General features: G+C 49.6%; 1 protein-coding gene and 1 pseudogene across 1 annotated transcript; both read left to right on the top strand.

The window, feature by feature from the left end:
* The first annotated feature begins 20,097 nt into the window (after positions 1-20,097).
* LOC125555736 (uncharacterized) lies at positions 20,098-22,159 on the top strand. Its single transcript, XM_048718595.2, has 2 exons — positions 20,098-21,542; positions 21,779-22,159. Exons 1-2 carry the CDS (start codon positions 20,573-20,575, stop codon positions 21,817-21,819), a joined length of 1,011 nt encoding a protein of 336 aa, XP_048574552.1. The 5' UTR covers positions 20,098-20,572; the 3' UTR covers positions 21,820-22,159.
* A 2,844-nt stretch (positions 22,160-25,003) lies between these two features.
* On the top strand, positions 25,004-26,519 carry LOC147970480 (uncharacterized; annotated as a pseudogene).
* Positions 26,520-72,089: the final 45,570 nt, after the last annotated feature.

Genomic DNA, 72,089 nt, shown 5'->3' with positions numbered 1-72,089 from the left:
CCTACCGAGTGGTGAGCGATCCTCCCACTCTGGAGCTTAGCTGCAGTCCAAGTACTCGCCTAAGTTTAAAAATCCTACCGAGTGGTGAGCGATCCTCCCACTCGGAGGCTTAGCTGCAGTCCAAGTACTCGCCTAAGTTTTAAAAATCCTACAGAGTGGTGAGCGATCCTCCCACTCAGGGGCTTAGCTGCAGTCCAAGTACTCGCCGAAGTTTTAAAAATCCTACCGAGTGGTGAGCGATCCTCCCACTCGGGGGCTTAGCTGCAGTCCAAGTACTCGCCTAAGTATTCTCCACCTCAGAGCTGCATTCCAAGCACAAAGAGTATTCCGAGTAAAAAACAAATTCCAGTCGAAAGCAAACACCAGCATATTCGGAAATAAACCAAGTTCGGATAAACCCCAAGGTTCCAGACGGCAGATCAAAAGTATTCGAGCATCAAGCCCGAAGAAGTTTAACGGTTACACAATCACTCGGCATTCCGAGGCAAATAAAAGTGGAGCATAATGTTTTTCGGTCACGTTTTAGGAGAAGGACTGGCTGGGTCGCAGAAACTGTCGAAGTCAATGTTGTCTGCAATGCGAGTGGCGGCGTCAAGGAAGGTGTCCATGAAAGACTGGAACGTGTGCTTCTTCGTGTTAGCAACCTTGAGCTCCGCCAGCTTGTCTTCTTTGACATCCTTGTAGTGCACTCGAACCAGAGACAAAGCGACGTCAGCACCACAGCGAGCAAATGACTTCTTCCATTCTTGCACGTGTTCCGGGATTTGATTCAGTCGAGCCATCAAAGACTCGAGATCTTGAGACAGCTCCGCCTGAGGCCAAAGACTAGCATCAACCCGAGTCATTGCATCTTTCAAGCGAGCTAGATAAGCAACCGCGCTGTCCATGCGAGACTCCAACCGCAGCATGTTCATTGCAACATCATCTTTGACTGGACAGTTGATGGGATCGAGACCCGTCTTGACCCGCCCGGTTTCTGCTTCAAAGTCTTGGCAAAGTTCTGCATGATCGAGTGAATTATGAGTCGATGGCACCATTAGACTTGTCAGTTGACAAAAATAAGACAGATTAGTCAATACCTTCAAGTTTCAAGACTAGCTTCGCAGCAAGTTGGCCCACATAAGACTCTAGCTCGCCATTCTTAGCCTTGAGGCTTCCAAGTTCGTCGGTCAACTTCTCTTTGTTCTTCTTCAGTCGCTCGACCTCCTGATTGGCGTCAGATACAGCAGTCTTCAGCTTGGAGTTTTCTTCTTCTAACTTGCCGACTGAAGCAAGCTTCTTGTCAGCAAGCGTAGTCTTCTCGTGCGCCTCCTTCTGTGCTGCGGCAAGATCCAGATCCTTCTTCTCCAAAGCTTCATTCATTTTCTCTAAAGAAATAACATTCTTCAGGCGAGCTTGGAGTTGGCGGTTTTCACTACATACATCTGCTCGAGTGAAGCCACTCATTTCAAAGATGGAAAGGAAAAGTGCCAGTGTTGGGATATGAAGTGGTCGATCGGTTACCTCCCATGGCAGCTACTTCATCACGAGCGGTCTTGAGATTCTTCTTGGCCAGTTCCAGATCAAGGTTGAGGCTGATTTGTTGTTTGTTCATGACAGAAAGTTGAGCCCCAAGATCACAAGATTTCTGCAGTCACAACCATATCAGTCGACAGAGATAAAAAGAGATAATTATTCTAAGACTACCGCCGAATCAAACATTCAACGGCAGTCTCGGGGACTACACCCAGTGGGTGCACTTAGCGTGCCCCCACTGATTTTCAGACCATAGTCGACGGTCGACTGGCTTTCACAAAAAAAGGAGAGAGAGATCCAAATTCTCAGACCATAGTCGACTGCCCGCAGTCAACTACGGTCTCGGGGACTACACCCAGTGGGTGCACTCAGCGGGCCCCCACTAGTGCAAAGAATCAGTTCGAACTGACACAAAGAGATATACTATTTCCGAACAGCCACACTACAATGGGTGATCAGACAAGAAAAACGGTCGATCAAAAAATCAACTAACCTGGACATTGGCTTGCATGGCAGCTTCGGCGTTGAAGGCCACCTGGCTGGCCTCATGCACCACCTTCATCTGCCCCATCACAAGGTTCAGTTGAAGAAGAGCTTCTCTGGCAGCAGCCGGTGGATCGTCTGGAGTTTGATATACAATAAAAAGTGACAGAGGTAGAGCAATCGAAGCAGCCGCCGGATCTGAAGCATGGAGTGACGTCGGCGCAGCAGGAGCCTGAGCAGTTGATCCCGAGGGACAATCAGTCGACAGAGGAACAACGAAGGTGATGCCGGTTCGAGCCGGATCTGTCGATCACTCGACCGTCGCCCCAGGCGTCCTAGTTGACCGAAGAACTTGGGCTTCAGACACCTTCCCGCCCGGCTCCTTGTCGTTCCTCCTCCTTCCTCTCAGCAGTACTTCCTCTTCATCATCTGGGAGCACAACAATGTCTCGTGGGGCTGCAACAAACAGAGAGAGCCATAAAGGTAACTGACCAACATTCTAGTCGACCAGACAAACTTCGAGTCGGGCAAACTTACTGGCTTTGGAGGTGACAGCGTCATCAGCTTCCTCATCGGCAGGGGTCTTGTCAACATCCATATCAGTCGCAGCCGAGGTCGGGCTATACAGGTTCATCATCCGCTCGGTCAGAACAAGAAAACCGATCGGAATGAGAAAATATGAGAAGAACATTTACCCAGAGGCAACAGGGACGTCCATCTTGATCGTGGGCAAGGTCTTCCGAGCCTTCGAAGGATTAGCTTTGGGCTGCTTGGGGACCGTCTCGGTCAGTTCTGGAGTCGGAGACCGAGAGCGCTTGTGAGATGGAGCACTCGACGCCACAGCTTTGCCGCGTCTGTTCGCGGGATCGTGCCGTTGCTTGGATCGACGTTCAGAGCGAGGCGGCGAGTCGACTACCTCCTCATCGTCAGACTCGTCACTCATCATCATCATCATCATCATCATCATCAGCTGGGGACTCCCACTCGCCGCTCTCCTCGGCGCTGTCCCCACCCTCTTGGTCTTGCTCCAGGGCTTGTTCACCATTGGGCATCAAATACATCTTCGTGTAAATCTGCAAAACAAGGAACCGATCATAAGTCAGTCGGAACCTCAATCAGTCAGAAAATATGTTCAAAAATTTAGTTATGACGACCAGACCTTGTCTGGCAGGTTGCTGTCGCTGAAAGGGTCGACTCTCCTGGCACCCCTGGGGTTGTCTTTGTTCCTGGTAATGCTCATCAGCCACTCGGTCACGGTTTTGGCCTACACTTCCTCTAGATGAACCCGAGAAGTGTCGCCAGCCCCAGAGTACATCCACATAGAATGATCGCGAGCTTGGAGGGGTTGGATCCGCCGACTGAGGGACACCTCGAGCAGGTCCATACCAGTGACGCCCTGATTGATTAGTTGGACTACTCTCTCAACTAGCATGCATGTCTCTGCCTTCTCAGCAACGGTCACTTGCAAGGAAGATGGAGTTTGGACACGGTCAAAAGAAAAAGGGGAAGTCCGGTCGACTGGCCTGGGGTCGCGATATCCTGGCAGTAGAACCAGGTCGACTGCCAGCCCCTGACCGACTCAGGAAGAGTCATCGGAGGAAAAGAGCTCCTCTTCCTCTTCTGAATGCCCAGGACCCCACACATCTGGATAACATGGGTTTTCTTGTCATTCGAGTTCGCTTTCTTCACGGTTGGGATCGGATGGTAAAGATGTGTTTGAAGAAGCCCCAGTGCGGTCGGCACCCCAAGAAATTCTCACACATAGAGATGAACGCAGCAAGGTACGTGATGGTATTGGGAGTAAAGTGATGGAGTTGGGCACCGAAAAAGTTTAAGAAGCCCCGAAAGAAAGGATGTGGTGGAAGCGAGAAATCGCGGTCGACATGGGTGGCGAGCAAGACACACTCACCCGGTTGCGGCTCCGGCTCCGATTCCCCCCTCGGCAGGCGCACGGTCTTATGGACGATCAACCCTAACTCAGCCAAATCATCCAAGTCCTCTTGCCGGAGCGAAGATCGGATCCAGTCTCCCTGGATCCAACCTGACAACAGCCTCGAGCACGATGAAGACCCCCAATTCATCTTCTTGTTCTTCACCGCCCCCGTCGCCTTCTTCGCACGCTCTAACGCCGCCGTTTTGTCCTTCCCCATGGCGGCAGAACAGCGGTGTCGAGAGTGGTCGTGCTAGGTGAGGTGGAGACGCGAGAGGAAGAAGAAGGGGAATGAGCACGCATAGTGCGAATGCCTCGGCCTCGCCGCTTTTAAAGGCCTACTTCCGAGTGGCTGACGTGTGGGCCCGATCAATCCTATCAAATCCCCCCAACAGTTGCACACGTGATACGTGGCGAAAAAGGTGGCGCGGAAATCGAAACGTCCGATTTATCTACTCCACTTACCACGGGACGCTCCGCCTGGCGCGCTTCCACCCAAATTTCGAATCCCGTGAGATCCGGGATCCTCTGTAACCAATCTCACCAAAGATTCCAACCAGAGATATCAATCGACAAATGCCACTAAACAAACTAGTCAGTGATTTTTGAATCGATCAAGGCGACTGAAACGAAGTTGAAAGTTTCAGCAGCTGACCTCCACTTAGAGAAGAAGACAAGGCAGATCAAGGGCGGGAACCAGGTCAACTACCATCCTTCTTTTTCACTCAAACCTCGATCCATTCGGGGGCTAATGATGTAGACACAGACCTAGGGTAGGGTAATAGGCCTGACCTATACGCCCCACCTAAAGTCTTGTCCTAAGAACTAAGAAGTTCAAGAATCAGAAGAAGAGGACCCGCAAAGGTGTCGAGCGAAGTCCACTCGACCTATCAATCACTCGGAGACCTCTCTTACCCAGGTCACTCGACCACCAAACCACTCGACATATCCGAAGACCTAAAGCCGCTCTGCGCAGCAACGGTCAAGCATTCATTCACATACTTAATGATCATTTGTAGCACTTTAATATAGGTGTTACCTATAATGCCTCCTCTTAATGTATATTGAACCCTGTGTAACGAAGGGGAGCTGGAGTCCTGGCGTACTCTATATAAGCCACCCCCCTCCTCTGGGACAAGGGTTCGCACCCCCTGTAACTCACATGCGTATAATCCAGTCGACGGCCTCCGGGCTCCGAGACATAGGGCTATTACTTCCTCTGAGAAGGGCCTGAACTCGTAAACCTTGTGTGTACAACTCCTCCATAGCCAAGATCTTGCCTCTCCATTCCTACCCCCATATTCTACTGTCAGACTTAGAACCACGACAGTGCCTCCTGACATTTAGGGGTTGTGGCAGTGTCCCGGGGAGTTGAGCTCCAAGGTGCTGTCGTCACAATTTTATTGTTGCAATTCTGGAATACCTGAGTTCACCGACATCGAAAATCTCTTTTATGCAGTTGTTGGTGAGATAACCTCGACGCCACCTAGTACTGGGCGGGAGTTCGGGAGTATTGCCATAACTCATATAACAGATGCTTTTCGAAGGTTGAGGTAACTGATTTCCGAAGGTTTCTTGGTTATGTGTTGAAGGATGGATACAGCTGGATGTAGGATTTGCTAGTTTTGGGTGAGATATTATGCTTCCCCTGTATCCCCAACACCTGATTGCATAACCAGAAAGTTTCGGAAGTTTTATAGGTGGGAATTCATGTAGCTCTAGTAATTCTTCCGCAAACATTTGGTTTGTGATTGGGTAATCCTTACCGCTTATTTGTTCATATTCGTACCTTGTTGCTTTGCTTTACTTTGGAATTCATTCGTTCATTCTTGTTCGAATGTGAAGACTTTATGTTGCAATTTCGATCCATTGATTCAGCTTGAATATATGTCTTTCAAGATGCTAACGGATGTCAACCTCTTCAGGATGGCTCCTCCAACGCGTAAGAATCCGGAACCTCCGCCACCACCTCCACCTCCGGAGGCATGGAAAGTTGTCATGGCAGCCACCAACGCCAACACTCGGATGCTTTTGCAACTCTTGCAAGAGCGCAACCAAGGGCAAGGCAACCAAGGAAATCAAGGCCAAGGGAACAATCAGCCTTAGTTCGCTACCCTCAATCAGTTCCTCGTAAACCAGCCGAAGTCCTTCAGCAACTGTGTCGAGGGCACAGACGCCGACGATTGGCTCATGGATATATGCAAACATTTTGAGTGTAGCAATGTCAGGCCTGAGGATTTTGTCAAGTTTGCTTCGTTTCAACTCAAAGACCAAGCTGCTGAGTGGTATCAACAATACGGAGATTCTAGAGGAGGTTGTGTGATTACCTGGGATGATTTCCGCCGAGACTTCAAAGCTCATCACATCCCACAAAGTGTTGCTGAGAGCAAGCATGAGGAGTTCCGCAATCTCAAGCAAGGCCGCATGTCTGTGTATCAATACAATATCCAGTTTCAGAAACTTGCTCGCTTCGCTAAACAAGACGTCCCTGATGAAAAGAGTATGATTTATCAATTCAGAGGTGGCCTCAGAGAAGATCTACAATTAGCTCTCGTGCTTCTTGAGCCGACTAAGTATGATGAATTCTACAAGATGGCACCAAAGCAAGAGGCTGCTCAGCTAAAGTGTGATGCTTCTAAGAAGAGAGTCAAGGATGTAGTTCAATCTTCTTCTTCAACTCAAGTGGCAACTAAGCAGCAGAAGTTCTGGTTGCCTCCTCCTCCTCCGTTTCGTCAGCCTTATCAGCAGAAGAGTAAAGGTGGCAATGGATCTTCCCACCCACCCAACCCAGGCTATCAGAACAAAGCTCAGTCTCATACTCCAAGGTCAAGTGCTCCTTATCACCGTCCGCTCTCAGAGGTTACTTGCAACAAGTGTCAGTAGAAAGGGCACTATGCAAACAAGTACTTCAACCAAAGGCGCCTTCCACCTCCTCCTCCTGTGAGATCTTCCAGCAATGCAGTGGCCAAGCATAATCTCAAGCATGCTAAGGTCAACATGATGAACACAGCTCAGGCAGAGGATTCTTCAGAAGTGATCCTGGGTAACCTTCCAGTTAACTCTATTCCTGCTAAAGTTCTTTTTGATACTGGTGCATCGCATTCTTTCATGTCATTCCTATTTGCTTCAGAGCACAATTTTGACACTAAGGCATTACCTAAAGAATTGCAAGTTGTTTCTCTGGCTAAGCGTTTGAGCTCTAGCATGATGGTTCCGAATGTCAATATCAAGATGGCCGACTATAAATTTATGGCTTCTCCAATTGTTCTTGGTGACTCGGATATTAATCTAATTCTCGGCATGGACTGGCTTTCTAAGCACAAGGCTCTGCTTGATTGTGTTGCCAGAGAAATTCAATTGACACACTCTTCTGAAGAAGTGATCATCTATGCCGCTCGTGACGAAACCATTTGGCTGTTTTCTCTCAATGATAAGGGCAAGTTGAATGCCATCTCTCAGATTCCAGTCGTTTGTGAATATCAAGACGTCTTTCCAGAAGAGCTTCCAGGAATGCCTCCTCACCGGCCAGTTGAATTCATCATCGATCTTGAGCCTGGCATGGAACCTGTTTGCAAACATCCTCACAAGCTTGGACCAGAAGAGTTGAAGGAGTTGAAGAAACAACTCAATGAACAAGAGCGTATGGGTCTGATCAGACTGAGTTCATCTCCATGGGGTTGTGGTGTTCTTTTTGTCAAGAAGAAGGATGGAACGGAACGACTCTGCGTCGACTACCGTCCATTGAACAAGAAAACAATACAGAACAAGTACCCACTTCCCAACATCAATGAGCTACTCGAGCAACTTAAGGGTGCACAAGTTTTCTCCAAGCTTGACCTCCGTATGGGTTATCATCAGATTCGCATTCGTGAACAAGATATTCCCAAGACAGCATTCAGAACAAGCTATGGTTCTTAGGAATATACCGTCATGTCTTTCGGTCTTGTCAATGCTCCTCCAACGTTCTCTCGCATGATGAACTTCATCTTCAACCCTTACACAAATGATTTCATCTTGGTGTATTTCAATGATATTTTGGTCTTTTCCAAGAATAAGGAGGATCATGCCAAGCATTTGAGATTGGTACTCGACAAACTCAGAGAGCATCAATTCTATGCGAAGTTTTCCAAGTGTGAGTTCTGGCTTGATGAGGTTCTATACCTTGTTCATATCATCTCAGCCAAGGGCATCGCTGTTAATCCTGAGAAGGTGTCTACAATTGTGAATTGGGAACCGCCTCAGAATGTCAAGCAACTCCGTAGGTTTCTTGGGCTTGCAAGCTATTGTCGAAGATTCGTTGAGAATTTCTCTAAGATTGCAAAGCCTCTTTCCAACCTCCTCCAGAAGCATGCTAAGTACATCTGGACACATGAATGTGATGTTGCTTTCAACACCCTCAAAGAGAAGTTAGTTACAGCTCCTGTCTTGACTCCTCCTGATGAATCCAAACCATTCGAAGTTTTCTGTGATGCCTCCCTGCAAGGTCTCGGTGTTGTGTTAATGCAAGAGAAGAAAGTTGTGGCTTATACCTCTCGTCAGTTGAAGCCCAATGAAAGGAACTACCCCACTCATGACCATGAGTTGGCGGCAGTTATCCATGCTCTATTAACGTGGAGACACCTCTTGTTGGGAAGGAAAGTGGACATCTTCACTGATCATAAGAGCCTCAAGTACATCTTCACTCAACCCAACCTCAACCTCAGGCAGACTCGTTGGGTCGAAATGATTCAAGAATACAATCCAAGTATTGAATATACTCCAGGCAAGGCCAATGTCATTGCAGATGCTTTGAGCAGGAAGTCTTACTGCAACAGCCTAATTCTCAAGCCCTTCCAACTGGACCTTTGTGAAGCTTTCCGAAAACTGAACCTCCAAGTTGTTCCTCAAGGCTTTCTTGCCAATCTCCAAGTCTCTCATACTTTGGAAGATCAAATTCGTGAGGCACAACTTCTTGATGCCATGGTGAAGAAGGTGAAAAATGGGATTGCCAAGAGCCAACCCAAGTACAAGTGCTATCGCATTAATGACAAAGACACTCTATTCTTCGAGGATCGAATTGTCGTTCCTAAAGGTGATCTAAGGAAAGTCATTATGAACGAGGCGCACAATTCCCTCCTATCCATTCATCCTGGAAGTACGAAGATGTACCATGACCTCAAGAAGTCGTATTGGTGGACTCAAATGAAGCGAGAAATTGCTCAATTCATGAATGAATGTGATGTCTGTAGAAGGGTGAAAGCAGAACACCAATGGCCAGCTGGTCTCCTCCAACCTCTTGCAATTCCAGAATGGAAGTTTGACCATATTGAGATGGACTTCGTGACTGGATTTCCCAAGTCCAAGCGTGGAAAATGATGTCATCTTTGTTGTCATCGACAAGCTTACTAAAGTGGCTCATTTTCTTCCTATCAAAGAATCTATCACAGCAGCTCAGTTGCCAGAGCTATACACCTCCAGGATTGTCTCCTTGCATGGCATTCCACAATTGATATCTTCAGATCGTGGAAGCATCTTCACTTTAAGTTCTGGGACTCCTTTCAGAAGGCCATGGGCACCAACATTCGCTTGAGCACAGCCTTCCATCCTCAAACTAGTGGCCAAGTCGAGAGAGTCAATCAAATCCTTGAAGATATGCTCAGGGCTTGTGTCATTTCCTTCGGTATGAAGTGGGAAGATTGTCTTTCATATGCCGAGTTCTCCTACAACAACAGTTTCCAAGCGAGTTCGAGCAAGGCCCCATTCGAGATTCTCTATGGCAGAAAGTGTCGTACTCCTCTCAATTGGTCAGAGAATGGTGAACGCCAACTTCTTGGCAATGACTTGATCACAGAGGCTGAAGAAATGTGTAAAGTCATCCGTGAAAATCTCAAAGACGCGCAATCGCGCCAGAAGAGTTACTATGATAGCAAGCACCGTGACTTAGCTTTCGAGATCGGAGACCATGTCTACCTCCACGTCTCTCCAATGAAAGGCACTCGTCGCTTCGGTATCAAAGGGAAGCTTTCCCCTAGATACGTTGGTCCTTTCAAGATCATTGGTAAAAGAGGCGATCTTGCCTATCAACTTGAGCTTCCGTCCAACTTCGCAAACGTGCATGATGTGTTTCACGTGTCACAGCTTTGCAAGTGCTTCAAGACTCCTGAGCGCACCATCAACTTCGAAGAGATTGATCTCCAAGAAGACCTGTCTTATCATGAGCATCCCTTTGCTATTCTTGAAGAAACCGAGCGCAAGACTCGCAACAAGTCTATCAAATTCCTGAAAGTGAAGTGGTCACACCATTCCTACCGAGAAGCCACCTGGGAATGCGAGGACCTCCTCCATTCCGAATATCCGGAGTTCTTTCAGTCCTAGATCTCAGGGCGAGATCTGTTCGTAGTGGTGGAGTGTTGTAACACCCCGGATGTAACTTGCCAAATTTATAACTCCGACTCTGCCATTTTCGGCTTTAAGTTATGAGATTCCCTTCATGGTTGGGTTTTTTTCTTCGTTTTGCATTTTTTTCATGTCATGCATTTCATATCATGTCATCATGTGCATCGCATTTGCATACGTGTTCGTCTTATGCATCCAAGCATTTTCTCCGTTGTCTGTTTTGCAATCCGACACTCCCACATGCACCGGCGTCCCCCTTTTGTCTCTTTTTGTGAGCGGGTGTTAAACGTTCTCGGAATGGATCAAGATTTGCCAAGTGGCCTTGGTACACCACCGGTAGACCGCCTGTCAAATTTCGTGCCATTTGGAGTCCGTTTGATACTCCAACGGTTAACCGGGTAACCGGGAAGGCCTCTTGTGTGTTGCAGCCCAACACCCCTCCAAAACGGCCCAATAACCCATCCAAACCTCTTCCATGTCCTCCGTCGTCGGATCACGATCGTGTGGGCGAAAACTACACTCCATTTGGACACTCCTACATATAAATATGTGCACCCCTCCTCCAAATCCGGGTCCCAAAACCCTAAAAATCGCCCCCGCCGCCACCGAACGAGGTCGCCGCCGCCCCGCAGCCACTGGCGTCGCGCCACGTGGCCCCCGTCCCGCCTCCGCGCCGCCGGTCCGCCAGGCCCGCGTCTGGCCCCCGCGGGCCCATCCACGCGCCACCGCCCGCCGCCCACGGATTTCCTCCGCCGCCCGGCTCCTCCCCGCGTCGCCGCCCTTCGCCCGACCGGCATTTGCCACCTCGCCGGTCAACGCCGGCCGCCGCCTCCGCCGCCTTGCCGCTGGTCGCCGCCCGCGCCTCCGTGCGTGACCTCCCGCCGAAGCTCCATCCCCGTCACCGCCTCCTCCTCCGGCAAGGTGCCCTGGCCACCTTCCTCCTCGCCTCTCCAGTCATCCTCTCCTTCCCCGGCCACCGCGGCGACGAACCCCGGCAATCCTCATTTTTCGCGCCGAAACCCTAGATCCATTTCGGAAGGTCGATTTTCCACCAAGTCTTTTCCCTGTTAAATTTTATGCCCCTGTTGATCATGCCATAACTCCATGACCGTAGCTCCGTTTCATGCGCATAATATATCAAAATGTTCACTGGGAGACGCTCTTCATTTCATTCCATTGTACATGCTTGTTTGAGTTCATATGGGTGCTCAAATAATTGATGCAAGAGTGCTATAAATTGTTTACTGCTGCTGCTTATCAGTTTAGGGTGATTTGTCATTTTTGCCACATTTGATGTGTGCTTCATATGGGCATGAGCTCTAGATGTGCTTTGATCTATGCCATGCCATCTTTACAGAGGTGCTTGCCATGTATTTTTGTGATCAATGTGGTGACTAGCACAACCATGCAAAGTAGCCTTCGTGATATTGCTGTTTTCAGGGACTTAGGATTTTGCTAAGTCCTTGTTCTGCTGTTATTTTTATGCCATGTATACATGATGCTACAGTGAGATCCATGCTTGTTTTGAGTTGCTTCAGTAAGGATGTTTTGGACATATGGTTATTCTATATCCATCCATTCCCCTGTTTGCAGTTATGGAGTGCCCTAGCATGTCTTAATCTTGCTATACTTTTGCTATAAAATGTTCCTGATAGATTGTTTACATGTTAATCAATTTTTCCATGGTTGTTGTAGTTGATCCATGCACTATGAACTTGCTCTTGCCATGATTAGCTTCATGAACATGCCATCTTGCTAATGTTATGCTTATCTTGTCATGCAATTCCTTGTGGTGAGTGATTTGAGCTCGCAAAGATGCCTTCATATTTCTCTTTATGCCATGCTCAGTTTTCTGCTAAGTCTGAAACTGTTTATAAAATTTGCTATGTTTACATGGGTGCCATCATATCTTCTGTGCCTTTTGGCTCATGATCAGTAAGGGACTTTTGTTATATGCATTTAGTAGATTCATGCCATTCCTTGTTTTGCTATGATATGTTCCTGTATCATGTTGTTTGCTTGCTCTAAACATGGCTTCCTGATGTTATTCCTGGCATGTTAGTATTTTCACTAAGTCTGTGAAGTTGATATCTTTTGCACTTTTGCGATGCTTGTTTTAACCTGCTCTTGTGTGATTTAGTCGTAGCTTAGTGTTCATGTTTCGTCAAGCATCTTGATTATATCACTTCCATATGCTTTGTTGCTATGTTGCGGTGCAGTAGCTTAGTTTCTTGTTGCATTCTAGATGGCACCATGCTGTTAATCGCAGAATTGTGACATTCTTGTTTTGCTTGCCATTTGCAAACCGTGCCTCTGTTTCCGGTGATCTTTATATCGACTTTGACCGAAATCATCTCATCTTTCCAGTGGCACACTTGGTTTGCCAAGTTGATGCCTTGATCAATCTTTCCCTTCCGGAGCACGCATATGCATTGCATATCATGTCTTGCATATCATGCCATGTTTTGCATCATGTTGCTTGTGCATTGCACCGTGATTGATTGTTGGTACTTTGCTTGTGTTCTTGCCTTGGGTAGAGACGGGAGACGAGTACGTGATCGAGGAACCTGTTGAATACGCTAACGAGGATCAAGCTTTCGACAACTCTGAGAACTTTGCAGGCAAGATGACCATACCCTCGAAATCACTTCTATCTTTGCTTGCTAGTTGATTGCTCTATTGCTATCCCGCCATACCTACCACTTGCTTTATCATGCCTCCCATATTTCCATGTCAAGCCTCTAACCCACCTTTCCTAGCAAACCGTTGTTTGGCTATGTTACCGCTTTGCTCAGCCACTCTTATAACGTTGCTAGTTGTAGGTGAAGATGAAGTTTGTTCCATGTTGGAACATGGATTTTGTTGGGATATCATTATTATCTCTTATTTACTTTAATGCATCTATATACTTGGTAAAGGGTGGAAGGCTCGGCCTTTTTCCTGGTGTTTTGTTCCACTCTTGCCGCCCTAGTTTCCGTCATATCGGTGTTATGTTCCTTGATTTTGCGTTCCTTACGTGGTTGGGTGTTATGGGAACCCCTTGTCAGTTCGCTTTGAATAAAACTCCTCCAGCAAGCCCCAACCTTGGTTTTACCATTTTCCTACCTACCACCATATACCTTCCCTTGCGTTCTGCAGACTCAAGGGTCATCTTTATTTTAAACCCCCCCGGGCCAATGCTCCTCTGAGTGTTGGTCTGAACCGAGCTGCCTATGGGGCCACCTCGGATAAACTTGAGGGTTGGTTTTACTCGTAGGTAGTCTCATCCGGTGTTGCCCCGAGAACAAGATACGTGCGAGTCCTATCGGGATTTTGTCGGCACATCGGGTGGCTTTGCTGGTCTTGTTTTACCATTGTCAAAATGTCTTGTAACCGGGATTCCGAGACTGATCGGGTCTTCCCGGGAGAAGGAATATCCTTCGTTGACCGTGAGAGCTTGTGATAGGCTAAGTTGGGACACCCCTGCAGGGTTTTGAACTTTCGAAAGTCGTGCCCGCGGTTATGGGCAGATGGGAATTTGTTAATATCCGGTTGTAGAAAACTTGACACTTAACTTAATTAAAATGAATCAACCGCGTGTGCAGCCGTGATGGTCTCTTTTCGGCGGAGTTCAGGAAGAGAACACGGTCTCGTGTTATGCTTGAACGTAAGTAGTTTCAGGATCACTTCTTGATCACTTGTAGCCTTTCGACCGTGCTTTGCTTCTCTTCTCGCTCTCTTTTGCATATGTTAGCCACCATATATGCTAGTGCTTGCTGCAGCTCCACCTCACTACCCTTCCCTACCCTTAAGCTTAAATAGTCTTGATCTCACGGGTGTGACATTGCTGAGTCCCCGTGACTCACAAATACTTCCAAACATATGCAGGTGCGGATGATGCCAGTGCAGGGGACGCTACCGAACTCAAGTGGGAGTTCGACGAGGATTCGGGCCATTACTATGTTTCTTTTCTGGATGATCAGTAGAGGAGCCCAGTTAGGACGATCGGGGATCTAGCATTTGGGGTTGTCTTTCTTTATTTTGGTTCCGTAGTCGGACCTTTGATTGTACCTTGGATGAGGTATGATATATTTATGTATTGTGTGAAGTGGCGATTGTAAGCCGACTCTTTATCCCTTTCTTATTCAGTACAAGGGATGTGTAAAGATTACCCCTCTTGCGACATACCTACCATGCGGCTATGCCTCTAAGTCGTGCCCCGACGCGTGGGAGATATAGCCGCATTGTGGGTGTTACATCCTATGAATCAAGGAAAGAATAAGAATAACGAAACAAATGCTACGTCTTCACTTCGTCTTCATTCTTCCTCGAACGCGATCATATTCTTCGAACAGACACCGAGCCAATTGCTTGAATTTCAGCAATTTTTAGGGGTCACTCTTGTTAGCTTCATCTTCGGTGATAACCTTCGCTACCACGCAGGGAGATTATCTTCGTTGTTTGCATGAAACTCCTTGATACTTTAGGGACCTATTACTCTGTGTGCACTAGGAAACATATAAGTCTCATACTGTTTATGTCAACAAACTCCAAAACATAAGGGGCCTATCATTGCACCAACTCGCGGAGATCGACGCAGAGGTGGGCGAAGAGGAGGCGCATGCTACCACTGACGTTGGTCACGCCGCCACCGTGGCTCACACCCCGCGGCCACAACCATGAGGCTAGCACGTCCACATCCGTCGTCGACGTGCCATTAACAAGCCGGACTTCGGCAAGAAAGAGTAGCACATGGGACGCCGTCATGGCTTGTGTCCCATGAAGGCCACTCCTATTGTTCGCCTCCCGCAACTTCACTTCCCGAGGCTCATGGTTGCCCGATGAGCTTGCTGGACAGGGAAAATACATGCCATGGGACACGGACGCTGCCACGGCCGGGGTCATTTAGACTATGTTAAAGAAGCCTAATCATCTATAGTTTAGTTGAAATACGTCGAAAATTTAATGATTTTGGTCTGAGAAGAGGAGGAAGACGAATCATCGCCGCTGTCTACCACTAACCGAAGAAGACGCACCGCTTACCTGCTTGTCGGTGAAGATCCTTGTGGTACGGAGAGCTTGATGGGGGAATGGTGGGGGGAGTTTGCGCGATGAACTGAGGGTGAGTATATAGGGCGACAGATTTGGCGGGAGGTGACCTGATTCCTCCCACCGTTTTTTCGTGGATTCCCATGATCTCGCACCATCTCCCTGCTCACATGAGCTCAACTCCATGCTTCCCTCCCCTGCATCACCTGAGCCTGGCTGAGGGGAAACGGTCGATTTAATCGTTCCTAGTGGGCCTGGCTGGGGGAGGGTGCTTTAAGTTTCATGCTATCCAGGCCAAACAGTGAATACAAGATTCCAAAGGGGCCATTTTTACATCACGTAGGCTTGATTGGATCTAATGTAGCCTACCAAACACGCCATTAGGTCGTTGTGCCTCATTGCAATGGTTGTTTTCTCACAGATACCTATTTCGCGCTTTATGTGCCAAATACAGGCAATGCCGCAAACCGGTGACCACGTCATACGTGAATGGGCGGCCCATTAGCGACATGTACAAGCGTTGTCTCTGGTTCTGGGAAGCCTATTTTTTCCAGTTTATTATTTTTTGTTTCATTTTTTCGTTTTCCTTTTCTTTTTTTCCTTTTAATTTTCATGAACGTTTTCATTTTATAAATTTTGGGAAGTGTTTGAAATGATGAACAATTTTCAAATTCATGATTTCTTTCAAATCCTTTATTTTTTGAATTTGGGAACATTTTGAATTCATCATATTTTTTCAAATTCATGATTTTTTTGGACTTTGTGATCTCTTTTTTGAATTCACAAACTTTTTTGAATTCACTAACATTTTTGAATTTTGACAAAAAAATATCAATATTTTGAACCTTTTCCGTTTTTCTTAAAAAATAAACCGGCAACCGATCAACGGTCGGCCATGTCAACCAGGTGAGCCGGTAAAAGGACCAGGTCAACCATGTGAATTGAGCACACCAAAAAACATGCGTAACAAGGAGCTGCGAGCGCTAGCTTGAGGGGCCGGCCCATGCGCGAGGTGGGCGCGAGCGCTAGCTTGCTAATCTGCGCTGAATGCACTGAGGAAGCTCCTTTTTTTAGGGGAAAAGCCTAACTTTGTTCATCATAATCCAAGAAAGGTGGAATAGAAATTACATCATGTGGCTGGCCAAACCACATATGAAGTCCTGAAAGTAGTGTAAGGGAAAATTTAACTAAACTATGTGCCTCTTAATTAATGGCATGGCCTTAAGAAATAAGGCTACAAGTAAACAGAGCAGCTCGAGTTTAATCTCATTAATAATGGCTCTGGATCTGCTTTGGTTACTTTCATTCCAACAACCTGTTTAGAGTCACAGGCTATGATGAACTGGTAGATGTGAAGATCTTTTGCTAGGCACGGTGCCTCCCGGCAAGCAATGGTTTCCGTAATCTCTGGATTATCAATACCTTCAACGACCAAGGCTGAGCTGCCTAGGTAATTCCGTTATAGTCACGGTAGACTGCGGACACGGTTCCTCTCCCCCCAGACCTAATACCGGCGTCCACATGAATCTTGCAGAAGTTTGAAGGAGGCTCCTTGGCCTTTTTTGAGCAGATCGGATCATGTTTGCAACGGGTGGACTAGAACTGACTGGCTTCTTTGTGTTGATAATCTCTAATTCGTCAATAAATCTGCTGACGAAAGAATGCCCTGTATGCGGACTCTGAAAGATGCCTTTATGAATGGCTTTTCTCCTCCCTGGCCACCCAAAGGGTGACCGCAAGCTTCACAAATGTCACATGAGATAATTATTCCATATAGATAAACAACCAATGTTTAGCATTTGGTTCCGTTGTAGTTGCCAGTACCTGGCCCAATTCTTCATCAACCAAAGACCAGGTGCAATTTTATGCCGTGCAATCAACTAAAGACTGGCGTCATGAATCCGGGGCTCCGCAAAGTCCACAAGAGCTGGATGGTGACATATGCCGGTGAGCCTGTACATCTTCGATCGGTAATGATTGCTTAGATAGCCTCCATAAGAACGTACGAATCTTTGGTAGGACTTGACTTTCCATAGTTTTTCCCATACACCCTCGTCTATGTTGCTTACTAAAGACCCCGCGGAGCCATTCAACCAAGCTTCCCTGCGTTCCCTGGTTACAACTAACATTTGTATGCAGATTTCACAGAAAAATGTCCCTTCTTCTCATGATTCTAGCACCACAAGTCCTATATATTCCGTGTGCATGAAGGTATACCCAAGATAAATTTAGGTAGCTCCTAAACGGCACTTCATGCGCCCATCTGCACAACTGGCGCTCCCGCAGGCGAGCAGTTGGGCCGGCCCAACGTGCTGGCTCGCTCCGCTCCCGCTTCCTTTGCTCACTCGACTCGCTGATTCCTTCGCTCGTTCACTGAGCGGCGCACTGTTGATTGTTTGGCCGTTGACTTAAAAAAAGTAAATCTGGAACAATTTACAAATTCGTAAACAGTTCATGAATTTGGAAAACATGCAAAAATTGAAAAAAAAATTATGAGTATGAAAAAAGTTCATCCATTTCAAAAAAAATTCATCAAATATGAAAGAAAGTTCATTAATTTTGAAGAAAATCTCATCGAATATGAAAAAAATTCATCGATTAAAAAAATTCATCTAATTTGAAAAAAGTTCACCGAATTTGAATTTTTTTCATAAACTTAAGAAAAGGAAAGAAAATAAGAACGAAAAATAAAAGAAAAACCATATAAAAACCATCCAGCAAACCAGAAAAAATAAAAAAAGATACAATTTGACACACAACAATTGGAAGAAAGAAAAAGGTAAAAAATATGAAAGTGAGCTATCCAAGTAGGTTAGAGCGTTACGTACGCAAAAAGTTTGATGTCTTCAAGAAACGAACGAAAAAAACTAAATGGATCGAGCCCAGAAAGGAAGGGGGCGTGGGTTGGTTGGGAATTAATAAGAAAGTAAAAGCCGGCGCCGTTTAGGAAATGCCACACGTAGATGCTGATACATACATACATAAAGTCATTTCTATGAACTCATGCATGCACACCTACCCTATGAGCATCTTCGAGAGACTGAGCCGGCACATCATCTTGAGATTGACGAAGTCGTCATATACGGCTTCGTAGTCAATGTGAAGGTCTCCTCCACTGAACGCACGTTGCCAAAAGATCTGAAATAAATTTAAAAAAATGCAAGCATCAATATCAAATCTAGAAATTTAACTCTCGTGGGTTAGGGACATTATTATCCTCTTAGCCATCAAACTAGGTTGGTTCACGTGTATTTTCAGCGCCAGTTAGATGATTCATAGAACACTGCCTTGTCTCGTCCCGCGTGCATGTGTGGTAGGACCGTACGAGCCATGTGGGCTTGCCTGCTAGGATGATGGTCGGGTGCAGCTATCTTGCACATGAAGACGGAGCCTCAATTAGATCGCTGTTGCTAAAGCCGCAATTCTCAATTATGTTTGTCTTATCCTTTATTTCTATAGTTGCAATTCACTACATATTTTCTTTTTTCATGCAACTATGTTACATCACCAAATTATGTTTGTGATTATAATTTATAATTTATACACTAATCTACCCATGCAATCATGTCACCTCAACAATCATGCGTGTCAATTTGTTTCACTAATTTTTTTTATGAGCATAGACATGACGCTTGGAGCAAATATACATAGGTCATGCTACACATTTCTATTATGTAATAGGCATCTCATTGACTTCAGTCCAATAGTTTTCTGTTTTTATACAACATTTTATCATGAACGAAGCATTTTGGCCGATTTTTTTGATAAAAACAAAATTCGATTTTTTCAGTTTTAAAATGATCTAAAAATATATAGAAGTAAACAAAGTTGTTATGTGTATGTGTGTAAAATTTCAGGATGAAATACCTTGAAATGTGATCTATACAAAAAATACAAATTCATAGCCTGGGAGGAGGAATATTATCATGTGTTAAAAAGCCCGTTTTTTTTTCACAGCCCTCATTTCAACGTATTTCGTTCTAAAAATTTTACACAATTGTGCATTATACCTTCATGTATATCTATATTTTTTCAGAATTTTCCAAAATGTAAAAATATGAATTTTGAATTATTCAGAAACCGGCCTTCATGGAGCTCGGCCTCCAAAAGGGATTTTTGACTTTATCACATGCTTCATACACTTTATTATTTTCAAAATATAAACATGGAGCAATCTTACATTTGTTTTTGCAATTATTTTAGTTTTATAAAGGTCCCGGAACAACGTGCAGGGCATTATCTTAGTGTAAGATACTCCCTTCATTCCACAATATAACGCGCTTATGTTTCTTGAGATTTAAATTTGATCATACATTTAACCAACGAGATCGATCTAAGTTTGACCATACATTTAACCAACGAAACCGATTGAATTATCTCGGAAAATGCGGGCGCACTACATTCGGAAAGAAAGGAAGTATGAAGCAGTCGTACCCGGACGGCGACCTGTCATGATGCACACGAGAGATACTCTTACTCTTTTTATTTAGGGAAGAGAGAGACTTTGACTTGATCTAGACTTGGTGACCGATCGTGCTTGATCTCGGTGGACGATTAAGGATAATACCGTGTCATGCTACGTGGATTACTTTATGTTAGACTACACGTTGCATACCAGTTTGGAGCTACTCTTCAAGAGCCATGTGCGCTGCCGCCTATGCATGCGCCATGCAGCACCGACCCACCTCACCATATAGCACCGGCCTAATCCACTACGTGAAAGCAGGATCAGTAGTTAGGATTAGTTAGCGTGTGCGTAGGTGTGTATCTCTCTTTCTCCCTCTGTACTCCTATATTATGTACTGTCCCGATTGAAAGGAATACAATCTGTGTTTGAGCTCAACTCTATATTCCAACATGGTATCAGTTTGATCCAATCTACGTTTCCGCCATGGCCACCGAGGTAGCCGCCGCCGCAGTCTCCTCTCCGGCTACCTCCTCCCCTCTCTCTCCTCCCGCTACCTCTCACCTGCCAAACCCATCTCTGAGTGTCACTACCGCGCCTCTCCCTCTCCAGACGGCGCCGCCACCCGCCTTCTACACGACGCCCGCGTACATGCATGCCATGCGTGTCGAGAACGCTCACATCAATCTCCCCGTCCGCCTCGCCATGAACGGCGGCAATTACACTGTCTGGCGGGGGATGTCGCCTCTTGGATCGCGCCAGACTTCGCCGACCACGCCGGTGACGCGTGCTGGAACATCGTCAACAAGGCGGTGAAGCGGTGGTTCCTCGGCGCGATGGTGACGGAACTCACCGCCTTCATGCTCGACCGGGAGGCCACCGGCGCCCAGACCTGGGCCTCCGTCGAGGCTCTCTTCGTCAACAACCGTCGGGCGCAGCGTTTCCAGCTCCAGACGGAGCTCTCCGAAACTCGTCAAGGGGACTCCTCCATCTCCATTTTCTACGCTCGCCTCAAGTCCATCTCCGACGCGCTGCGCGACACCGGCAAGACTCTGGATGATGACGAGTTGGTCATTCAACTCCTCCGCGGCGTCAACAAAGATCGTCATCAGACCACCGCCAAGATTATAGAGAAGTCCCCAACTCCCGTTCCTTTTGACGTCGCCGTCGGCATGCTTCTGCACGATGAGATCGGCAACAACTTCGCCGGCTCCACCCATCACAGCGCCCTCGCTGTCCAGCAGCGGGGCCCATCGCCCGCGCCCTCGGGTGTGGCCTCCGGCGGTCAGGCTCGGCCGCCCGCCCCCGGTCTCGGCGGCGGCAAACCGTCTTCTCCATCACCCAACCAGGGGCACAACAAACGCCGTTGCTACACCAACAACGGCGGATATCAAGGCGCCGCCACTTCACCCCGGCCATGGACGGGGCAGGTCTATGCCTACCCCATGGCCCTGCCTCCTCCACCCCGCTCGGCGCCCGGCATCCTCGGCGCACGGCTGCCACAGGTCCATGCCGCCTTCGGTGGCACCCCGCGGCAGCAACCGTACTCGTTCTACCCGGGGCTTTCGATGCAGCTGCACCAGCCGTCGCCCTTCATGCATCAGCCGGCGGCCTTCCACCAGCAGCCGTTCTTGCCGGCGCCTCCCCAGCAGCAACAGTACCACCCTCCAGCGGCGTCCAGCTCCGATGCTCATGGCGTTGATCACGCGGCGCTGATGGGCGCCCTGCACAACCTCTCGCTGCAGTCGCCTAGTGGCGGCTGGGTTGCGGACTCCGGCGCCTCCACTCACCTCGTGACCGATCCCGGTAAGTTGTCCTCCGTCGCCCCTGTATCTCATTATCCCCCGGTTTTTGTTGGCAACGGTAGTCCCATGCGTATTCGCCATGTCGGTTCTGCTTATCTTCCTAACCCTAACCGGCCTCTCTATCTAAATAATGTTCTGGTTGCTCCCGATCTAGTCAAAGAACTTCTATCTATACGTCGCTTAACCACTGACAACAATTGTTCCGTGGAATTTGACCCGTATGGCCTTTCTGTGAAGGACTTTGCAACCAAGGCGGAACTTCTTCGGTGCAACAGTGAAGGCGAGTTGTACGACGTCCTCCCTCCAGCCGCACCCGCTGCTCTCGCCGTCACCGTCTCATGCCTCATCGACCTCTGGCACCGGCGTTTGGGTCATCAAGGCGATGCTACTTTCCGTTCCAATAAATCTTTAGAACATTGTAATAAACCTGTAGTGGCTGGGCGCTTATGTCATGCTTGTCAAACCGGAAAACATGTTCGTCTACTATTTACCTCCTCGACTAGTCACACTACTGCTGCTTTTGATCTCTTACATTGTGATCTTTGGACAGCACCTTTGTCTAGTGTTTTCGGAGCCAAGTACTATCTCTTGATAATTGATGATTTTACATGTTATCGATGGACTTTTCCTCTCAAACAAAAATCTGATGTAACTGCTATTTTTCGTCACTTTCATGCCTACGTTCGCACGCATTTTGGTCGGACCATCCGGACCCTCCAGTGCGACAACGGACATGAGTTTGATAGTGCTCAAAACAAGGATTTCCTCCTTCCCTTCAGTACCGTGATACGTTTTTCCTGCCCATACACTTCTTCTCAGAATGGAAAAGCTGAACGTGCCATTCGTTCGACTAACGATGTCGTGCGCACCCTCTTGCTCCAAGCATCCATGCCGCCACGCTATTGGGCAGACGCTCTTGCCACTGCCACCTTGCTCCTCAACCTCCGCCCTACTAAAACCCTCTCCCTCGCCACACCACACGAAACACTCCACCAGGCCCCCCTCCCACTTACTCCCACCTCCGCGTCTTTGGATGCCTATGCTATCCTAACACGGAGCCAACTGCGTCGAATAAGCTTGCTGCTCGCTCTCTTCCTTGCGTCTTCATTGGTTATCCCGCGGATCACAAAGGTTACCGATGCCTAGACCTCTCCACTCAACGCGTCTACACCTCGCGCCATGTCACCTTCGACGAATTCGTCTTCCCTTTCTCTCGCACTCCGGAGGCCACCTCAGCGCTTGATATTTCGCATCCGTCCATAGCCGCCGACCCCATCTTCACGCCTGCTTTCCCGCTCACCAGCCCAGCCGTGTTCGCACCCCCGGTCGGAACCCACACTGCCCCAGCAGCCGCTTCGGCAGACCACACTTCGCCTGGGAGCCCCGTTCCCATAGCAGACGTTCAGCCAGAACGAGACGCTTGCACATCAGTCGTTTCGCCCGGCCAGCCCGCCTCCACCACCCCGCTGTTAGACTACATGTTACATACCAGCTTGGAGCTACTCTTCAGGAGCCATGTGCGCTGCTGCCTATGCATGCGCCATGCAGCACCGACCCACCTCACCATGCAGCACCGGCCTAATCCACTACGTGAAAGCAGGATCAGTAGTTAGGATTAGTTAGCATGTGCGTAGGTGTGTATCTCTCTTCCTCCCTCTGTACTCCTATATTATGTACTGCCCCGATTGGGAGGAATACAACCTGTTTTTGAGCTCAACTCTATATTCCAACACTTTATTTACTCACAAATGTTGCTACACCCGGTGAAGACGACCATGCACAATTACACTTTACATGAACACTTGAATTACTAATTGGAGTTGAAGATTGTTCATGTGTTAGAAAAATTATAGAAGTAAACAAGGATGTTATGTATATGTGTGTAAAATTTTAGGATGAAATACCTTGAAATACGATCTATACAAAAAAACAAAAATTCATGGCCTGAGAGGAGAAATACTATCATGTGTTAAAAAGCCATAGATTTTTTTCACAACCCAAATTTCAACGTATTTTGCTCTCAAAATTTATGTGCATTATACCTTCATGTATATCTATATTTTTTCAGAATTTTTGAAATGTTAAAATATGAATTTTGAATTTTTCAAGAACTAGCATCCATGGAGCTCGGCCTCCTAAAGGGATTTTTGATTTTATCACATGCTTCATACACTTTATTATTTTGAAAATATAAACTGGGAGCGATCTTACATTTATTTTTGCAATTGTTTTTTATAAAGGTTCCAGCAACAATGCGCGGGGCATCATCTAGTGTAAGATATGAAGCAGTCACAACTGGACCGCGACTTGCCATCATGCACGAGAGATACTCTTACTCTTTTTTTTAGGGAAGAGAGAGACGTCGACTTGATCTAGACTTGGTGACCGGTCGTGCTTGATCTCGGTGGATGATTAAGGATAATACAGTGTCATGCTACGTGCATTACTTTATTCACTCACAAATGTTGCTACACCCAGTGAAGACGACCATGCACAGTTACAATTTACATGAACGGCTGAATTACTGATTGGAGTTGAAGGTTGTTCATGCATGCATGTAAAATATGGGCGACTGTGCACTTATGGTTAGAAGACGAACAAATAGTAGGGCCAACAAATGTAAATGATGAAAATCAATCCTATGCCATGTTTACTTAGTAAGGAAACAGAGTTCCTGGTCAAGATGTTTGTACCACACGTGACTGCTCACTACTACGTGACCATAGATATCGAAAGAGATGGTCATTACCCCAAGGGGACATGGTCCCATAAATTATTCAAGACATGGAGAGAGATGTCCCACCAAACCGACAAAGCAAATAGGCTATGCTAATCAACTAACCTTCCCTCCAATCAAATACAACCCTATCACCTACATTAATAAACACACCACAATTAGTTATTTAAGCTCACATTTGAACTTTATAAATAACCTATCACCAAAGCTTCATTGTTGAATAGCATCAGCACCCTATCACCCAAGCTTCATTGTTGAATAGCACCAGCACCCTATCACCCAAGCTTCATTGTTGAATATATTGTATGCATGTATATTGTGTCTTGGCCCACCTCCTAATTTTTCTGTATAGTTGAGGTTTTGACCCCATCCTGTACACCATATATACGTGCCCAGTGCACCGGTCAATGCAATTGAGTTGCACTGCCTATTCCTAGTCTTCTACATGGTATCTATCGCAAGTCGATCCTAACCCTAGCCGCCGCCGCCGCTCCCTCCACCCACCGCCGTTGCCGCTGCCGGTTCCCTCCGGTTGCCGCCGCCTTCCCCAGACGAAGCCGCCGCTGGCTCCTCCTTAACTGCCGCTCCCTCCTCTCCTGCTTCCGCAACCGCCTCCCCACTTCCCCACCCTACCCGCGCCACCGCCCCCAACCCACGCCGCCTAACCCTAGCCGCACCGCCGCCCCCAAGCCCTCCAAGCCGCACCATCCACCCTAACCGCTGCCATGAGTTCCTCCGCCTCCACCGTCTCCAACCCTTTTGCCGGTCCGGATGTCACCCTCGTTCGCGATCTGAACATCCACGAGCGTGTTCCGGTGGTCCTTGATCAATCCACCACCTCCTACTCTGCTTGGAAGCGGTATTTCTCCTTGGTGTTTCGTGAGTACCTGCTCCACAGCCACGTCGATGGGACCGTGGACTCTAGCCTCATGATCCACGACGAGGAGTGGATGATCCTCGACGCCACCATCATCCGTTGGTTCTACCTCATCATCTCCAAGAACCTCTTTCACACGATGGTGGATGATGACGACGACGCCTACGCCGTCTGGATCAAGCTCAACGGCCTCTTCACCGACAACAAACGACAGCACAAGGTCCTCCTCCGCGGCGAGTTTTACGGGTGCCAGCAGATTGACTCGTCCATCGACGATTTTTGCATGCACCTCAAAAAGCTTGCTGATGAGCTCCGCGATCTCGGCGAGACGGTTGGCGATGAGCTTCTCATGAGCACCCTCACCGTCGGTCTCAACGAGGACTTTGGGAACGCCGCTTGCCTCCAACCTCACCATCATCCCGAAGCCCACCTTTGCCAAGGTGGTGGCGTATCTCAAATTGGAGGAGCGACGGATGCAGATGGCTTGGACTCGAGCGACCCACACCGCCCTCGTCGCTGGCACCCGCGGGGACTCGTTGTCGCCTCCGCCGCGTCCTGCGCCGGCCCTCCCGCCCCCGCCGACCTTTTCCCGGGCGCCGACCACCTCCTTCCCGCCGCCCCCGCCGACTGTTAACGGGGGTCGTCATGGTGGCCGCCATGGTGGCTGCAAGCAGCAGCAGGGCGCCGGGGCCCAGGGAGGAGTAGCCCGCCCCCAGCAGCAGTATCAGCCGGCCCCGTGGTACGCCGGCCAGAACCCGTGGACCGGTGTTGTGCACGCCCACTCCATACCGGTTCCCTGCGCGCCTGCTCCGGGTATCCTCGGTGCACGACCTCCCTCCCATCAGGCGTTTAACGCCGCGCCGCAGCCTTACGCCGCGCCGTACGGGCCCTCTCCTACGGACAACGGTCGCAGCCAGGAGGGCTGCTGCCGCTGCCCCTGACGGCCCCGCCCCAGCAGCCTGCCTTGCCACCGACGTTGTGGGACCCGGCTCTCTTGGTGGACCTGCACTCTTTTCCTTCTCCGTCCAGCTACACCGGTGGAGGCGACTGGTATATGGACACTGGAGCTACCGCGCATATGGTTGCTCATCCAGGTAACCTCCACACCTCCTATCCCGTCCACACTTCTGCTCGCATCACCGTTGGTGACGGTTCCTCCCTTCCCATTACTCACATAGGACATGCATCTTTTCCTTCCACATCTACTCCATTGTCATTATCTAACATCTTAGTTTCTCCTGATCTTATTAAAATCTTGTCTCTGTTTGTTCTTTTACACGTGAAAATCCTGTTATCGTTGAGTTTGATGAGTGTTGTCTTGCTGTTAAGGAAACTCGTACCCGGATGGTACTCCACCGATGTGACAGCCCGGACGAGCTCTACCAGGTCTAGTCCACCGCCACCACCACCTCCGCCGCCCCTGTTGCCCTCGCCACCGGTGTGGATCTCTTGGATGCTCGCTTGGGTCATCCCAACCCCACCAACCTTCGTCATATACTTTGGAGTTTTTCTTTCATGTGTAATAAGATTGATGATCACTCTTGTCATGCATGTCGCCTCGGCAAACATGCTCGTCTTCCTTTTAGGGCATCATTTCATGTTGCATCATACCCATTTGAGTTAATTCATAGTGATGTTTGGACCTCTCCAATTGCGAGTAATACGGGCTACCTTTATTATCTTGTTATTCTTGATGATTTTTCGCACTATGTGTGGACCTTCCCGTTGCAGCGTAAGTCCGATGTTATCTCCACTCTCGCCGCATTCTACTCCTATGTTTTTACGTAGTTTGGTCATCCCATCCTTGCGTTTCAGACAGATAACGGGAAGGAGTTCGACAACTTAGCCGTTCGCATTCTCCTCACCACACATGGCACGACTTTTCATCTCACATGCCCGTACACTTCGCAACAAAACGGTCGCGCTGAGCGCGTCCTTTGCACTCTTAATGACTGCGTTCGGACGCTTCTCTTTCATGCCAATGTGCCTCCGTGCTTTTGGCCTAACGCTCTCGCCACCGCATCACTCCTCATTAACATCTGCCCGTGCCGTACTCGCGGGAACTTTGCACCTCATCATCTTCTCTTCGGTGCACTACCCTCTTATGATGAGCTTTGCATTTTCGGCTGTCTCTCCTATCCTAGCATCGCCGCCACTGCGCCTCATAAGCTTGCACCCCGCTCCTTCGCTTGCATCTTTCTCGGCTACCAACCTAACAATAAAGGCTACCACTGTTACGACCCTGTCTCACATCATGTATTCACCTCCCGTCACGTTTACTTTGATGAGAAGGTGTTTCCCTTTCAGCAGCAGGTACCTCTCGTTGCCCCGTTGCCGCGGCTACCGGTGGCCCTTTGGCAACCACGTCAGGTGGACGCCCCCGCTCGGCTCTTGGACCGCCTTCGGGCTTCGGCGGTCCTCGTGCCGTGGGATAGGATGCGCCTCCCGTCACTGCCGGCTTTGCCGCCGGCGCCCTCCCTGGCTGCCTCGGGCGCGGCCCCTTCGCCGAACGCCTCATCGATGTCCTCGTCGGCTACCTCGTTGGCGCCATCGCCAGCGGCCTCGCCGGTAGCCTCGCCGGCCTCGGCTGCCCCCTCGGGTTCTGTCCTGGAGTTGCTGTCTCGCCCCCTCACTCGGGCCCGAGCCGGCATTCACCGCCCGAGCCTGGGGTACTCCAGCAACGAGTATCTCTTTGCTGCCTCCACCACCAAGCCGTCCCTGATTCCTGCATCTGCTAGAGCAGCCCTACGTGATCCTCACTGGCTTGCTGCGATGTAGGAAGAGTTCGACGCTCTTAAGCGGAACCATACCTGGACACTGCACTACAAAAAAAATACACTTCCGTGATGATATGTGTTTGTCACGGTAGGTCATGTTTTTTGTCATGCATGTACATCCATGACGATTTTATGACAGAATCAAGATAGTCATACCTGTGCTGTCGTAGAAGTGTTCTATGACATTACCAAAATTATCATCACGGAAGTGTCCACTTCCATGACGATAAATTGCGCGTCATAGAAGTGCTTTCGTCAAGGGTGACCGACACGTGACATCCACCATAACGGGTCGCCGTTAAGCTATCGGGTTTCGGTTTGGATCCGATAACCCGTTAACAGTCCGGACCAATCGGGATTTTCCATGTGTAAAGTCATCATTGGCTGGGGAAACATGTGTCTACTCCTCGGTGGGCCAGATGTCATCCGTCCAATGAAGGAGACATGCCTATGATACGTCAACATGTGGCAGGGCCCAACAGAGGCCCATGTAGGTTAAAAAGGCCGGACAGTCAAAGGCATGTAGTACTTACTCAGGTACTAGTGGGCCAGCCCAATAACAACCTGTTTAAACATGGCCCATTTACGGCCCGAAGCCAGATCTGGCCCGTTAATTGTTCGCCGAATATTTGGGCCCAATTACGGCCAGGTGACTTTTGGCCTGTTAGAGGCCTGATGTAGACATGGGCCGATTTCAGCCCGATGTGTCTTTCATCCTAGGAATGGCCCGTGCTGCCCATGGGTCATATATGGTCCGACACGACATTCGGTCCACTAACGGCCCATGATAAAGGTGGCAACAGTTCAGCCCAACGTGACTTTGGGCCCATTGAAGGCCTATCGTATAATTCGGCCCCTTGATGCCTGTACTAAGCTTTCGGCCTCTTAAAGGCCCATGATATCAGTCGGCCAACTAAGGCCCGAGATATGTTTCGGCCTGGTAACGACCCTTCTATAACTGGGCCAAAAAAGGCTCGGTCTACATTTCAGCCTGCTGAAGGCCCGTCGACGACTAGTGAAAATTGAGGCCCAACATGCATTTCGGCCTGCTAAAGGCCCATGATTTCTTCTGGGCCGTAACAGGCCAGCAAAATATTCAGCCTGTTAATGGCCCAAAGCTACATGGGCCCAACTAAGCACTGGGTCCACTAAAGGCCCAACTAAAGTGTGAAGGCCCCAATGGCCTTTTGGGGCCAAGAAAGTTGCAGGCCGGCCCAATTGTGGCCTGCTAAAAACCAGGCCCGTTAGAGACGAATGTTTTGGCCCGGTCGACTACATCGGATTTTTTTTCAGATAGAGAATGATGGCAGTAACTAGTAGGAATTAAGAACAAACCTACTCTATACAATAAATACATTACGAGATAGTAACTTAGAATAAACCTACACTATACAATAAAGGATTTATGGTATATTACATCCACTGGACATCGAAGCTCGCCACCAGTGATCATAAAGCGCAACAAAGAAGCAGATCACAGAAACTGGGCACCATTGTAGCGTAACAAAATAATACTGAACCGAGACCACTTCCAAGACAGTTCAAGAAAGGTTAGCCTTGCACGGGAATTGCTGCGCAAGCTGTTGAGCAAGGCTGTGAGACCGGCCTAGCATGTCGGTCATAGCTTCCAGGTGTAGCTGTTTAGCAATGAGGTTCTCATTGGTTTTCTCCGCAATATTTCTTAGAGATAGGACTTCAAGTCGAAGTTGAGTTGCAGAATGCCTTTCTGGTAGAACTTGGGACCGAAGAAGTCTGTCGGCGTTCTGGGAACAGGGGTCCCCAGACTTGCCTGCCTGCGGCGTGGCTCGAGTGGGGGCCCAGCGCGACCCATCTTCATCAGCTCAAACTCAAGACCCTTGCGAGGGGCCAAGCCTCGCGGGGGGGGGGGGGGGGGGGGACGACCGGAAGCTTCTTCAGAGGCAGCCTCATCAGGCAGGCTCGCGAGGAGGCGGAGAGATCAAGGCAGGGGTACCTCGCGAGGAGCCCGTGATGAAAGCCATGACGATCAAGACCAGGCGGGCGCCAGGCAGGCGCCGGCCTGCGCAGTGTCCTTGTTTCCCCTTTGGTGCAAAGGGGGCAAGCGCAGGCCAAGGCATCGGGCAAAGGTTACCATTACGGTGCAACGAGACCAAGACCAATAGAGCGGCAGGACGGAGGTCACAGTGGAGCCCAAGACGGCGTCATCACCAGTGCTTTTGGCAGCCGAAGACCACCTTTGGTCAGGATAACTTGTACTAGATGTTCCCCTTCAAAATGGCCAATTGTTGGCACCCTTCCCTCTCATTATTTGGGGAGAGGCCCATGGCCTCTATAAATAGAGCTAGCCACCACAGAGTAGAGGCAGACATCTAGAGATCTGGTAGAGCCCTAGGAGAGAGAGAGAGAGAGGCGACTGGACTCACCCAAACAGTTCATCGCACCAGCTCAAGAACACCTCTCACGAGGTTGTTCTTCCCTTGTACTGTTCATCATCAGCCCCTGAGGCAATGCACCACACCAAACACTGGAGTAGGGTATTACACCACAACGGTGGCCCGAACCAGTATAAACTTCGTGTCCCTTGTGTTGTTTGTTATTTCCAGCTTAGATCTCGCGAGGAGATTGGACGTAGATTGGCAGGGGAGAGATCTCCGCGTGCACCCTGGTATTCGAACCTCAAGGGTCTGCCGGAACCTGAAATTCGACATTTGGCGCGCCAGGTAGGGGTGTGCCGGAGTCCTCCCTCCTGACGACCCGCTCTCCCCCAACATCGCATTCCGCCCTCATGGCGGACAACACGCCGCCCGCTCCATCAATGGATGCTGGCACTGGGACCAGGGGGCTCCGGGCCTTGGCCCCCACCATGCGACAGGTGCAGTGGCCGCGCAAGTTCATGCCCGAGATGCCGCTGCGCTACAACGGCGCGACGGACCCGATGATTTTCCTGCTGGCGTACGAGGAGGCCGTCCTCAGAACCGGGGGCGACGACCGGGTGATGGCCAACTGGTTACCCACGGCCCTCACCGGCGTCCCGCGCGTGTGGCTCCTCCACCTGCCGACAGCTTCTGTCACCTCCTGGGAGGAGCTGCATTACCTCTTCCTCGCCCGTTTTGCCGCACCAGCGCCGCCCGTCGTCGCAGCTCTCCTGGGTGTCTCCCAGGCACCACACTCGAGCCATCACGTCAAGCCATTCACCCGCCGGATCAGCACCGCCTCCAAGCGCCGAGAAGCTCCCCCCCGGGCTGGGTGGCACCGAGGCCGATCTGACATTCGACTCGGAGGATCACCCCTTTAACCCCATCGGTTCGGGTGCGCTCCCGATGTTGTGCACCCCCACCATCTGCCAAGTGGCCGTCACCAGGACCCTCATTGACGGTGGCGCCGGCCTCAACATGCTCTCGGTGGAGGCCTTCAGCCTCCTCCACATGCCACTGGAGCGGCTCCAACCTAGCAGGCCTTTCTCGGCCGCCGGGGCCGGTTCCACCGCCTCCTTGGGACAGATCCGCCTCCCAGTGACCTTCGGCACCTACGACAACTTCCGCACGGAGCTGATTGACTTCGACATCGCCCCCATCAGCCTCCCCTACAACACCATCCTCGGCTATCCGGCCTTGGCTCGGTTCATGGCAGCAACTCACCCGGCGTACAACCTCATGAAGATGCCTGGGAGCAGCGGCGTCCTCACCATGTCAGGAGACACAAGGGATGTGCTGCAGGTGCTCCAACTTGTTTTCAAGGCAGCCGCAGTGGCGCAGCCCACCAACACCGATGCCCTTGAGCCCAAGGGGGCTGCGCCGGCTAAAAAGAAGCAGCTATTCAGCCAAGACAAGGCGGAAACCAAGTAGGTACCAGTCGACGAGGACGAGTCAACTGATGCCACCTTCACCATAGGGGCCAACCTCGAGCCCGAGCAGGAGAAGGCCCTGGTGAGGTTCCTGCATGCGAACAAGAAGGTGTTCGCGTGGGAACCTGATCAGTTAGCAGGGGTCCCAAGGGATGTGATTGAGCACCACCTCAACGTGTGCCCCAATGTGCGCCCCGTGAAGCAGAAGGCGAGGCGGCAGTCCACTGAGAAACAGGCTTTCATCGTTTAAGAGACCCGGAAGCTAGAGGCGGCAGGAGTTATCTGCGAGGTCCGCTACCCTGATTGGCTGGCTAATCCGGTTGTTGTGCCAAAAAGGGAGGAAAGGAGCGCATGTGTGTTGACTTCACCAACCTCAACAAGGCCTGCCCGCAGGATCCATTTCCGCTCCCCCGCATTGACCAAATAGTCGACTCCACCACAGAGTGCGACCTATTGAGCTTCCTAGATGCCTTCTCGGGCTATCACCAGATCAAGATGGCTGTAGAAGACATGGAAAAGACGGCTTTCCTAACCCCGTGTGGAGTGTACTGCTATACGTCCATGCCATTTGGGTTGCGCAATGCAGGCGCAACCTTTCAGCGACTGATGCACATCGCCTTAGGCCGGCAGCTCGGGAGGAACGCCGAAGCTTACGTCGATGACATTGTGGTGAAGTCTCGTGAGGCGAGGACCCTGATACAGGACCTGGAAGAAACCTTTGCGAGCCTCAACGAAGTGGACCTATGGCTCAACCCGGGGAAGCGCATGTTTGGAGTCCCCTCGGGCAAGCTCCTGGGTTTCCTCGTGTCCCATAGGGGCATCGAGGCCAACCCGGAGAAGGTCAAGGCAGTCGAAGACATGAGCCCGCCAAGGACCCTTAGAGAAATGCAGAAGCTCGCCGGGCGTGTAACTGCGCTGGGGCGCTTCATCTCCAAGCTGGGGGAACGAGCGCTGCCCTTCGTCAATCTGATGAAGAAAAAGGGCCCCTTCGAATGGACTGAAGAGGCCGACAAGGCATTCCAAGACCTCAAGAGGTACCTTACCATCCCACAAGTGATGGTAGCTCCGCGTCCTCGGGAGCCCCTGGTGCTCTACCTTGCGGCCACCCCTACTTCGCTAGTGCAGCCCTGGTGGCGGTCAGGGAGGAGCGATGTGCCAAGGCCGCATCGACCATCCGAACTGAAGCAAAGCAGAGCCAGGAGGGCCTCGCGAAGGACGCAACCGCAGCCAGAAAGGAACAGCCACAGCAGGAGAACGCACTCGGAGCAGGAGATGCCTCTTCAGGCGACCAAGCGCTGGGAGCTCCGTCGTCCCAAGAGACGCCTCGGCCTCTAGAGGACGCAAGCTACGCCAGCACCCTCAACCTCGTCGAGCATCCCGTGTACTTCATCAGCACGGTGCTACGGGATGCAAGGGCACGGTATCCCATGCCTCAAAAACTCCTCCTCGCGCTACTAGTGGCCTCACGCAAGCTGCGCCACTACTTCCAAGGCCATCCCATCAAAGTCATCTCGGCATACCCCTTGGAAAGTGTATTCAGGAGCCCCAACTCAGCTGGAAGGGTTGCTGAATGGAACATTGAACTACAGGCATTTCAGCTAGAATTCAGTACGACTAGAGTCATCAAGGGAGCCGCACTTGCGGATTTCGTGGCAGAATGGGCGGAAGCGCCGGGTCTCGAGGCAGGCAAAGACCGATCACTTTCCCCGGGAAGTGAAGCACCGGACGGCTGGGTCGTGTACTTCGATGGGGCGTTCTCCCGACACAGTGTGGGAGCCGGCGTAGTGCTCATATCCTCTACCCAGGACAAACTCTACTACGCCGTACAACTCTGCTTCCAGTAGGGAGAAAAGGTCTCCAAAAACATAGCGGAGTACGAAGGCCTAATAGCAGGCTTGAAGGCCACAATTGCCTTAGGGGTGAAGCGCCTCATCATCAAGGGCGATTTGCAACTCCTTGTCAACTTCTCCAACAAGATATACGAGCCAAAGGACGAGCACATGGAGGCCTACCTCGCTGAGGTTCGCAAGATGGAAAAACAATTCTGGGGGCTGGAGTTGCAGCATGTGCCTCACGGCACCAATTAGGAGGCTGATGACATTGCCAAGAGGGCATCTAGGCGGCTGCCCCAGGAGCCTGGTGTCTTCAAGGAGCGGCTCTTCAAACCCTCGGCGGTGCCGTCACTTTTGAGCACGGCGCAACCGAGGGAGGAGCTCCCTCAGCCGCCTACCTCAGAAACCCCGGTCTGCGGCCCAGCCTCAGGGGCATGCCTGCTCCTGGCGTTGGAGCCTCAGGAAGGGTGTTGGATCCCGGAGCTCAAGAACTACCTGATGCAAGGGACTCTGCCGGAGAACGAGGAGGAAGCGGAGCGTGTGGCGCAGCAGGCCACAACTTATTGCATCAAGGATGGAGAGCTCTACAGGAAGCGACCAAATGACGTGTCCCTACGTTGCATCTCCCGAGAGCAAGGGAAGGAGCTGCTGGCGGACATACACGACAGAGATTGCGGGCACCACTCGTCATCATGAACCCTCGTCGGCAAGGCGTTCCGTAGTGGATTCTACTGGCCCACGGCGCTCAACGACGCCGTTGAGCTGGTGAAGGCTTGCGAGGCCTGCCAGTTTCACGCTAAGGAGATCCATCAACCTGCGGGAGGTCTATAGACTATACCCCTCTCATGGCCATTCGCAGTTTGGGGGTTGGACATTCTGGGCCTGTTTCCTCGGGCGCCAGGTGGCTATCGCTACCTCTACGTCGCTGTGGACAAGTTCACCAAGTGGGCTGAGGTGGAAGCCGTCCGCACAATCCCGGCAGGCTCTGCGGTCAAGTTCATCAATGGCCTCATGAGCCGATTTGGGGTGCACAACCGCATCATCACCGACAACGGTTCGCAATTCACCAGTAATCTCTTCAAAATGTACTGTGCTAACCTTGGAACGCAGATATGCTACGCTTCGGTAGCACACCCCCGGAGCAACGGCCAGGCCGAGCGAGCCAACGCGGAGGTCCTGAGGGGCCTCAAAGCTAGGACCTTCAAGAAGAAGCTGGAGGCCTGTGGCAGGGGCTGGTACGACGAGCTCCAGTCCGTGCTGTGGTCAATCCGCACCACTGTGACCAAGCCGACTGGCGAGACCCCGTTCTTCCTCGTCTACGGAGCAGAGACTATTCTCCCTCACGAGGTCAGGTGTCGCTCCGCACGGGTCCTGGCATTCGACGAGACGCAGCAGGACGCCATGTGGGGGACGGATCTCGTGCTGGGGGAGGAACACCGTCGAGAAGCCGCACTGCGAGCGGCAAGGTATCAACAGGCGCTGCGACGATACCACTACCGCAACATCCGCCTCAGAACTCTTGAGGCAGGGGATCTCGTGCTCAGACGGGTTCTCTCCAAGGAGGGGCTGCACAAGCTCTCTCCCATGTGGGAGGGCCCATTCAAGATTGTTCATGTCTCTAGGCCTGGCTCCGCGTGCTTGGAGACCACAGAGGGGGTACCCATCCAGAACGCGTGGAACATTCAATATCTTCGGAGGTTCTACCCCTGAGTAAGGCGTAGCGCCTAGGAAAGGCCCGGTGCCTGTGAAGAAGGCAAATGCATGTGAAGCTGCCGTGTTTTGGGAAAGACCCGGTGCCTGTGAAGAAGGCAAATGCCTGTGAAGCTGCCGTGTTTTGGGAAAGGCCCGGTGCCTGTGAAGCTGCCGTGTTTTGGGAAAGGCCCGGTGCCTGTGAAGAAGGCAAATGCCTGTGAAGTTGCTGCATTTCGAGAAAGGCCCGGTGGCTGTGAAGAAGGCCAATGCCTGTGAAGCTCGCCACCCGTGACACTCTCACGTAATAATGAGTGGGGCTGTACACACCCCGGAGTCTCCGGAGTGCCGCCGTCGGGCCTCGGGGGCTCCCGCCCATGCCCACTGGCAGCACTTAGCTCCGCGCTGGTGAGAAGACGTCGAAGACTAGAATAGGAGCCGGACGCGGCTTTTCCATTTTCTTTCTGCAGTTGGCTTGTTTATTCCCATTTGAAGTTTTATTGGAGCTATTGGCGTTCCCGGCTTGTGACACTTTATATTTTTCACTCGCTTGCCTCGTTTTCTCTCGCACAAGTCTCGCGAAGGAGGTTCGCGGGCGCCCTCGCGAGTGTTTTCTGCGCCGATCGTTTGGAGATTTCCTATCCGAGCCCTCTGCGGGAGCACCCCTCCCAGTCCGTGCCCCACGGGCAACGCGACACAAGCGCAGGACCTGGGCCGATCGTCCCCACAACCAAGACCGAAAGTTACCCCTCCTACTAATCCTTGCAGGGCATGAAGCGCATGGCGAGGCCACGGCCTCGGGAGGCGAGGACCGCGTCAAGCCTCACCGAGCTAAAATAATTCCCGCACATGGGTGCACGGCGCGGAAACACAGCTCAGAAATAGCGGAAACGACGCGATGGTTAACAACAGCAGTTCTGACACGCCCCCGCAGGGCCCTATACTACCTTCTATTTCTGTGCAGGAAAAGAAGAAAAACAAAATGGGCGCGACTCGTCCTGCACCAACCCACAGCAAAGGTTCGAGCTGCTCCTAGGGCTCAGGCGGATCCCTCCTCTCGTTTCACCGGGGCGCGACGGCGGGCTGACCCGCTACCCTTGCCCAGGCGGGCGCGACGGCTGGTCGCGGCCACCGCTCGAGGAGCTGCTGCCTGAGAGGGAGTCACCAAAGCTTAGCGAACCCCGAGCACTGCCACCTGTACGTCTATCGTTGTCTTCATCCTGGTCGGTACCATGGCTGGGCAGGCGGCTGCGGTCGTCCTCCTTGGGGCAGCACCCAGCACGGCGATCGTCTTCCCGAATACCCTCACGTAGAGGGTGGCGTCGCCATCGAACTTGAAGTGAAGGGTGCACCGCCGATTCAGGCCGCGCGCGCGGGCAAACGTTTGCCAGCCGCGGGTTAGGGCCCCATTCCCAGAGACGGAGACCTCCAGCGAAGCCCAGGAGGCCCTGCTGCAGCAGCCGTCTGCCTGGAGCCAGAGGCCGCACCGGGCGCTGGCCGGCAGTTCACCTACGAAGAAACGGGGGAGCTGGAGCCGGGTGTTGGTTGTGTTTGCCGACCACACGACGAACTCCGGCAGCACCTCCATAGAGCAAAAGCGTGGCCTAGGCGGGCGCGCAGCCACGGCGTGCCCCCATCGGCAACCAGGCGCTCGCCACCGCGCAGGGAACCGCCTCCATGGTCGTGGGAGGCCTCTACGGGGACCGTGGAGTACTTGCGAGGGCGGCCTCTGCCGCGCTTGGTCGGGGGGGGGGGAGTCAGTCCCTGCCTAGCAGGCCTTTCCTTTCTCCGCGGCCGAGAATCTCTTTGGAGCCATGGGAACGACGAGTAGCCAAGAAGAAGGAAAGGAGCAGCAGGAAGGGATGGACTAAAGGGGCTCGCACAACCCCGTACTTATAGCCGGAGGAGGCCAACCGCCGAGCATCACGATCGCAGGTAATCATGACCAGTTTCTCTGCATGCAGGGACTTGTCAAGTCGTGCGGTCGCCGAGGCATCATGGGGAAGCGCATACGCCCACGTCCAATCAATCGCTACGCGGCGCCCAAGGCCACAGGCTATTGGGGCCCGCGGTGCTTTAGGCTCGCCCCACCGCTTCCCTGCTAGGCCAAGCCCGGGCGCGCCTTGGGCCCCGGGGCAACTGTCGGCGTTCTGGGAACAGGGGTCCCCAGACTTGCCTGCCTGCGGCTTGCGGCGTGGCTCGAATGGGGGCCCAGTGCAGCCCATCTTCATCAGCTCAAGCTCAAGACCCTCACGAGGGGCCAAGCCTCGCGGGGGGAACGACCGGAAGCTTCCTCAAAGGCAGCCTCATCAGGCAGGCTCGCAAGGAGGCGGAGAGATCAAGGCAGGGGTACCTCGCGAGGAGCCCGTGACGCAAGCCATGACGATCGAGGCCAGGCGGGCGCCAAGCGGGCGCCGGCCTGCGCAGTGTCCTTGTTTCCCCTTTGGTGCAAAGGGGGCAAGCACAGGCCAAGGCATCGGGCAAAGGTTACCATTCCAGTGCAACGAGACCAAGACCAACAGAGTAGCAGGACGGAGGTCACAATGGAGCCCAAGACGGCGTCATCACCAGTGCTTTTGGCAGCCGAAGACCACCTTTGGTCAGGATAACTTGTACTAGATGTTCCCCCTCAAAATGGCCAATTGTTGGCACCCTTCCCTCTCATTATTTGGGGAGAGGCCTAGGGCCTCTATAAATAGAGCTAGCCACCATAGAGTAGAGGCAGACATCTAGAGATCTGGTAGAGCCCTAGCAGAGAGAGAGAGAGAGGCGACTGAACTCACCCAAACAGTTCATCGCACCAGCTCAAGAACACCTCTCGCGAGGCTATTCTTCCCTTGTAATATTCATCATTAGCCCCTGAGGCAATCCACCACACCAAACATTGGAGTAGGGTATTACACCACAACGGTGGCCCGAACCAGTATAAACCTCGTGTGCGTTGTGTTGTTCGTTGTTTCCAGCTTAGATCCCGCGAGGAGATTGGACGTAGATCGACAGGGGAGAGATCTCCGCGCGCACCCCAGTGTTCGAACCTCAAGTGTCTGCCGGAACCCGAAATCCGACAAAGTCGAACTGATTCAGATAGGGAATTCTGTGAGCTTGTCTGACTGCTAGTCTCAAGTAACTTGAACACTGCATGAAGACAAGACTTTGGGGTTGTCTCGCTATCTTCAAGATGTTTTGCCTTCTTTGCTGCAATATATGTTGGGTTTGTCTCACATCCTTCGGCAGACTTGTGCATGCCATCATGCATATCAGCCTGAAACAAGCAGAGAGATGACAGGTTTTGCACGTGTATAAACAAAGATGATAACTGTGCCGTCAATTCTATCCAATTTCAAATTAGAAAAAAGAGTAAGTTCAAAATATCAATAACATAATTTGGCATTGTTCATAATGCGGGGAGCTTCACCACACTACTGGATTACCATGTCAACATAACAAGCATAGATGAAGGGTAAAGACAATCATTTTATCTATTTTGGTTAATGTACATGGCATGCTGTTCATATCATCAGCCACACGCTGGATTATAGATCCACAAAAACAAGCATACATGTAGGGAGTATTGAGTAATGTGCATGGTATGAATAAGGAATTTGTTTTTACAAGTAAAACTTGGAACTTACAGTTGTCGCGAACATGCATTTTGATAGAAACAGCAAACTAAACAGCAGTTAACGATAGGGAGTATGAGCAAATTAAATAGTAGTTGGGGATAAATGCTTTAGAAGGACTGACTTACATTAATAGTTAACACTGGCTTTATAATGCCCTTCTCCATGTCAAGGGAAGGATAACTCAAGAATTTCAGCACAAAATCTTCTTCATAAGCATTGCATGTACTCTACATTTATGTTGAGAGTAATTATAGATATGATAATACTGGAAGGAATAGAGGATAATGAAGATAAGATGCAGATTGATGCTACATAATCAACTACCAATCCCTGGAAGTACAAGCGTTACAGGACAAAATGTATTGACAAGAGCAATGGGCTACACTTCTGCACTAGCATTGTCTGTGTATTCAACTTTTTGGTAAGATTAAATATAGATCTAATATTTTTTAGTAAATGGTGGGCGAGGGAGATGAGATGCAGACTGCTACACAATGAACCAATCCCTCTTCGCATAATATAAGAGTGTTTTGAACACCGGTGTACTATACGAAACGTTCTTAATTATATTATGGGAAGGAGGGAATAGTTGTTAATGTAAGTACAGTGATAGACGACGTTCAGTCCTTACAAGAGGATTGCAGAGCTAAACCTCTTCAAAAGCATTGGGTGGATTCTAAATTTATGTAAGAGTCCATACGGATCTTATAATGTCCACCGAATGGACGATAACGAGGCTAACATGTGCAGTGATGCTACATAATCAACTAGCTATGAAAGTAAGTATGGTCATACAGTGCAAAAGGTACTCACAAGAGCAATGTAGTGTGCTATATAGTTGCGAGATTCTATGGTCCCTTGAGAATGAATGTTCTTCTGCTAACAGATTTCATACAAGTGAGACGTTAAGGCAAATGCATAAATGTAGTCCAAATTTTGATGTGATATCATAGACAGTTCCTTATGCCGCAGACGAGACCAATGTGTAACAAGACTATTCCAGTCACTGTTTGATCAATGTAGCACCAGAGACTTCACAGAAATTTCGTTTAGAGGCTTGCCGTCGAAGTGCACTTGCCTCAGGTAGGAACGATACTTCATCAACGAGTGGTTGAAAAGCGCAACCAACCCTGACAATCCAGTTTGGTCCTCGCCTATTTAAAAGAATGAAATCTTGTGTCTTCTGTCAGCAGAAACATATGCAGTAATTACCATGAATAACATTAGTACATTACTTACGCGTAAGTTGCGGAGGAAGACTGGAAATTGTTTTGTGTCTGCGGTATAATCTTTCCATGAAGGAAAGATGCGCACAAAATTCCTGACAACAATGTAAGCTTCGTCTTCTAAATTGGGAAGAAATGGAATAGGGGTCCTATTTGCTGCAATTAGGGCTCTCTCTGGTTCGAAAAGGGATTTGGCAACTGGATTTGGTGTACTCTTCGCTGGAATGGGGGTTTTGTGTCGTAGAGCTGGTGCTATGCCAACTGGCATCATCATACTGTTTGCTGCAGTTGGGGTCTACTAAGTTGGGGCATCAGAGATGACCAATCTAGTAGGGCTAGAGTCTGCTAGAGTTGGGGTCGTGTTTTGTGGGTCAGGTGATATTGCAACTACACCTAATGGGCTATTTGATTTATCAGGTGTCACTACCTTTTCTAAATACTTTGCTCGTGCTCCTATGCTATCAGCAATCGCCCTCTTCCTTTTGAACGTCTAATACACAACAACATCATTTGAATGGATAAATATGGTATGATGACAGATGGAATATGTAGTGAAAATGGATAGGCAGGGCGTATTCACATACACGATGTGTAAACTAAGCTAATGGCAGCGCAACAAAGTAGAAGCAATGCAAAACATCAGTTGCAAGATATGTGCAAGCAATATAACCTTGGAAAGTTAGAGCAAGCACCTTGATGGGTGAATAAGATAGGGCATCTGCCTCTGACTCATCCACTAGGGAGCTACATTGACTTAGGTCTCCCTCTAGCTCAGAATCATTGTTAGGATCATATTCTGAGTATGAATCTATAGGTGGAGAGCGTTTTCATTGCATTGCATCCATACATGATTTCAGTCCCTTAATGCCAAGTTTAACAGCCATGACATTGTTTTGCTTTATTTTTTCATGCGCGCAAGCTCATAATCATGATGCTGTTCAGAATCTGAGATTCATGAAAACATAAAAAGTAGTCAGATTATCTATGGAATGCATTGCGGATTCAACTCGAAGAGTGTCTCCCTATAAACCCCTGCATGCAAAGTTCACCCCCAACCGTGCTGACCAGACCACACACAGAAATGCAAACCTCTTATGTCTCTATAACAGGCAGACACACATTTCAAAACTGAAGTAGGAACATTAGAATCATATCAAATTCATATTTGAACAAGTAAACTAAGGCATTATGAGTGGCATAATTTTTAGCTTCAAGGGTGGAGTGCTGGTAGTGCGACACAAAGCAAGTAGGCAGATTGTATTCCATGTAAAAGATCGTAGTCTATGTAAAAGGTGGAAATGACACCTTCTTTCTATACAATGCACTGTTCATTCCCCACACATGATGGAAGAGATCACACAGAGAAATACTATTCACTCATGTATGCGGTTCCAGTATTTTGAAATAGGGTGGTCCACCCCAAAAGAATATTGACAACAAATATGACATGGCCAGCATAGATGTAGTGAATCAATCATTTACTTGTGAGCTTACTAGAACAAGTATGCAGAATTGTAACTGCAGTAAGAGACCGTCCAAAATCTGAATCAAGAAGTTGGTCTAGCAATTATTGTTTGCAACTAATTGACATGAATAATTGGATATCATATCGAATGAGTAAGAAAGACAAGTAAAATTGTCAACAAACCTGGCCTGCAGTAGTAGTTGTCAAATTTTGGGTTCCGGCAAAACCCTTGAGGTTCGAACACCGGGGTGCATGCGAAGACTTCCTCCCCCTCTCTAGCTCGCACACTCAACGATCTCACGGCCTAGCTCGATGGACCCAAAGAACATGAGATACAAGATTTATACTGGTTCGGGCCACTGTTGTGGTGTAATACTCTACTCCAGTGTGGTGTGGTGGATTGCCTCGAGGGCTGAGGATGAACAGTTACAAGGGAAGAACAGCCTCCTGAGGAGAGGTGTTCTTGTGCTTGGTGAGTTGATGCAGTAGGGGATCCTCTAGATCAGTTGGGATCAGATCGCCCTAGCTATGGTGGTGGCTAGTCCTATTTATAGAGGCCCTGGTCCTCTTCCCAAATATTGAGCGGGAAGGGATCCCACAACGGCCAATTTGAAGGGGGACAGCTAGTACAAGCTATCCTGATAAAAGTAGTCTTCGCCTGCCAAAGGCTCTAGTGGTGACGCCGTCTTGGGCTCCACGGTGACCTCTGTCCTGCCGTCCTGCTGGTCTTGGTCTTGTTGCACCAATATGGAAACCTTTGCCTGATGCCTTGGAACTCATCGCTTGCGCTTGCCTCCTTAGCACCAAAGAGGAAACGAGGACACTGTGCGCGCTGGCGCCCGCCTGGCGGCGCTCGCCTGGTCTTGATCGTCATGGCTCACGTCATTGGAACCTCATGAGGTTCGCCTTGCCTTGATCTCTCCGCCCCTCGCGAGCCAGGCTGATGAAGCAGCTCCGAGGAGGTCTTGCGCCGTCCGCCTCGCGAAGCTTGGCCCCTCACGACTTTCTTGAGTGTTTGCTGGTGAAGATGCGCCATACAGGCCGCAGGCGGAGCCACGCCGCGGGCCGCAGGCAGGCAAGTCTGGGGACCCCCATTCCCAGAACACCGATAGTAGCCCCTGGGCCCAAGGCGCGCTCGGACTTGGCTTCGAGGCAAAACCAAAGGGAAAGTGCGGAGCACCGCAGGCCCCAACAGCCTGCGGCTTTGGTCGACGCGTGGCAATTGATTGGACGTGGGCATCTCCGCTTCCCCATGCAGCCTTGAAATCCGCCTGGCTAGGCGGCCACGGCATCCTACACAGCTATCTTCCTGTTGCTGGCAATGCGCTCGCCGACACCTTCGCTTCCTCGTACCCCTGCCTCCTCTACCAATCCAACTCGAGCTCTGCCCCTATTGCCATGGCACCGAACCGGTCGGATAAAGGGAAGAAGCCCATGTCCTCAGCCAACTCAGCTCCGGCCGTCGAGCCCGCTGTCGCCCGATCGCGGGTGCTCAACCGGGAGGCCATGGATAAGGTCCGCCTCACGCTCGCTTCTAGCTTCAACTAATGAGGAAGGACAGTGGCCTGGCCTGCGTCCCGAGCCACCATTGACAGGACGGCTACCGAGGTCCTGTTTTTCGTCGACACTCTATTGGCCAGCCTGGTTCCTCCCTTCTCCGCTTTCTTTAATGTCGTGCTTTCTAATTACCAGATCCATATGCTGCACCTTGATCCCTAATCTGTCGCCCTTCTCGCCGTCTTCGCCTTTGTCTGTGAGGCCATGGTGGGCATTGCTCCCTCTGTGGCCCTCTTACACCATTTCTTCTCGCTGCACCAGACCAACCCCCGGCAGTGCTCTGGGTGTGTGAGTTTCCAGGCCATGGTGGCGACGGCCGGCTCGGGGATTGATTTTGATCTCCCGTTGTCCACGAGTGAGTTTTGGATGCGGTGGGTCTATGTTGAAGTCGGAGTACTCAGCCCCTGCTCTCGCCTCCGTCGTCGCCCGCCGTCCCCAACTTTGACTGGGGTCACGAGGAGCTCGTGAGCTCCCGTCTCGTCTTCGTCTGGCTCCGGTTGAGGAGGCTGAAGGATCTCGATGTGACCGCGCCCAAGGTGATGAAGGAATTCCTCTAATGCTGCATCGCCCCACTCCAGCGCCATTCCCAGCCGATGTGGGCCCTGACCGGCGACCAGGATCGCATGAGGCTTCAGGGATCGGGGCTCCCGATAAAGGCACGAAGGACGATGCTCGAGGTCTTGGCCGGAGACCGCTCGTCGGGTGGCTTGCCGCAAATCAATTGTTGCTTGTACAACTGCTCGAACAGGGTGGAGTTTGCGGGGTAGATGCCCCCCTTCGGTGCATGGAGGCTGCATCCAGTTGGCCTTGTGGGGCCCCGTGAGAACCCCGTCGTCGTGGTTCCTCTCCCTGCCACCGGCGCCGAGCTTGCCCCAGGAGTGGGCGCAGGGAGGCAAGCACTGCTGGTGGACAGAGGCACGGGTGCCGAGGTGTCGATGCAGCCTAGGGCTCCCGAGTTGTCATCCTCAGGAACATGCGATTCTCGCCCTGAGACAGCAGCTGAGGAGGTGACGCAGTCCACCGTTCCTGAGGCAGAAGCTCGCGAGGCCTCGGCAGGTCGTCGTGAGGCGGAGCCCAATAGCTCTCCTCAGCACGACGCTCCTGAGGTCGTCTCCTTGGGTGCTTCGCTAGTCGCACATCGCGCTGGTCGTCACGTGCAACGCTTGGGCCGGTTCCGCGTGGACTTCGCGGCACTCCATAAGAGGAAGGGGTCTCCAGGCTGCAGCAGTGTCGCCGTCTGGCCGTTGAAACATAGGAAGTACATCGCCATAGATGAGTAAGTACCTTATCTTTATAATTCCTCTAGTGTCGCTTCCCTTCCTGATGGTGGTTCTCCAGGATCCCATCTGCCAAGGCCATGGAGCCTCCCACGAAGCAACCTCCTCTCGCCCCGAGTCTTCTGCTTGCCTTGAGCGTCCCAAGCCGGCATGCTGCCCCTGGCGCGAGGTCGAATGGAGAGGCAGACACGCTGGCATGGTGCCTTGAACCCATGCTCCCACCGTCTCTGGTTGTGGATGGCAGCTGGATGACTCAGATCTTGGCTCCTGCTTCGAGCATGGGGTCCTCACTCATCCAGGCCTCCGTCGTAGCCTGGACGACAACAGGGGAGGCACCAACCCCCAGCCCCCTAGTGAGAGGGAGCGAGCCGCTTCAGGCCCCTTCAGCGACCCCCACTGCAGGGGACGGGATTGGCCGTGCGTTCAACTCCACGTGCGAATGGAGTGTCATTCTCCTCGAGCTCTTTCAGGAGGCGATGGGTGCGATGAGCCGTCTTGGGGGAGAACTCGCGGATGTGGATGCACGTATTGAGGCTGAGGGTCTTCGGCTGACGGAGGAGTGGCACAAACTAAAGGTGGCCATCAACCTTGGGCGGCATCAGCGTGAGCTTGACAATGCGGACGCCGAGGCGTCTCTTGTGGCCTCACGAGAAGCCTGTGTCCGAGCCTTGGAAGAAGCTCGGGAAGCCGATCGTTGTCGCGAGGTCACAGAAAAGCACGCGTGGGAGCTCCAGGCGTGGAGCGCTTCCCTAGAGCAGCAAGTGGAGGCACGCAGGGCCGCCCTGGCATCGATGAGGGGGACGCCTGCCGAAGAGGTAGATATCCTGAGGCGCGAGGAAGCGCTGGCGCTGGAGGCCTCGGAGCACAGCCTTGAGTTTGAGTGGTTGGAGACGAGGGAACGCCAAGTCACCCAAGTGAAGGACGAATTTGGCGCGCGGGAGGCTAGGGCTCAGGAGAAGGTCGATCGCTGGGTCGCTGAGGCTCGTGCGGAGCTTAAGGGCAGGCACGACCTGAGGCTGGGGCTCGTGGAAGCCGAAGCCACAGGTAGGACCACCGTCCTCAGGTCGGGGCTGGCTGAGGCGGAACTCCGCGAGAAGGCTGCCGCGGCCACCCTGACCTCAGTGCAGACGGAGCTGGCATCTGCCCGTGCCGAGCTGTCTTCTCTTTAGCAGCGGGTCGCCAGCGCTGAGTCCTCCATGCAGGAGGGCAGGGAGGAGACGCTCCGGCGGCGGATGCTGGAGCACGAGCATGCCCCCATTCTCCAAAGTCTCCGGATCAGGGCCAACGCGGCGCTGGGCACCATTTGCAATGAAGATGCCCCTCATCCCCACTCGAGCGACTATGCCAGTCACCTTCTTTTCTTCACTAACGTGGTGACACGCCTGGAGAGCCGATCTGAGAGGGTTCGCGTGCTTGTTTAAGAGAGGAGCCGCGGACTGCTCAAGCGCGCGTTCTCCCGTGTCTTCAGCTATCTTCGGAACACCTATCCCAACTTCAACTTTGATGCCGCCATTGCTCCTGTGCCCGAGGCCATCTGGGGTGACCTCGCGCACTAGGTGGAAGACAACATGGACGCCCTAGTCAGGGCCTTCATCTCCGAGGATGATGGGGTGGTGGTCGCCGCGGATGAAGGCGACGTGGTGGACGATGGCGAGGGCGGCGCCGGCGATGGCGGCGACGATGCCTGTGATGACGACGGATACGTTGGTGATGGTGATAGCAACTCTAGTGATGCGTCTCTGGGCGAACCAGAGGATGCGATGAGCGATATGTTCGATTGAACCCATGCTTCCTCTTTGCTGAGCCTGCATGTGAAAGCTCGGGCACGGCCCAGAAGGTTGTAAGAGCATTTTGGGAGGGGAAGCCCCTCATGTAAACACATGATTGCCTTTGTTCTTTAGGCTAGGCTAAAGACGTGTTTTCATAAACCCATGAGCCTTGCCATGAGCCTACCATTGTAGTTTACCTTTGTCCGGGCCAGTTCCAGGCCGCGAGGTGTTGAGTTCCTGAGGAGCCTGCCGAGCCACCCGAGAGGGCCCCGCGAGAAGTGAGCGCCAGCCATGGAGGGATGCGCATGCAGCACACGTGTGCCCTGCCCAGCCCCCGCTCGTGAGGAGCTCACGAGGGGGGAGGCAGCAGGGGTGAACCCCGAACTAGGGCATGGAACCAAATCGCAAGAAATCGCACGAACGAGAAAAGACACCCCTCGCGCGCACATCAACGAAAATTCAGCTACAACTTAAATCCAAAACCAGAAAGCAGGGCTAAAAAAAAGAGATTGAAAGCAAATGGCTACGTCCGGCACCTAGTCTTGTCTTCTTGTCTTCTCACCAGCGCGGAGCTAAGTGCTGCCACTAGTCGTTGCAGGGAGCCCCCGAGGCCTGAGGGCGGCACTCCTGAGACTCTGGGGCGTGTACATCCCCACTCATTATTACGTGAGAGTGTCACGAGCGGATATCTTCACAGGCACGAGCCTTACTTCATATTGCCAGACGAGGGGCCCGCCTTGCGCCACCCTTGACCACCACTGGGGGCGACCGATAACCAGGACGACACCAGGGGCAAAGGGGACGCCAGCGGCACCCTCGGCGACCACGAGTCCTCTGCCGGGGGAAGGCTCACCGGCACCTCCACGGCAGAGGGCCTACCTCCGGGGTTGTCTTGCTCCACGCGATGTGGGGAGGGGCCTTGTTCCCGGCTCCTCCCCAGCAGCCCCTAGTGCGCTCCACCTGGCGGAGGGGGGCCGCCGAGCTGGGGCCGCCGTCCACCATCGTGACCCATGGTTAGCATAAGTTTGCTCCTGAGAGATTAGCGGTACCCTGTAGCTGTTGTTCTTGGCGTGGCTGGTGAGGCTTCCGGGAGGTTCCTGGAAGGCCCCAGCTTCTAGTGCGTCCTCCTCCCAGCTCGGCTCGAGGAATGAGCTGGGGTCATCTTCCATCGCGTACTCTTGGTCCATCATGCGGGGCACGTAGGCCTCCGAGGCCGCCGCCTCGAAGACCTCGCCGTAGTGCCCCACGCTCCATGTAGCTCGGCCCAGCGCACCGCCTAGAGGATGGTAGGGTGGTATCCCGTCGGCGCCATAGGCGGCAATGCTCGCACCTGCGCTCGTTGGAGGTGGTGGGGGTGCGATTGGGCGTCCAGTGCCACGGGCCACGCCAGTGTCGATGGAGCCCAGGGGAGCGCTCGGGGGTGCATGGGCGCGGCGAGGCCCGCCATGCGACCCGGCCATGGCCTCAGGTGTAAGCAGGGAGCAGAAGGGGGGTGCTCCCGAGGCCGCAACATCCAGCAGCTCGGTGATGCGCTCCAGTAGTGCATCCCAGCCGCTCTCCATCAGCCGACATCGCAGCAGCTCGCAAGCCACCGTGAGCGCGACCCTCATGTTTGCTTATTCACGTCGGGTGTGCGGCGCTGTGGCCGCAGCGTGGCTTGAAGCCCTTGCAGCTGCCCATACTTGGCGTGGAGTAAGGGCGGATGACGCTTGACCGCGCCACCCGCGCTCCGCAGTGTTTGGCGGTGCGCGTGCTGCCTGGGGCGCAGGGTTGAGGTCTTCTTGGGCAGGCGAGGCCACCCTGGCAGGCCAATCTCACCACCGGTCGATGTTGGTCCTTGGGTCGCTGGACATCGGAGCTGCGGAGTGTCGGCGGGTCGACTGGTGGAAGGAAGACTCCGGCGCACCCCTACCTGGCGCGCCAAATGTCGGATTTCGGGTTCCGGCAAAACCCTTGAGGTTCGAATACTGGGGTGCGTGCGAAGACTTCCTCTCCCTCTCTAGCTCTCACACTCAACGATCTCACGACCTAGCTCAACGAACCCAAAGAACATGAGACACAAGATTTATACTGGTTCCGGCCACCGTTGTGGTGTAATACCCTACTCCAGTGTGGTGTGGTGGATTGCCTCGAGGGCTGAGGATGAATAGTTACAAGGGAAGAACAACCTCCTGAGGAGAGGTGTTCTTGTGGTTGGTGAGTTGATGCAGTAGGGGATCCTCTGGATCAGTTGGGATCAGATCGCCCTAGCTATGGTGGTGGCTAGTCCTATTTATAGAGGCCCTGGTCCTCTTCCCAAATATTGAGCGGGAAGGGATCCCACACCGGCCAATTAGAAGGGGGACAACTAGTACAAGCTATCCTGACAAAAGTAGTCTTCGCGTGCCAAAGGCTCTAGTGGTGACGCCGTCTTGGGCTCCACAGTGACCTCCGTTCTGCCGTCCTGCTGGTCTTGGTCTTGTTGCACCAATATGGAAACCTTTTCCTGATGCCTTGGAACTCCTTGCCTGCGCTTTCCTCCTTAGCACCAAAGAGGAAACGAGGACACTGTGCACGCTGGCGCCCGCCTGGCGCCCGCCTGTCTTGATCGTCATGGCTCACGTCATTGGAACCTCACAGGGTTCACCTTGCCTTGATCTCTCCGCCCCTCGCGAGCCAGCCCGATGAAGCAGCTTTGGAGGAGGTCTTGCACCATCCGCCTCGCGAGGCTTGGCCCGTTGCGAGGGTCTTGAGTGTTTGCTGGTGAAGATGGGCCGTACAGGCCACTGGTGGAGCCACGCCACAGGCCGCAGGTAGGCAAGTCTGGGGACCCCCGTTCCCAGAACGCCGACAGTAATCTGGGTCAATGTCACTACGACCAACAATCCAAAATGACTAGTGTCTGTTCCTAGGGCCGGAATTTTGAAACCCTGTGAAATTTACAGGTACTACAGATTACTGAAATACATCTGAACCATGAAATGTAGGTAGCACTCAGCACACGACAAACCCTAATGATAGTCCTGCGTAATGACTAATGAATCAATTAGAAAATGGGTGATGTGGAGTGGCTGCTGAGTATTGAGGAAGTATCTCAGGATAAATCGGGTTGGCTTAGTGGCTGCTGCACGCCTGAGCCCTGAACGGTCTGGGAAGGTAGGCACGGCGGCGCGCCCGGGCAGCGGTGACGCTGTTGGGCGAGCGACTCATGACCTCCTGTTAGTCTGACGTTTCCTCCTAGAGTCATGCCGTCTGGGGACGGCAAGTCACCGGCGAGGGAGGCGGCTGGGGGCGAGTAGATTGGAAGCACAATAGAACAGACGGGGATCAGGGCCTGGGCTGACCCAGAATCCAAGGGTGGGCCGTGGCCCACTGTCATGGAAGTGGCACGGCAGATGTCCTCATGAGAGGACTTAGTTGTGGAGCCATTGCGACGAGGTTAGCTTAAAGGGGTTAAACGGGACAAAGGACACAGAGAGTTTATACTGGTTTGGCCCCTTGCGGTGAAGGTAAAGGCCTACTCTAGTTGAGGTGGTATTGCTAGGGTTTCGATTACCAGGGAGCAAACACGCTTTGCCTGGCTCTCGATTTGATGTTTCTTCCCTAAGCCGTTGTCGGGTGGTCCCCTTATATACATGGGGTGACACCCTGCGGCCTACAGAATCCCGGCAGGCTCATACAACGTGTCTGGCTCGGTGACGTATGTTACATGCCTTACATTACAAGTCTATACATACATGGCGGTTTATACTTATGGGTGTTAAGCCGCCTCTAGGCTTGGGCCTGTGTAGCGACCAGACCTCAAATAGTCTGATCTCTGTGTGTAAGTGTCATCCCTGGATCGGTAATGCTGACACACACAGTACGTCAAGGATTTATAACAGAGTGGCAATCACACACTTATTACATCGAATGTCTCAAAAGAGAACTTATTACAATAAATATGGCTTAAGGCCATCTAATACAATAACAGCGGAAGGCTTGGAAGATAAAGCGAGTCCATCAACTCCAACGGCATCACTGAGTGAAAGACCACGACATAAGGCTCCTTACTCATCATTTGAAAAGTCTGCAACATGATACGTTGCAGCCCGAAAACGGGTCAGCACATAGAATATGCTGGCAATGTAACACAAGAGAGTAATGAACAATGTAAAGCTATCACTATATGCATATATGGCTAGTGGAGGCTGTATGGTTGATATGTTTTTGCGTAAAGCCAATTTTTCCCTACTGCAAAGGAATAAATTTTATTTAACTATCATGGTAGTTGTTAAACATTGAGAAGGTTCACCCAACTCAATCCCAATTAAAAGTAATCATCATTAAACCCAATCAAATTATATTAAGAGTGATAAGATCCACATGATAATCCAAGAACTAGATACTCAAGATGTCCATAACCGGGGACACGACTAACCATGATTAGTTTGTACACTTTGCAGAGGGTTGTGCACTTTTCCCCACAAGACTCGATCTCCTCCATTGGATTTCTTGCACTGCATGTTGTTTGAGAAACGGATGACCGAGACACAGTCTTTCAGAAGCGTTAGCACCTTACGATGGGTAGACCGGTACACCTACATCCCCTACATCTGCTAGTCTATCACTGTAAGAGTTCACACGACTTAAGAACTATGCCATGCATGTGGCTGCACATGGAAGTTTCCAATATGAATAATCTTATGATCCCTTTGAGCCTGGGTGGCGGTCCATAGGAGAATCACACGTTACCCCAAGATTTCCAAAAATACAGGCAATCACTGGGTTCCCCAGGTGCCTCAATCCACCCAGATGTGTATTAAAGTTGCCACCTTAAGTAACCATTAAATTAACAATCTCACATCTGTCATGAAAACACTCAAACCCAATCCACGTCCACGAGCATAGCATGGCAATATAAGCAACGTAGAAGTAACTCCCAAGGTTTGATAATGAAACAGGTGAATATGTACTACCTCAACTACTTCCCAACCCCACAATTTAATTCAGATCCTAACCATGCAATGTTTGAGGGTTGATCTAATGCAATGAAAACTGGGTAGTAAGAGGTATGATCAAAGTGTTACTTGCCTTGCTGATGATCCATGAAACCTAGAGACTCGATGTAGCACGCTGCGCACTCCGGGTACTCTATCGCAATCAAACAAGCATACAATAAGCAATCAAGCAAAAGCACAGGTAAAACTCAAATAAGAGATCTAACCAGAATGTCCAACTTAAGAACTCCGGTTGGCAAAAAGAATCAAATCAAACAAAGCAACAAAACTCAAACGGCGAGAGAAACAAGCTTCTTTACTAATCTGGACCTAGGTCAAATTTTACAGTAGCAAAAACTTGTTCAAGTTGATTAAATGGAAAGAGGGTTTCGAGACGAAACTCTAGGCGCTTGAATCGCCTGATTCCGATAAATGAGCGAAAAGTTATACTAGAACGAAAATCGGATCAGAAATCACGATCGAAAATAATCACGGAAAATCCGAGAAAACAAAAACTGATGAACAGGCTAACGAACGAATGTTCGTTATCTGTAACTAACGAGCGAAAACCGTTTGTTAAAATGAACGTACGGACGAACGTCCGCTAAATAACTAAACCGGAAAAAAAATAAACCGATCTAAATAAATAAAAAACCGGGGATCTAAAAAAACGCACGGTTCTCCGAAGAAAACCAGCGGCGGCGGCGCTACCTTCGGAGAGACGGCGAGGGGCGGCGGGGCGGCGCGAGCGGCTCCGGCGGGGCGGCGGTGCGGGCGGCGGCGACGGCTAGGGTTAGTGTTCGGGCGGGGCTGGTGGGTCGAACAGGCCTCGGGGCGGGGGCTTATAAGAGGCCTGGCCCGAGAAGTCCTGGCCGAATACGGTCCTAAGTCGGTTGACTTTAAAAAAAATTCGACGCGCAGAAAAAGAAAGAAAATAAATACTAAACCGACTCCAAAAATCCCGAAATAAATTTTCCCCGTCCTCTAAAAATAAGTCGGACAGGGTGAACATTTATTTGGGCCTAAAATGCAATTTTGAAAAACACACTTTTTTCCTAATTCAAATAAAATAGCGACAAAACTCCGAATAAAAATCTTATTTGATTTTAATATTAAATATCTGATATTTCTTTATTTTGAGTAAGTCATTTTATCCTCTCTCTTTTATTTTTAATAAAAGAAATATTTCAGAGAAAATAATTAAAATCAAACGATCCTCTTTTCATAATTCTAGAAAATCTCAAATATGAAAATAATGAAATCCCCAACTCTCTCCGTAGGTCCTTGAGTTGCGTGGAATTTCTAGGATCAACCAAAATGCAATAAAACATGATATGCAATGATGCTCTAATGTATAACATTCCAAATTGAAAATTTGGGATGTTACAAACCTACCCCCCTTAAGATGAATCTCACCCTCGAGATTCGGGTTGGCTAGAAAATAGGTGAGGGTGATCCTTTCATAAGTCTTCTTCTCGTTCCCAAGTGGCTTCATCCTTGGTACGATGACTCCACTGAACCTTGCAAAATTTTATAACCTTGCTGCATGTAACTCAGCTGGCAAACTCGAGTATCTTGACTGGTTTCTCCTCGTAGGTCAAATCGCTATCTAACTGTATTGCTTCTAGCGGCACTGTATCTCTTAGAGGAATTTCAGCCATCTCTGCGTGGCACTTCTTCAACTGAGAAACATGGAACACATCATGAACTCCGGACAATCCTTCGAGTAATTCCAACTTGTAAGCAACTTCTCCCATACGTTCCAAAACTCTGTATGGTCCTACAAAACGTGGTGCCAACTTTCCCTTAACTCCAAAATGCTTCACTCCTCAGAGTGGTGATACTCGAAGATACCCTCTGTCTCCGACTTCGTAGGCCGTCTACTTGCGTTTCGAATCCGCATAACTCTTCTGCCTGGATTGGGCTACCTTGAGTCTATCACGAATTAGCTTAACCTTCTCTTCAGATACTTTAATAAAATCTGGTCCAAACAACTGTCGGTCTCCATCTTCGTCCCACAATAACGGTGTTCTGCACATCCTTCCGTACAATGCTTCGAAAGGGGCCATCTTCAAACTGGCTTGATAACTGTTGTTATAAGAGAACTCTGCATAAGGCAAATTATCGTCGCAACTAGATCCATAGTCTAGCGCACAAGCTCTCAACATGTCCTCTAGAATCCGATTTACTCTTTCAGTATGTCCATCTGTCTGCGGGTGAAATGATGTACTGAACTCTAGTCTGGTTCCCAGAGTTTCATGCAATTGATTCCAAAACTTGGAGGTAAAGTGGGTTCCTCTGTCTGATACAATGGTCCTTGGAACTCCATCCAGACATATGATCCTGGTCATATAAATCTTTGCCAACTTAGCACTAGTGTAAGTGGTCTTTACTGGGATGAAATGAGCTACTTTCATCAATCGATCGACTACAACCCATATCGAGTCATAGCCGGAACGAGTCCTGGGCAATCCCGTGATGAAATCCATGCCTAGTTTATCCCACTGCCATTCGGGTATAGGCAATGGCTGTAGCAATCCTGCTGGCTTCTGATGTTCTGCCTTCACTCTCTGACATACATCACAAACTGCTACATACTCCACAATATCATTCTTCATACTGGTCCACCAGAAACTGTCCTTCAAATCCAGATACATCTTGGTATTTCCTGGGTGAATTGAATATGGCGAATCATGGGCCTCTTGCAGAATCAACTTCCTGATCTCCTGATCTTTTGGCACATATACGCGGTCCCCAAACCATAAAGTATCGTGCTCATCCTCACGAAATCCCTTGGCTTTTCCTTTGCTCATCCTTTCCTTTATCTTGGAAATCTCCTTGTCCGTCTTTTGCGCTTCTCTGATCTTATCCATCAAAGTGGACTAAATCTCCAAAGCTGCTACATAACCTCTCGGAACTATCTCCAAACATGGCTCACGAAGGTGTTCTGCTAACTCCCTGGGTAATCCTTCGGTCATGAGGGTATTGACATGACTCTTGCGTCTCAACGCATCGGCTACTACGTTAGCCTTTCCGGGATGATAGTGCAACTTCATGTCATAACCCTTAATGAGTTCTAACCATCTCCTCTGCCTGAGATTCAACTCCTTCTGTGTGAAGATATACTTCAAACTTTTGTGTTCCGTGTATACCTCATAATGGTTTCCAATGAGAAAATGTCTCCATGTCTTCAACGCATGCACTACGGCTGCTAACTCCAAATCATGCATAGCATAGTTTAACTCATGGGGTTTAAGCTGTCGTGAGGCATATGAAACAACTCTTCCTTCCTGCATAAGTACGGCTCCAAGTCCTCAACGAGAAGTATCGCAATACATTTCATAATCCTTGCGTTGATTTGGTAGAATCAACACTAGCGATGTAACCAGGCGTCTCTTCAACTCCTTAAAACTGGCCTCACATTCCTTAGTCCAATTGAACTTGGTGTCCTTCTTTAACAACTCCGTCATGGGCTTAGCAATCTTTGAGAAATTCTCAATGAACCTCCGGTAGTATCCTGCAAGTCCAAGAAAACTCCGGATCTCTCCAACTGTCGTGGGTGCTTCCTAATTGGTCACGGTGACAACTTTGTTGGGGTCTACTGCTATTCCTTCTACAGATATAACATGTCCAAGAAATCCAACTTCCCTCAACCAAAACTCACACTTGGTGAACTTGGCGTATAACTGATGTTCCCTGAGCTTGCCAAGTACCAAACGCAAATGTTCTTTATGTTCTTCTTCATTCTTCGAGTAAACCAGAATATCATCAATGAACACTACGACGAACTGATCCAAAAACTCCATAAACATCTTGTTCATCATGTTCATAAAGTAGGCATGTGCGTTAGCCAGGCCGAATGACATAACTGTATACTCATATAGCCCATAGCTTGTGGTAAAAGCTGTCTTAGGTATGTCCTGCTCTCGAATCTTCAACTGGTGATAACCTGATCGCAGATCGATCTTGGAAAACAGCTTAGCTCCTTGTAGCTGATCAAACAAATCATTGATCATCGGCAATGGGTACTTGTTCTTGATTGTTACTTCATTTAATCCACGATAGTCAACAACCATCCTTAACGATCCATCCTTCTTCTCCACTAGAAGTACTGGTGATCCCCAAGGTGACGAGCTTGGGCGAATATATCCCTTATCCAGTAACTCTTTAATCTGCTTCTTAATTTCTTCTAAATCCTGTGCGGGGATCCTGTACGGTCTCTTTGATATTGGCCTTGTGCCTGGAAAAAGCTCTATCAAAAACTCTATGTCTCTATCCGGTGGCATGCCTGGCAACTCTTATGGAAATACATCCGGAAATTCCTTCAACACTGGTACTTCCTCCTGTACTACTCCCGATAAGCAATTTACTTGAGTCCTATTCGGCACATGCCGGGATACATACTTGATCCTTCTTCCTTCTGGGTGGTGAGTAAAATCGTCTTACTGGCGCAATCAATGTTTCCTCCATACATCGATAGCCAATCCATACCCAGAATCACATCCAAACCTTGCAATTCCAAAATTATCAGATCGGAGGGAAAAACATGCCTACCTATGGCCAATGGCATCTGAAAACATCCATGGCTTGCCATATACTCAGCTCCAGGTGAGGTTACTAGCATGGGTGTCTTAAGTACTCTAGTGGGCAGGTTATACTTATCCACAAATCCCCTCGATATGTATGAATGAGATGCACCAGTATCAAAAAGAACGACTGCAGAAATGACTTAACCAAAAACTTACCAATTACTGCATCTGGCTGGGCTTCAATCTCCTCCACGTTAACGTGGTTCACTTGTCCCCTGTTGAAAGGGTTGGGCTTCTTCCCAGAGCTTCCATTGCCATTTCCATTCTTAGCTTCAGGACATTCATTGGCGTAATGTCTGGTCTTCTGACACTTGTAGCAAGTAATGTGGCTTAGATCCTTCTTGGTGGGTGTTGCCGGGTTGGAACGGTTCTGTCCGCTAATTCCTCCATTACCATTGCCGTTCGTGGGGCCACTATGATTGTGCGAACTTCCTCCATTATGAGTGTGGCCTCCATGGTTATGAACAAGTCCTCCCGAGTTCGGGGTGAAACGGGGTCTCTGCTGAGCTCCAGAATTATACTTCCCCTGTCCATACTTCCTATTGCGGCTATCAATCTGCTGCTGCTTCCCTTCAAGCATGAGAGCTCTATCCACCAACTCCTGGTAGTTATTGAAATTTGCTACCATCAATTGCATGCTGAGCTCATCATTCAGTCCCTCCAGAAACTTCTCCTTCTTAGCTGCATCCATAGCAACGTCATCTCGAGCAAAACGTGCTAACTTACTAAACTCATCCACATACTGGCCAACAGTGTGTCCTCCTGGGCGTAAGTTGCGAAACTCACGCTTCTTCATGGACATAGCTCCTGCTGATACATGGGCAGTACGGGAAGCTTGCTGGAACTGATCCCATGTGACAGTGGCTATAGGATAAGTGACAGTGTAACTCCCCCACCATGAGGCTACTGGTCCATCCAATTGGTGTGCGGCAAAACACACCTTCTCAGCATCTGTCCATCCTGCAGTGGTTAATCCCTTCCAAACCTGCGGAGCCAATCATCTGCAACTATCGGCTCGGTGCTACTGGAAAACACCGGTGCCTGCAACCTCAGAAAACGGGCTAAGTTGTCAACTGGTGGTGGTGGTGGGTTGTTGTTATTGTTGTTGTTGTTGTTGTTGTTGCCTTGGTTCTGAACTAACAGCTGCATCAGGGTATTCTGCTGCTGGATCAACTGAGTGAGCTCTGGTGGAAAGGTAAATCGGGGTCACGTCTCGGAGGCATCTGATGTTTTAGAGAGAAGAGAATAGAATAGAATGAGGTCTAGTGAGAAAACACTACCTATATGCACATGAGGCAAACATAATCATATCACTCAATCAATCAAGAAAGGCATACAATCGGTCTAGAACTATCGTTACAAAGTGATTGGACTATACTATTTACATGGTAGACTACTACTACTGTTTTGGTGGTCAACTAGAAATATTTATCGATCGAAGACTCCATGACATCTGCTCCAGCTTCATCAACATAGTCATCATCGCTATCGTCGGGGTCTGAATCGGTGTCGTCGATGATGATGTAGTCCTCCAGACGAATCTCCTTGGGTTCTTCATCTTCTCCTCTTGGCGCAGGGTCTCCCATGAATACTCCTAGCTTCCTTTCTAGATCGTCATTCCTCTCCACTAGTACGACTATTTCCTCCTCATAATCTTCACGAGTAGCCTTGAGTTCCTCTTCAAGCTCCGTGATCCTGGTCATTGCCTTCTTCAGATCTATCATGCCTGCACACATCTAGTTCTCCTGGTGGCGAATATGCTAGTTTAACTCCTGGATGAAAGCTGCAATGGATTCATCCTTCCTGGTGCTAATCATCTCCCATTGCTCATCTCAGTGCCCACAAATCTGGTAGATAGTATCCTTCAGATCCTTGTGGTAAACTTCTCCAATGCGTCCCACGGTTATGTGAGTTGCCATACTCTTTCCTAGACTCCAGGTTGGTGCATCGAAAGAAAACTCTATGGGCTCGGTGACAGGTGTGAATGTCCTTCCTGGAACTTGAACTTGAATCATCCAACGCTCCTCTTCTGGTAAAGTGGCATTGTAAGTCCTGGTGAAGCTTGGTATTCCAATGTTCAGGTACCTAGTGACTTCCTTCAAGTGTTTTCCAAAAGGTGTGTCTTCATCCGGTTGCGCAAACTTGTTCCTTGCGTCCACCATCCTAAATAGTAGAAAAAGGAGAGGAGTTAGAAATGAGAAGAGAATAGTGATCTAGGGCTTTAGCTTAGTGGTTGTGTCCTACAGTCAGCGTGCTCTGATACCATCCTTGTAGCGACCAGACCTCAAACAGTCTGATCTCTGTGTATAAGTGTCATCCCTGGATCGGTAATGCTGACACACACAGTACTTGAAGGATTAATAACAGAGTGGAAATCACACACTTATTACATCGAATGTCTCAACAGAGAACTTACTATAATAAATATGGCTTAAAGCCATCTAATACGATAACAACGGAAGGCTTGGAACATAAAGCGAGTCCATCAACTCCAACGGAATCACTGAGTGAAAGACCACGACCTAAGGCTCCTTACTCATCGTCTAAAAAGTTTGCAACATTATACATTGCAGCCCAAAAACGGGTCAGCACATAGAATATGCTGGCAATGTAACACAAGAGAGTAATGAACAATGTAAAGCTATCACTATATGCATATATGGCTGGTGGAGGCTCTACGGTTGATATGTTTTTGCGTAAAGCCAATTTTTCCCTACTATAAAGGAATACATTTTATTTAACTATCATGGTAGTTGTTAAACATTGAGAAGGTTCACCCAACTCAATCCCAATTATAAGTAATCATCATTAAACCCAATCAAATTATATTAAGACTGATGAGATCCACATGATAATCCAAGAACTAGATACTCAAGATGTCCATAACCGGGGACATGGCTAACCATGATTAGTTTGTACACTTGGCAGATGTTTGTGCACTTTCCCCCACAAGACTCGATCTCCTCCGTTGGATTTCTCGCACCGCATGTTGTTTGAGAAACGGATGACCGAGACACAGTCTTTCAGAAGCGTTAGCACCTTACGATGGGTAGACCGGTACACCTACATCCCCTACATCTGCTAGTCTACCACTGTAAGAGTTCACACGACTTAATCAACTATGCCAGAGCCCATAATGGCATGTGGCTGCACACGGAAGTTTCCAGTATGATTAATCTTATGATCCCTTTGAGCCTGGGTGGCGGTCCATAGGAGAATCACACGGTACCCTGGATTTCCAAAAATACAGGCAATCACTGGGTTCCCCAGGTGCCTCAATCCACCCAGATGTGTATTAAAGTTGCCACCTTAAGTAACCATTAAATTAACAATCTCACATCTGTCATGCAAACACTCAAACCCAATCCACGTCTATGAGCATAGCATGGCAATATAAGCAACATAGAAGTAACTCCCAGGGTTTGATAATGAAACAGGTGAATAGGTACTACCTCAACTACTTCCCAACCCCACAATTTAATTCAGATCCTAACCATGAAATGTTTGAGGGTCGATCTAATGCAATGAAAACTGGGTAGTAAGAGGTATGATCAAAGTGTTACTTGCCTTGTTGATGATCCCCGAAACCTAGAGACTCGATGTAGCACGCTTCGCACTCCGGGTACTCTATTGCAATCAAACAAGCATACAATAAGCAGTCAAGCAAAAGCACGGGTAAAACTCAAATAAGAGATCTAACTAGAAAGTCCAACTTAAGAATTCCGGTTGGCAAAAAGAATCAAATCAACCGAAGCAACAAAACTCAAACGGCGAGAGAAACAAGCTTCGTTTACTAATCTGGACCTAGGTCAAATTTTACAGTAGCAAAAACTTGTTTAAGTTGATTAAACGGAAAGATGGTTTTGAGACGAAACTCTAGGCGCTTGAATCGCCTGATTCCGATAAACGAGCGAAAAGTTATACTAGAACAAAAATCGGATTAGAAACCACGATCGAAAATAATCGCGAAAAATCCGAGAAAAGAAAAACTGACGAACAGGCTAACGAACGAACGTTAGTTATATGTAACTAACGAGCGAAAACCGTTCGTCAAAATGAACGTACGGACGAACATCCGCTAAATAACTAAACCAGCAAAAAATAAACCGATCTAAATAAATAAAAAAATCACGGATCTAAAAAAATGCACGGTTCTCTGAAGAAAACATGCGGCGGCGGCACTACCTCCGGCGAGACAGCGAGGGGCGGAGGGGCGGTGCGGGCGGCTCCGGCGGGGCGGCGGTGAGGCAGCACGGGCGGCGCGACGGCGGCGAGCGGCGCGGGCGGCTCCGGCGGCGGCGGCGGCTAGGGTTAGGGTTCGTGTGGGGCTGGCGGGTCGAACGGGCCTCGGGGCGGCGGCTTATAAGAGGCCTGGCCCGAGAAGTCCAGGCCGAGTACGGCCCTAAGTCGGTTGACTTTTAAAAAAATAATTTCGACGCGCAGAAAAAGAAAGAAAAGAAATACTAAACAGACTCCAAAAATCCCGAAATAAATTTTCCCCGTCCTCTAAAAATAAGCCGGACAAGGTGAACATTTATTTGGGCCTAAAATGTAATTTTGAAAAACGCACTTTTTTCCCAATTCAAATAAAATAGCGACAAAACTCCGAATAAAAATCTTATTTGATTTTAATATTAAATCTCTGATATTTCTTTATTTTGAGGAAGTCATTTTGTCCTCTCTCTTTTATTTTTAATAAAAGAAATATTTCAGAGAAAATAATTAAAATCAAACGATCCTCTTTTCATAATTCGAGAAAATCTCAAATATGAAAATAACGAAATCCCCAACTCTCTCCGTAGGTCCTTGAGTTGCGTGGAATTTCTAGGATCAACCAAAATGCAATAAAACATGATATGCAATGATGCTCTAATGTATAACATTCCAAATTGAAAATTTGGGATGTTACAGCCTCTCATAAGCCTAACTGTGAACCACCATCTTGTATCTTCTTGGGCTTCATATAGATGAACCGCCATTGTGGTTTGACCCGGCCCCTCCTGGGCGGGTCATAACTGATAGTCATATCCCCAACATTAGGCCCCGGGTTGATTTGAACTCGTTCATGTCAATCTTCAACACTTAGAAAAAATCCTTTTACATCTGCTGTGAAAACCTTGTAACCCGCCATGACGTCATCTCCAAGAATTTAGGAAACCCGCCACGACGTCACTTTAACGGATCTTTATCTTTAATGTCATTCCGAAAATCGAGGTGTCCAATTAGTTGGATAATCATCATTTGGCCTCCTCGTCTTTCTCACCTGCCTGTTACCCCTTTCCTTATAAATAGGGTCGAACCACCCCTTTATCATTCTCCTCTCTTCTCCTTCTCGTCTTCTTCTTCCTCATGACGCACCAGCCCTTGCGAGCTCCACCACCGTCGACCTCCGTCCCCTGCATCAACTCTGGCTGCTGCATCGCCCTGAACGGTTCAGAAACATTGCGACACTCCTCCGGTGTCGGCTAGCATCAGTAAGTCTCCCTCCTTTCTTTTCATGGATCTGCTCTTTACGGTTTCGGTGTTCATCGGCATTCATCACTGTTCTTCCTTCTTCTTGCTAGATTGCGTAGCTTTGATCTGAAAACAATGTAGATCCTGTACGGTAGTAGTTTAGCACCCGCTTTTGATATTATAACATATCTTCTTTGCGATAGATCCCTTCTAGGGCATCTCCCCTTTTCTGCTGCCACCTCTGTAGGTTTAGAATTTATTTCCCTTTTCTGAACAGCGGTAGATCCGAATTTATAGCTTCAGCCCGTGGAACCTGTTTATCCTAACACTTAGCAAATTTTTCTCCTGGCATCTTGAATATCTTAGTCATGGCGGATTATTCTGCCAGCTTATCGTTACTTCATATATCTTTAGCCCTCGCTTAAGCCACCATCCTGAACATACACTGCAACTGTTAACTTTTAATTTCACCAACTAACTTGAGCCGGCAAACTATTTCCTTCCTTTAGGTTTTCTTTCCACCATGCCGCCAAAGATAGTTACTACATGTAACTGGGTTCCCTCCATTGTCACTGAGGAGACTTTAAAAGATTTTGTCACAGTTGGATATTTGCCAGAGAAAAGTATCATGCATTACCGCGCTCCTGACCCGAGTGAAGAGAGACCTCAGCCGAAGGACGGTGAAGTCATTGTATTCACAGATCACATGAACCGGGATTTCTCGCCGCCCGACTCTAAGTTCTTCAGGGATGTTCTGCACTTCTTCAAACTCCATCCTCAAGACATTGGACCTAACTCCATGTCAAACATCTATAACTTCCAAGTTTTCTGTGAGGTATATCTTCAAGTAGAGCCTAGTGTTGAGCTTTTCAGGGAATACTTCTATCTGAACCGGCAAAATGAGTTCACAAATGGGCCCAACTTGGAACTTGGCGGAATTTCAATTCAACGCAGAAGAGACACCGTCTTCCCTCAAGCAGCTCTACCGAGTCACCCCAAAGACTGGAATCAGACATGGTTCTATTGTAAAGATATCTCGCTGTCTGATGAAAATCCATTGCCGGGTTATCGTGCTGAACGTCTTGACTCAAGTTATCAACTCCCTAAGAAGCTTACCAACGCCTAACACAAAAAACTCGTCCCTACAATCAGAAAAGTCCAAGCCTTGCTGGGAAACGGTTTAATCGGAGTCAACTTAATCCGCTGCTGGGCCGCATGGTGGATCATACCCTTAAGCCGCCGATCTGGCTTGATGTGTACTTATACCGGAGGAACAGATGACCCATTACGCCATAGCTCTCTGCGTCTGACTGAAGAGGCCATTACTGAAATGGCAACAACTCTTATAAATAGCAAACTCGAAGACTGCAGTAAAGTAGGTTTGAATCCTTTCTGCAAGCTTAACCCCCCGCCAGATGTAAGCCTCTTGATTTCCCTTACTTTACTTCATCACCCAAACATTACATGAACTCAAATATGTTACTCTTCTGCAGGCTAAATCTGATTTCTGGAAGGCAAAGTACGACCATGAGGCTGCCAAAAAGGCTACGGCTGCCGCGAAAGCCGCCAAAAAGACTCACAGGAGACCTAGGAAGAAAACAAGCACCTCTGATCTGCTTAAGCTGGATGATTACTCTGAGTCGGAGATATCCCTTGACTCTCTTGGCTTGCTTTTTAGCCACCTTATTGACACTGACTATTGCCAGGATGACATGGGAGCCAGCCAAGCAGTTGAAGAAGAGGTAACTATTATTTCCTCCGACTCAGAACCTTTACCAAGGCAGAAATTTTGGCAAGTAACCTGGAAAGTAAGGTTTTCCCACCCCTTGGCTTATTTAGATCCTCATTTTCTTTCGAAACAACAGCAACACGAGAGCCGCCGCCAGACCTGGACCAGCGGAGGTGAAGATTTATCCTCCGGTTTACCAAACACTCCTTGAAAATGCCAAAATGAGGTTCTTTTTAACCTTACCTCTTTTCTTTACCAGCGGGTTTCCTTCGTTAACCACTCAATTCCTTTGATTCAATTTTTCAGGAGATTTCCCGTTCTTCCTTTGGCGATTCATCACAGACTCAACTGCCGGCTTTCAAGACTGCCCCTGGGTAAGAATATTTATTTTTCTTCTGTATCTTTATATCTTCACCATTATGCTGACTTGTCCAAATTCTTTTTAGCGATCAAGCAAAGCCCAACAAGAAAGCAAAAGTGACAAAACTGGCCGAAGACCCCAAAGCCACCGAACCAGACCAACCAACTTTTGCCCCAGAAGTTTCTGAACAACTAGACGATCATGCTCCCAGTACTCAACCCGAAATGCCTGAATTGTCTGTTGATGAAACCAATGTTGACCTATCAACAACCGAACCGCCAAGCTCACTTAACCCACCAGAGACTCATGCTGATGATATTGTAATTACTGGCACTAGCTTTACTGAACCGAGGAATCCAACTGTATTAGCTAGACATTCTGCCAAACAAGAAGTCATGGAAAGACGGAAAGTGAGGTTTGATGTCTCCCACTATGCCTAGTTGAGTAATAGTGAAATATTATCTGGTGATCTCAGTCAAGTACACTCCAGCCGTGACTTGGAAATTGAGATGGTTAAACAGATGCACCAGAAGTATGAGGTACGTCATCCAGCTTACATATGTTATATATCCTGCTAGCCCCCAAGTCTTCTGATTATGATAAAATTGAATAATTTGTAGACTTTAAAAAAATTACAAGCTTCTGCCCTAGACTTCCTCCAAGTCCGGTTTAAATCTAAACCGGATGCTGAAACATAGCATAATTTTGCATCTGTAGCCCTCAAGGGCCAGCTTAATCAGTATGAATGAGCCGGTCCCATTGATCACTATGTAAAAGAGTAGAACTTAACTGCGTAGTCCCCATGAGTCGGCTGAGACTGTTTACAGCACACCCGACTCATCCTTAGGAAGAAACAAGCAATATGCATTAGCCCCCAAGTGCCAAGTGTTGTTGCTTGCAAAGCACTTGTGACTTTTAGTGATAAAAGCCGTTTCTGTTGAAAAATTGCACTGATAGACATTAGCCCCCAAGTGCCAACTGTTGTTTCTTGCAAAGCGCTTGGGACTTATATTGCTGTAATCCACCATGAAGTATGTTTGATAAATTTGTGCTGCCTGTAGGCTGCTACCACTGAATTGGAATCTCAACTAAACGATGCCAAGACCCAACTGGCGGCTCAGGAAACTGAGACCCAGAAGGTTGAATCAAAATTTCAATTTAGTGTGTCTGAGTCGGAAAAATTGAAGACCAGCTTTACAGCGGATAAAGAGGCTTGGGCTAAGGAAAAGACTGCCTTGATACAGCATGCTGAGAAAGCAGAAGCGGCTCTTGAGGAAGGTACCACTGAACTCACCGGTTAAAAAAAACTATGTGTCTCAGATGGTTTTTACTATCTTCGGTAAGTCACCTTGTTATTTATCCAAAGTGAGTATTTGTCATCATAATGTAAGCTGCCATTTGACCAATCTTTAACTTATTCAAGTCCTAGGAGCAGCAACCTTAGCCAAGACACACTGGTGAAGCTCAAGGCAGTTTACACTCTTACTGAGCAATTATACACAGGAGCTCAGCGGATTCCCGCTACTATCAAGGATCAAACCTGTTGAGTGATGTTTTGAAGAAACTGTCCATCTTACCCGCCAGGGTGCAAGAAATCAAACGGTCTTGTGCTAGAGCCGGAGCTGTAACGGCCTTGAGCCATGCCAAAGCCTGGGTACCGGAACTAGACCCTACAGATGTGGCTAGTGGGTATCCTAGTTTGAAGGAAGATGGAACCTCTTTCGATCAGCAAGACTTTGCCGCCTGCGTCAAAGAGATTCATCCTCATGCAACCATCATCGCTGAAGAAACCAATCTTTCCAAGTATCAGCCGTCTTATGATGAGGACAATCAGAAATGCAAATGCCTGCGTATAAAGTGATGGACTTAATTCTGCCAATTCGTAAGCACACTTTCACCCCTGATATTGACCCGTCCAATCTGATTGATGATGAGGCTGAATTCGTCGCCTTGCGTGGCTTTGACTGGTCCAAACCAAACTTCCAGACGGTGGAAGGGGAAGAAGAACCGGCAAGGCATGAACCGGAGGCCTCACATCAGCGAGATCAAGAAGAGTGAATCGCTAGGCAGTTGAAAGGCTTTAAACTTTGATAAAACACTTGACCTTATGTTGGCTCGTGGAGCTATGTAATAGAGTAGTTAAAACTTGAATCGGCCATGCGATCGTGCACATTTTCTGTTTTCCGTAACACTGATGATCCACCGGTTTAAAGAACCACTCTTTGTATGATAATCTTTGACTTATGCCGATGTGATTTATTATGACCCCGCACACAAAGAAAAAACACAAGGGCCCAGGCGGTTTACTGCCAGGCGAGTCATGATACCCAATGAAAACCGCTGTGGTCAAATAGTCCATAACCAGAGCCGGTCTGATAATATGTTAAGAAAATAACATACCTGTGATATAAGCTTAAACTGTCGGCTTACTAGCTTCGTGTAATTTAAAGGTGTTATAACTATAACCTCGACCATAGTATTCATGACACCTTGGCAATTTAGAGCCGGTCCTCCAGACGGGTCGTATAAACCCAAAGCTTGCTTTCAGTGTGAGCCGTAAATAGGGCAGCTCGGCCCGACTTATGAAAAAACGGAAAACAACAAAATACTCAAATGCAAATAAGAAATCAAAAGAAATTCAGGGCTTTGTAGACAATAAAAGTAAAGTGTCATCTTCAATGAAACTAGCCGGAGCCACAGGATTGTTCGTGCTGCCATGATCCTGAGTCACAGTGTGCCCAATCGACATTTGAACCCTAGATAAGTCTGGTCTTGCTCAAAGACTTATGAGGAGTACGCGGGGCCGGAGCAACAGTATCATGGGCTGATTTATCCAAGTTTCAAGGAAGGCGGCTTATGAAGCCTGGATCCATCTGACTCTGTAACACTGTACTCTCACGTGACAAGCCGCCGTTTGAACCTTAATCGAGCTCAGATCTTGGTCGAATACGCCGTAAAGACTGATCATTAAGAGTACGACGGGTCAATCAGGATGACCTGATGGAGTTGAAGTGTTGGTGTTACAGGTAGGACGACCCGGTCAGAGTTTGTTCTCTTCGGTCGAATACGCCTATGTTTGAACAAACCTAGTCAAGAGGGTAGTAACGCTATGTTCTCTTCGGTCGAATACACCTATCTTTGAATAGGAAGCCCCCAAGTGACATACTTACAAACGTGGCGTTGAGCCGATCAAGAGGGTATCGACAGCTATGTTCTCTTTGGTGAATACACCTATTTTTGAACAGGAAGCCCCAAATGACCATATAACCTTTTGGCCTTGCGCCGATCACGTGGGTACTGACAGCTATGCTCGATGAGCAGGAAGCCCCCAAGTGATCATAGAAAATTTGGCCTTGACCCGGATCAAGAGGGTACTAACAGCTATGCTCAATAAGCAAGAAGCCCCCTAGTGATCATATAAGTTTTGGCATTGCGCCGGATCAAGAGGGTACTGACAGCTATGCTCGATGAGCAGGAAGCCCCCAAGTGATCATCAGGGACCTATGTTTGAGTTGTGCCATGCATCCAACTCTCTTTGGTCCTGGAAGTTGTGGGCGTCAAGCCTCTTAAATGACGATAAAGACTTAGCTTTTAATAAGTAAAAATGACCGAGGCCATAAATTGTCAGGGATGCCGGCTTTATTATACTGCTTATAATATATACATCAGATAACTATGTACATCATGAGAGCCGGAGGCTCAAGTATAGTAGGGCCGAAGATGAGCAATGTCCCACGGCCGGTGGGTCTCCTCCTCCGATGTGCGTGAGTCCTTGTTGTCTCGAACATCGCTAAGGTAGTATGACCCATTATGTAGATTCTTGCTGACCACAAAAGGTCCTTCCCAAGGTGGTGATAACTTGTGCATATCTGTCTGATCTTGGATGAGCCGGAGCAATAAGTCGCCTTCTTGAAAGGTTCTGGTTTTGACCCGGCGGCTATGATAATGCCATATGTCTTGTTGGTAAATCGCCGAACTAGCCGCCGTGAGGTCACGCTCCTCATCCAATAAGTCAAGTGTGTCTTGACGTGCCTTTTCATTGTCAGCCTCAACATAAGCCGCCACCCGAGGTGAATCGTGACGGATGTCACTAGGGAGAACCGCCTCTGCCACATAAACCATGAAGAAGGGTGTGTAACCCATAGACCTGTTGGGGGTCGTATTGATGCTCCATAACACTGAAGGCAACTCCTCCACCCAGAAACCCGATGTTCTCTGTAAAGGAACCATAAGCCAGGGATTGATACCTCGTAGAATCTCCTGATTCGCTCGTCTGCCTACCCGTTGGATTGAGGGTGAGCTATAGAGGAGACATCAAGCCGGATATGCTCCCGTTGACAAAATTCTTCCATAGCACCTTTAGAAAGATTAGTGCCATTATCTGTTATGATGCTGTGCGGAAAGCCAAAACGGAAGATCACCTTCTTCATGAATTGAACCACCGTTGTCGCATCACATTTACTAACCGGCTCTACTTCAATCCACTTAGTGAATTTATCCACCGCCACCAAGAGGTGGATTTTCTTATCCTTGGACCTTTTGAAAGGCCCAACCATATCAAGCCCCCAAGTTGCAAATGGCGAAGTAATTGGAATCATCCTCAATTCTTGATCCGACACATGAGCCTGTCGTGTAAATTTTTGACAGCCGTCACATCTGCTTACGAAATCCTCAGTATCAACATGAGCCGTTAGCCAATAAAACCCATGACGGAAAGCCTTGGCTACTAGAGATTTAGAGCCGGCATGATTGTCGGTGTCAAAACCGGCGGATCTCGGGTAGGGGGTCCCGAACTGTGCGTCTAGGATCGATGGTAACAGTAGACAAGGGACACGATGTTCACCCAGGTTCGTTCCCTCTCTATGGAGGTAATACCCTACTTCCTGCTTGATTGATCTTGATGAATATGAGTATTACAAGAGTTGATCTACCACGAGATCGTAATGGCTAAACCCTAGAATTCTAGCCTATATGGGTATGGTAAAGAGTATATGTCGCGTCCTTTCCGGACTATCCCCTTTGGTTTATATAGACACCGAGGGGATCTAGGGTTTACATGGAGTCGGTTACATAAGAGGGAATCTTTGGTCGCCAAGCTTGCCTTCCACGCCAAGTAGAGTCCTATCCGGACACGGTGCAGTCTTCGGCCTTCATGTCTTCACAGCCCATCAGTCCGGCCTATGGATAACAGGCCGGGCGCTCGAGGACCCCTTAGTCCAGGACTCCCTCAGTAGCCCCTGAACATGGCTTTCAATGACGCGGAGTCCGGCGTGCAGATTATCTTCGGAATTGCAACGCGGGTTCCCCTTTCTCCAAACTCCAAGATAGTTTTCAGATGCAATGATAGTATCCTGACCTGTTATGCACACCATACACAACCGCAGAGAGAATATAATATATGCACGAATCTAATCTGTTGACAGCCCTTTTTTAACACGACATTACGTCTGTCCGGTTATAATTTCGAACCGTTTTTCTTCTGCCGCTCCACATTTTGAGACGCGGTTCCCATTGGATCCGGAGCTGGAGGCAAGTGGATGGCCTCCTCCGTTGAGAAGAAGAACATCACGGAGCTCCGAGAGGTAGGATATTTAGCCAAGGAGATTGCTCACCGACTCCCGGCAAAAGGGCAAATAGTCCCTACCCCCGAGCTCCATGAGAGGATTGTGTTTCTCACACACTTCGTCCGTGGGATGGGATTCCCTCTTCATCCATTCGTCCGTGGATTGATGTTTTACTATGGGTTGGACTTCCATGATCTGGCCCCCAATTTTATCCTCAATATCTCCGCATTCATAGTTGTGTGCGAAGCCTTTCTCCGCATCCCACCTCACTTTGGCCTATGGCTGAAGACTTTCAATGTAAAGCCAAAGGTGGTGTGTGGCCAGCAGGCAGAGTGCAGAGGTGCCATGGTGAGCAAGATGCCCAATACCACCTGGCTCAAAGGCTCCTTTGTAGAGACGGTGAAGGGATGGCAATTGGGGTGGTTCTACGTCACTGAGCTGCGTGATGCCAACTGGGCGGAGGCTCCCAATTTCCGATTCGGAGTCCCGATGCGGCTTACCTCCTGGACAGAGAAGGGCCTGAGCTGGGGATCTTTGGAAGAGATCACGGGGCTCCAAACGTGCCTCCAGAATATGATGACCGGGAAGGATCAAGCTCGTTGATGTGATCCAGGTCATGCTTGTACGCCGGATCCTTCCGTGCCAGCGTCGGGCCTGTTATTTGTGGGAGTTCGATTCGGCCAAGCACCAGATGCTGCTAAGGCTTTTCGGCATGAGCATGAAGATATCTGGAAGGTGCTCTTCAAGGGCAGCGAGACACATCCACCCTTGACCAAAGATCGCGGGCTCAACTTTAAGCATCAGGCCAATTCGGTAAGCCATCAAGGTATAGTATTTAAGGACATACTTCAAGGAAGGATACTAAGCCTTCTTATCAATTTCTTTTTCAGGCCTAGGTTGACCTAGCGGGACGGATTAATAGTCCGGCTCCGTTGCCTGAAGACGGAGAAACCCACCTCCTTACGAAGATGCTATTTCCGGTGCCTTATGACGTACCGGAGAAGAAGGTCAAAACCACGGCCAAGGGGACCAGGAGTGGGCTTCGCCGAAGGAGCACCTTGGTCATCTCGTCTGACGATGAGACGGATCCCTCGGCCGCCGAGGATGACGACGAGGAGGGAGGCGACTCCCCTCCTGCGAGAGGAAGGGAGAAAAGGGAGGCCTCCATGAGTTTGGAGGCGGAGGCGCCCAAGAGGGGAAGAGGCTCCCTCGCGGATAACTTCGCGTGGGATGTTGATAATAGCCCGGAGCGACCTCGCCGGACCAAGCCTCGGGCCGCCTCATGAGTACCAGAATCAAAAACATCTGGCCTTCTTGATTTGTAATATTGATACATCTTAAACCTTGTCATTGCACTCCGACATGCGATGGCTCCCCGCGATCCTCGACAGAGGATTCGCTGGACTCGAAGGAGATGGCTAGCATGTCTCCGCCACCTGCCCATTCCATCTCACCCAAGGGTGATGACGAGGTGGTGTCCAAAAAGACCTTCCGGGGCCGGGGGGAGATTCCGAAGACCATCGGGGTGACGTCCCAGGATGACTCCTCGACCGCCGAACATACAGGGAAAAAAGTCCCAACAGGGACTAGGGACGGGGCCTGAGTTCCCTTCGGGCCTCAGCCGGATACCATTCCAGAGATCTACATGGCTCCAGGGTCCAGCGAACGGCATCCCCCCCAAGAAGGGAATGTGCTTTTTCCACCGGTGACCTTTGTCCAACCAGAGGCACCGGATAATCTGCTGGAGGCGCTATGAGGCGCCTCTATCATGGATGAGCATCATGTCCTTATGTACATGGTAATAGAGAAGGTCCAGTTTGTCAAAAGTGGGCTGACCGAAGCCTGCACGAGCCTTCTAACGGGCTTTGAGGTAAGTAATGTGATTGTAGGAAAAACATCACCGTATAGACAGTAGCCCATGATACTCTGTTTGGTTTTTGGGAGGAAAAGACAAACAGAGGATCGAGAATGAATATTGTAGGAGTCTAACATGAGTTGCCTATGTGAATACGAAGGTATCGCTACAGGCTGCCACTGCTCATGCTGCGGAAGTTTCCGGACTTAAGAGGAAACTGGAGCGGGCCAAGGAGGAGCTCGGCCTCGTGAAGAAGCAGCTGGAAGATAGCCAAGGTATGTAGTAACCTGTGGGTACATTTCGAAAAAAAATGAGTAGTCCGGCCAGACTAAAGTGTCATAAATTATATTAGTGGCCACGACCGAGGTGGAAGCCCTTAAGAAGGCGCTAGCCGAGGCCGAGGAAAAGGCGGCCAAGGAACATGCCTCGCGCGAGGAGTACGAGGCCCGGGTTGGCCAGGCGCAGCAACAGCTCCAGGGCGCGATAGAGAGGTTTGAGTCCTTGGAGCGCGATTGTAAGGTGCAAGAGTCTGAATTTGCAAAGGCCCGCCAGAGCGCGTAGGATGCACGAGCCGAAGCCCAGAACGCCCTCCAGGAAATTCAGGCGGCCAAGAAGATTACGACAGGTAAATCTTTCATCATGCATAGCAAGTGTGTAGAAAAAACGTTCCTTGTACTTATCCTGAATTTGGATTTTTCAGGGGCGTTTGCAGATCTGCCGCACAGTGTGTCAAATGCTGCCGAGCATTATAGAGCCGAAGAAGGGATGTCTATGGAGAAGCTATTCTGGTCCCAATATCTGGGATCCGAACATCCGGTGCCCTTCAGTGACCAGCTAAAGCAGTTGGTCGAGCTGCATAGGTTGGCAGAGCTAGCCATGAATGACCTAATAGTCCGGCTGTGGCCTGCCGATCCTATACCTAGCAGCTACTTCGGGCTTGTGCAGCGGCTTGTGAGTGCCTGTCCGCGGCTCGAAGCCGTGAAGCGGTCGGTCTGTATTGAAGGCGCACGTATGGCCTTTGCCTGCGTCAAGACGCATTGGGCGAAGCTGGATGCTAAGAAGCTGATGACCGAGGGACCGCCTGAGGGAAAGGAGCATCGTCGGCCCGAGCACTATTTTGAAGGTGTCCTGGAGGGGTCCCACCTTGTGGCGGAGCAATGTTCGAAGGATATCATATTCTCATGAGAACATGTGCATTACCTTGCCCTGTAATATGGAACAATGGTGTTTATGTAGCATAATGCTTATGATTTAAATTTACCTCCTATGCGGCCATTTATTAATTCTGAGGGTTGACTAGTCGTCGGCTTCTGCCACCACATAGATAGTACGGGGGTGTTCGGGATACATCTAAACGCTCTTTACTCCACATTCTGGTCCTTAAAG

This window comes from Triticum urartu, chromosome 5A (assembly GCF_056163025.1).
Source record: "Triticum urartu cultivar PI428250 chromosome 5A, HENAU_Tu73, whole genome shotgun sequence".
Lineage (NCBI taxonomy): Eukaryota > Viridiplantae > Streptophyta > Magnoliopsida > Poales > Poaceae > Triticum > Triticum urartu.
The sequence above is the reverse complement of the archived record's forward strand: the minus strand, read 5'-3'. Positions and strand labels throughout refer to the sequence as shown.

What these genes read in the sequence shown, in the direction of transcription:
- LOC125555736 (XM_048718595.2), top strand. Translation starts at nt 20,573, where the DNA reads ATGGTGACGGAACTCACCGCCTTCATGCTCGACCGGGAGGCCACCGGC. An exon ending in TCACCTCGTGACCGATCCCG is followed by an intron (nt 21,543 to 21,778) that starts GTAAGTTGTCCT and finishes CTTTCTGTGAAG; the next exon opens with GACTTTGCAACCAAGGCGGA.